Source organism: Lygodium microphyllum, chromosome 8 (assembly GCF_053477565.2).
Source record: "Lygodium microphyllum isolate KBCC chromosome 8, Lygodium_microphyllum_v1.1.10, whole genome shotgun sequence".
NCBI classification, from domain to species: Eukaryota; Viridiplantae; Streptophyta; class Polypodiopsida; order Schizaeales; family Lygodiaceae; genus Lygodium; species Lygodium microphyllum.
This window is the reverse complement of record NC_141142.1, coordinates 5540138-5612226: the sequence shown is the minus strand read 5'-3', so window position 1 is coordinate 5612226 and position 72089 is coordinate 5540138. Positions and strand designations below refer to the sequence as shown.

At 39.7% G+C, this 72089-nt stretch overlaps 2 protein-coding genes across 2 annotated transcripts; one reads left to right on the top strand and one right to left on the bottom strand.

The window, feature by feature from the left end:
- Positions 1 to 19543: 19543 nt before the first annotated feature.
- Positions 19544 to 21393, bottom strand: LOC148031928 (uncharacterized). Its single transcript, XM_087684004.1, has 3 exons — positions 20315 to 21393; positions 20169 to 20234; positions 19544 to 20075 (listed from the first exon to the last, which is right to left on the bottom strand). Exons 1-3 carry the CDS (start codon positions 20556 to 20558, stop codon positions 20008 to 20010), a joined length of 378 nt encoding a protein of 125 aa, XP_087540130.1. The 5' UTR covers positions 20559 to 21393; the 3' UTR covers positions 19544 to 20007.
- Positions 21394 to 38603: 17210 nt separating this feature from the next.
- On the top strand, positions 38604 to 40973 carry LOC148031927 (membrane protein PM19L-like). Its single transcript, XM_087684002.1, has 4 exons — positions 38604 to 38882; positions 39095 to 39278; positions 39637 to 39685; positions 40650 to 40973. Exons 1-4 carry the CDS (start codon positions 38750 to 38752, stop codon positions 40728 to 40730), a joined length of 447 nt encoding a protein of 148 aa, XP_087540128.1. The 5' UTR covers positions 38604 to 38749; the 3' UTR covers positions 40731 to 40973.
- The last annotated feature ends 31116 nt before the right edge of the window (positions 40974 to 72089 follow it).

The following is a 72089-nucleotide window of genomic DNA, read 5'->3' as shown; positions in this document are numbered from 1 at the left end:
TTTTGCATATGGCTCAAAGGAGAAAAAGGTAAAACCTTTGCACAAGTTAATTGACCTTAGCTTCCAACATGCATTTCTAATAAAGAGGAAAAAGGAAGGTGGTAGAGTACATCTATATGAAAAGAAATTATCTTCTAGTAAGAAGTGGTTTCCTTTAGGGCACTACTAGCCACGACCATGTGTAGCAAGGGAGTAAAAAAATCGGCCGTCGCTTAAGCGATGATAGGGGTTGTCCCTTAAGCAATGAAACCATCCTTTAAGTGATGACATTTGAATTTTTAAATGTTGTCCTCGCTTACACGAGGAGGATCGTCACTAAGTGTCCTCGCCAAGGCCGTTGCTTAAGCGACGCTTGTAAGTAGCGGCCTGAGCGATGTTGGCGAACTGCAATTCGTCGCTTAAGCAACAAAGTGTTATTTTGACAAAAGTGCAAACCCGGGGTTTCTCTTCACAGTGCACGCTTTTCATTAATCGAAGGGAGCCCGAGGTTTCTCTTCACAGTGTGTGCTTTTCAATAATCAAAGGTAGAACAACGAAGGGAGATACCCGAAGCGACGAAGATCCACTAGGTAAGCATGATTAGCAAAATGCGTAGAGACTACTCTTGATTAGATTAATCGCCCCCTCTAGTTTTACTCTTCGATGTCCTTCGGGCTATTGCCTTCATTACTCTCATTTGCTTTTTGTTTGCTGTGCCAGATATACATAAACCAATGGAGGATGAAAGGGAAGAGGAGGAAGAAAATAAAAGCTAAAATTTTGTTTTAGATGAAATGGATGAGGAAGAGGCATCATCATCTGAAATTGATTTCAAACCTAGGCATTTGTATGGATGGAGTGAGGTGTTTCCCTGGGTGAAAGAGGTATTGGGAAACTTGGATAATTTTCAAACTCCAAATCGGAAAAAGTGCTTTTATGTGAATCTTGCAATGGGGACAAATGCTATTGGAGCTATTTTAATGCAAAAAGGGAAGGTTTCTCAATATATCAAGTCAGTCTCTTTTGCAAGCATAGTGATGAGAAAGGTAAAGTTTTCAAGATTAGGAAGGTAGAGTTTTCAAGATCAAGTGCATAGTACCTATCAATTGAACCACTAGCCTTGCGCTTAAGTTTAAAAACTCATTTAGTGCCAATAGCCTTCTTGCTAGTCAGTAACAACCATCTCAAGATTTTTTTGCTACATTTATAGCATCCCTTTCTCTCTCAACTACTTAGTCCACTATTGGAGGGGTGAGAGAGGGTCGTGTAGGTCAAAATCAACTATAAGTTAGGGTCTCAATATGTCTCATTATGCATGGCCATTTTACCTCAACACCCAACCATACAGACTAACAATCAAAGGGTACCTTTAGTGAACTTAGGGATGATGTCCTAGCCTAATACCCTTATCAATATCCTGACTTAAGACCCTTCCAAATATCAACATAGGAAATGATTCACCCAATTAAGAGCTCCAAGAACTTTCAAGTGCTTTGACTCCCCTCTTATGTTTTCCTTCACCAATTGCAAAGAGTTAAGAAGACCCTAAATGCTTCACATGAATTTACTTCTTTTCTTTTAAGATTCCAAAAGAGAGCCACTTATGCAGCCAATGGGAAAAGATAACTAGACAGTATACTAAATCATATAAACATCAAGCTACAAGGAACCCACTCCATACCAAACAAACAGTTCGAATCTCATATGCACCCAAGAAGGATCACACAAATACCTAATCCTTTGGAAAAAACCTCATGGTTCTGCACTATTCTTAACATGTTATTGCTTCTTCTTCACTAAGCACCACACTCTCCTTCATAAAAATGCTTGAAGAGCTACTAGATGCAACAACAGTCTTTACATGCGACAATAGGTTGAGAAAAATAGCACAAGCATCATGAGTCCTACATCTCAAATTCACTTCGTGAATGTATACAACAACTTAATGAATCTTAAAAGTAATTCAAGACTTAGAAAAATCAAATCTTTTCAAGGTAATTCAAGACTTCATGGCAAGCCCCCTCTCTCTCTTTATATACATATACACGTATTAAGACTTGTGATCATTAAAACAAGTACGAAAATCTATTTTTTATCTTATTCAATTATGGTATTTTTAAAATGATCAATACAACAAACACAAAAACTCATTTTTCATTCTATTTAATAATTTTATTTTATAAATCATCAAGAAAATAGAGATAGTTGTTTACCATAATCCATGTTCATGATCAGCCCGAAAATCTTGAAAAGAATCACCTATGCATAGACTGAATTGAAGTACACAATGTCCAGAGCGAGTGCAAGGAAGGAATTGCCAAAAAACACGGAGAGAGAGAGAGAGAGAATTGAGTCCAGAGGGCGCAACAAACTTGCAACAAATGAGAGAGAGAAAGAGAGAGAGAGAGAATTGAGTCCAGAGGGCGCGAAAAACTTGCAACAAATGAGAGAGAGAGAGAGAGAGAGAGAGAGAGAGAGAGAGAGAGAGAGAGAGAGAGAGAGAGAGAGAGAGAGAGAGAGAGAGAGAGAGAGAATTGAGTCCAGAGGGTGCAACAAACTTGCAACAAATGAGAGAGAGAAAGAGAGAGAGAGAGAATTGAGTCCAGAGGGCGCGAAAAACTTGCAACAAATGAGAGAGAGAGAGAGAGAGAGAGAGAGAGAGAGAGAGAGAGAGAGAGAGAGAGAGAGAGAGAGAGAGAGAGAGAGAGAGAGAGAGAGAGAGAGAGAGAGAGAGAGAGAGAGAGAGTGTGTGTGTGTGTGTGTGTGTGAGTGCGTTTGTGTGTAAGCACAAGAGGGATTGAGAGAGAGATGCACAAGAGAGAAAGAGAGGGAGAGAGGGGGGTGTAGTAGAAAATGGCCGAGGAGAAATAGACGAGACGAAAACGGATAGCTCAGGTTTTGTCCACAGGGTATTGTCACTTAAGCGATGATTTTTTTAAAGATATTACTTCACCGCTTAGGTGACGCCATCGCTTAAGTGACGGCAATTTTTTTAAACCTTCCTTAAGCGACTAAAGCCATGTTAAAATTTTTAAGCCGCTTATGTGACGCTTTTTCATTGTAATATCCTCACTATACGCATCGCATAAGCGATGTACAGTAGCGACCAAGAAAGCGACGGCTTTTTACATCACTCATGTGACGACAATCCATCGCTTTATGCCTCGCTACAGGGGGGTCATTGTAGTAGTGGGGGTATTTAAGTTCTTGAGATATATCCTAGATACTATAATTCTTGTAACAGAACAAGAACCATTGGATTTCATCAAAGAAGACAAGGAAATCCAAGAAGGGATGCGAGATTGACCATACTAAATGTATATAAGAACAAAGGCAGTTAATTGAAAAAATAAGAAAGTATGTAGGCACACAGGATGTGACTTGCTGGGCCAATTTTTTCCAAGACTAAGAGAAAATACTTACAAAAATAAAGAATAATGATTAGCATCTAAAAAAACCTTTTGCATATCCTAAAAGTTTGAGTATTGCAAATCCTCTTGCAAGAAGCAATGTACAAATGTCAAAGGAGATCCAAAAGATCTTACATCCTAATAAGTAAGAAATGCATATTCGTAGTAGAAGATTAAGAACAACAACTGAGAAGCTACAAGAAATATAGCACGGGTATATTAATAATATTAAAATAGGCTCACTTATGGCAACACTCGGTGCCTGAGGATGATGAGATGGGTCATCCATTTTGGATAGCAAAAGTTTTGGAAGTTAAGAAGGATGATACTTTAGGTAACATATGCTCCATAGAAGTACATTGGTTTCATAGAAGTACTTTACGTAAGATATGCTCCACAGAAGTACATTGGTTTCATAGAAGTACTTTAGGTAAGATATGCTCCATAGAAGTACATTGGTTTCAAACAAAGTATAAGGGTACACTTGCATGTAAATACATACTAGCCATGAACTCTACAAGAAATCCTACAACAAAAAGAAAGCGAGCAAAGTCAAGCAAATTGAAAGTCGATGAGGTGGATATATTAATATATTATTTTTCTCTTACAACAACTAGACATCTCAGGAAGTCAATCATTGCAATTCTCAAACATAATGTTGTGGGTTTGTAGAAAGATGATGTTGATTATGACGAGTCTAGAAAAACAAGATGTACTAGAAGTAGAGCCAAAAACTTAGAAAAGCAAAGTCTATATTTAAATAAAAGCAATGCTCTTGTTGATAGTAGAGAAGAGGATGTATCATTTAATTCAAAAGATGCATGGATAGAAGCTAGTGATACTGATGGTGCAACGCAAGACAAAGATGAATAAGAGTGAATGTCTCACAATAATGAAATTTGTCCATGTTTTTTTAACATCAGCTCCTTGTTGAAATATCTATCAATTTTTCAATTAGTATAAATTTAGTAGATGTTTTAAAATCTCGCCAACATGTATATATAGAGTTTTAGTGAATAGTAAGCTTTACATGATGGATAAAATTTGTGTACTTCTCTTATGATCCCTTATTATTATTATTTTTCAAAATCTAGATACAATTTTTTTTAAAATCTTTGAAAAGATTTCAAATATTTCTCCTAAAACAAAATATTACCCAAAAGATTTGCAAGTGTGTTCTTGCTTTTAGTGTTATAGTATCTATGGAGGCCTGAATTTTGACATTGGTTATAGGCTAGGTGATAGTGTTTGTGCGTGCATATATAACCTCACACTTATCGATGTTTGGCAAGTCCATGTGGCAAAGGCGCTGAGATAGTATGAAGATGATCTCGTTGGCCCAAGGGAAATGTGTGTGGGGCACGATCACCTCGCCCGCCCGACCATGAAGTCCAGACACTGATGCGGGCTGCAGCTTGAGCCTTGGGCAATGGGCAGACCCCGACAGATCCCAAGCGGGTCTGTTTGTTGTTTGCGCCACGTGAGCATGGGGGTGGGGTCGGTGGGGTTCGGCGACGTGGCTGGAAACGGCATTACAGTTTTCACTTTGTCCCTTTCACGGCGTCATGAAACTTTTCACTGCATCTCTTATCATTGCGAGGACAGAATAATGGCGACTCGCGAGGGAATGTGTGCTCACTGGTGATGCGCCAGAGTGATAATTGTGGAATAAGCTTGGACTGCATGGGCTAAGAAGTAAAAATATGTCTCTCTCTCTCTCTCTCTCTTCTCAAACCGTCGATCTCTTTCTCATAATCTCCCCTCCCGCTCTCCATCTGTTACACACAAAAGTGCGTAGAGTAATAACCCCAAGCTTCCTTTTGGCACAACACGACCCAACGTGTCACATCACGACACAGTACATCACGGCACAACACGACACAACATGTTTGCAAGGAAAGAGAGTGAAGAGAGTTTTGAGAATGAAAGTGAGAAGATGTGTTAGAATGTGTTTTTACAAAGGAACTGGCAAACTCGAAGAAGGTGCCATCAATACGCTACCAACTCGACTCAACACCGTTTGGTAAGGAAGCAAGAGGTGCTCCCTTATACACTGCCCCCCTAGGAGATACCTCAATGTTCTCATTGAGCGGGAGTGGGACTAATTGACTCAAAAAAGATCGGGGGTCTTAATCCACTCCTAGAGAGCAGATTAGTGTCTCAGCCCGCTAAGAAAAAGATCTAACTATCTATGAAAAGGCGCCTTATCCATTGAAGCTATACAAGTGTGAGATAAAGGCGATGGGGTTGGAAAGGAGTAGAAGTAAGAATAAAATTGCTATGCCTTGTCCACTCACTCAATTACAAATGTGGAACCAAGGACTTTTCAAAAAAAAACTAGGATTGGTCTGCCCACTACTTACATACAACTTGTGAGGTAGATAATCAGTCAGGAGGTAAGGGAGGATGATACAAGTCAGGATTCTCTCGCTCATTGTAGAATTGCAATACTAAATCATGAGCATGTTCAATGACTAATGGTTCCACCACCCATGCAGCTTCTTTGATTGGGCGATTCTTCCGTTTGATATGGATTTCTGGATGTTTGCCGACGAAGCAAGTTTCCAAGATGATTTCTGGATTGAAGGGAAGTTGTCGGAGCTAATCTAGCAGAGGCCATTGGTGGCCGAACCTGGTATCGGCATGAAAGCGCCATAGCAATTGCACATGGAATGCATCATGTATTAAAACATTGGGCGATAGCTGTAGCTTGTAGGTTGCATTGTTGATACTAGTTACAACTTTGTAAGGCCCATAGTAGTGGTTGTTGAACTTGGGAGTCATGTTTTTGGGTAAATCTATGTTTTTAGAGCTGACCAGTACCAAATCCCCTGGGAAAAATTACACATGTTTTCGGCAGTTGACATTGTATCTCTTGGCAATCAGGACATTGTTGTGACGAAGACTCTCCTGGGCGATCTGCATGCATTGTTTCCATTTGAGTAGGAATTCTTCAGCACATCTAGATCTAAGACATATTGCTTACTTGCAGCTAAGGCCACGGACGTAATAACTTATTTAACAGTAGCTACTTCGAATGGTGTAAAACCTATAGAACTATGTAATGTAGCATTGTAATGAAATTCTAGGATGTCGAGAAGCTGTGTCCAATCCTTCTGATCTGCTCGAACATAGCTGCGAATATAATCTTGAATGCCTTGATTGAGCCTCTCAGTCTGTCCATCTGTTTGGGGATGATATGTGGAGGAGAATCGGAGTTGAATATCCAAGAGTTTGAATAACTCCCTCCACATGTTACTTAGAAACTGGGGATCCCTATCTGAAATGATGGCTAACGGGAGGCCATGATACTTGAAGACCCTTGAAAAGAACAACTTGGCCACTTTTGGTGTTGTAATGGGAGGTTCTGTAGCAATAAAATGTGCTTTCTTGGAAAAATAATCAACCACTACAAAGATGGCCGTGTAGCCATGAGATTTCAGCAGATTTGCAATGAAGTCCATACTTACCACGTCCCACGAACGAGACGGAATTGGCATCTCTTGTAGTTCTCCTGTTGGCTTCATCCTCTATGCTTTGACCATTTAACAAGTAGGACAGGTATGGACATATTCTGTAACATCCTCCTGCATATTCGGCCAATAGAAAAATCTTTTGAGGTGGTCAAATGTTCTCACTTATCCAAAATGACCACCAATCGGACTGTCATGACATTCCCACAGTATATCTAGTTGCAGAGTACATCACTCTTAAGAACATATAGGGCTGCCTGATAATAGATGAGACCATTATTTACTTCATATATCTCCCACGGGGTATTGCCTGACTGTATGTCTTTGAGTAGTTGGTGTGCCTCTTCATTTCTCTACATGTGCTTTCTAACTTGAGCACCAAATCTACTTTCGGCCACATTGATGGCTTGTAATTCTGCTTGTCGGCTGAGAGCATCGGGCATCTTGTTGGAGGAGCCTGGCTTGTGAAGAATTTCTATGTCAAAATCTACTAAAAAATCTTGCCATCTAGCTTGTTTAGGAGACAATTTGGGTTGGGTTTGGAAATATTTGAGAGAGATATTATATGTATAAACCTTTGTGGGCTTGTCTTGTACATAATGTCTCCACTTCCTTAAGAAATAAACCATTGCATACATCCCTTTTTCATGGGTAGCCCACCTCCTTTCTGTAGAATCCAATTTCTTAAACTCATAACACACTGGATGTCCATCTTGCATAAGTACACCACCAATGGCACATACCCTGACGCATCTGTATGTACCTCAAACGGGGTAGAAAAATCTGCCATCTTCAAGATGGGAGCCTAAATCATCATCTGCTTGAGTTGATCGAAGGCTTGTTGTTCCTTCTCTGACCAGTGAAAAGTAGCTGACGTTGCTGTCAAATCTGTTAATGGTGCTGTGATTTTGCTGTATCCTTGAGTAAATCTGTGACAAAACACTATAAAGCCCAGAAATTCTCTAACTTGCCCAATCTTGGTGGGAGGCTCCCAAATTTTCACTACTTGAACTTTCTTGGGGTCAATGGAAATACCATTCTGTTTAATCAAATATCCCAAAATCTATCTCCTGCATTGCAAACTCACATTTCTATGGCTTGACATATAATTGATTGGCCCGAAGTCGGGGAGAAGACTTTCTCCAAGTGTTCCACATGCTCTTCTAAAGATTTGTTGTAAATCAACACATCATCAATATAGATGATTACAAACTCATCCAAAAAATCAATAAGAACTTTGGCCATCAATTCACAAAAGGTCGCTGGTGCATTAGTAAGTCCTTCTAGCATCACCAGCCATTCATAACTGCCATATCGGCTTCAAAAGGCCGTCTTTTCTTCATCACCTTTGGCTATTCTGATATGATGATAACAAGATCGCAAGTCGAGTCTGCTAAAAAATCTTGCCCCTTGTAGCCGATCCAATAATTCATCTACTACGAAAATAGGGTACATGTTTCTTATTGTTGATTTGTTGAGAGTGCGGTAATCTGTACATAGACAGAGTGACCCGTCCTTCTTCTTAACAAACAGAACTGGAGCACCATAGGGTGATCTACTAGGCCACATGTGTCCTAAAGCTTTCATTTCACCTATCTACCATTTTAACTCCACTAGCTACGTACCTATCATCCTAAACAATGACCTTGCTAATGACTGAACTCCTGGCAAGAGATTAATCTTGTGATCAACACTTCTACGTGGAGGAAGACCAGGTGGCAATCAGTCAGGGGCATGACATCCTGGAACTAGTTTAGGACTCCTTGCACCTTTTCATCTCCTATAGTACAAATGATCTACTTAGTTACTAGCTCTTCTTCAATTAGGCGCATCAAACACAATCGTAATTGGCCTCCATGTTTTAACTCTTTTTCCAATTGTTTAGCAGTGATGTCCGTAATACCTTGTGCATTCATCTGTTGTTCTTGTTGCTCTGGATTTGACTTCATTGTTTCCACTTGTATCTGGACTAGTGGTAGCTCTTGAATTCCCTGATCTTGTTCCTCATGCTGTTGCTCTGGCGCCGATTCCTTTGGCACCAGCCACTGTTGTGTGTGATGATTGTGACGGGGGATATTTGTGTAAATCACACTCTTGACCTCTAGCCTCGCATCCCCTGCACTACCCGCCAGAGACAAACTCTAACCTTTGCACATCATGCGAAAATAAGACACCCACACTATTGTCTGTGGGGTTTGTAAGTAAATCTTATTCCTTCGCATGCCCAAGATTTGAACCACATGATGATCAATCCAGTCCATCCCAAGAACGCCTTTGAACCCGTCCATCGGAATGACTATGAAATTTAATTTTGCTCTCTAGTCCCCGATCTGAACTGGTACATCTTTTGCCAATTCGCAGTACTTACATTTTCCCTGAGGAAATGACACCTCGACTCATGTTGCCCTCGTCGGCCTCACACCCAAGCGAGCAGCTACTTGTGGTGAAAGAGAATTATGTGTGGCCCATGTGTCCACCATCATTACCTGTGGATGATTTTCCACTGTCGCTTGAACGAACATGTTGTTGATGGTAGGAATGAAAGCTGCCACGGTAAGTGAGGGATTTGTGCCTACAACGCCTACCCTGGCCTTTGCTTCCCAATCCTTTGCTTCCTCTTCTATTTTTGTAATCTGTGTACGGATGACTGAGGCTGCTCTGTGCCGGCTTCTGCCTAAGCAATCCTTGAACCACTTGTTGATGTCGTTGCTCCTCTTGGACAATCTCTTGAGAAGTGAGGTCCCCCACATGTATGGCAAGATAATGGGCCTCCCCTTCCCTGAGTGAATCTGTTTCCTCTTGCATAGCCCCCTCGGTAAGAGAAGTTCCCTCGACCGGCCCCCACGTTTGTAGCTCTGAAGGTAGTAGAACTACTTGTTGGGGTTGACTTGGACCGAGTTCCCTCATTGTACTCGAGTCTGAGGGGTTGTCTGTTACTCCATCCATTGTCTGAAAGTACATTGCCTTGATTAGAACCTTGATTTTACTTGCTTACCCATGTTGAACTTGAAGGAGCATTATTTCTCCCTTGAACTGTACTCCGAATGACCCCTCCTTGTCTGGCTTCGAAATCTGTGATTCTTTCAGCCATGATCATCACCTCTGCCACATTTTCTGGCTTTCGCTCTATATTCATTGATCAGTATTTTCCATACATGGAGGTCTTTGGGGTTCCAATTTATCTTTATATATGGCATGTACAACATTGCTGGTTGAAGCAATTGATAAAAAAGGTTCATGATCCATCGCTTCGAGTTGAGATGTTTAGATGTTTGGGGGACATCATGAACATGCACAAACGCATTAGTGGCGATACAGTTCGGGAAGAGGCCTCCTCACTTGTTGACTCTTTCATTGACAAGTACAAATACCAAGAGGCTTTCATTCGTTATTTCAAGGAGCAATGGTTTGGATGTTTAGGTAAAAGAGAGAAAATGTGAACTAGTTTCAATACAATCAAACTTATTTAATGGAGATTTACGTGTTGCCTTATGCATCTGCAGAAATGTGGGTTCGTGCAACAAGAGTACTACCACATGCCAATCAGAACACAAATGGAAGCATTGAGTCATACCATAGAATTTTGAAATCTCAATTTTTGATTGGAAGGAAGATAATTCATGGACGATGTCTAGATTGGTTGCTTAATCACAAAACTTCTAGGTCCTTGTCATTCTTTCTATTGGTATCAGGATATGTTGAAAGAGGTGGATTTCAAGAAAAATTTCAACATTATGGATGTTGTAGTCAATTCATATGACCATGCCAAGAAGATTCCTAAAGAACATGTAGTGTTCTTGGGTGAAGACAAGAAGGACGATAAGGTCCTTAGCCAAAGCAAGGAAGATATTTGGTACACAGTACTCAATGCAGATTCTGAGTGGGCGTGTTGCTCCTGCGAATGGGCAATGAAGGGAAATATTTACAAGTACCAATTGTGCGTCCTAATATGTCGTAGCCTTGAGCTCACCATGTTATTGGGCATATCCTTGGACATGTACAATGACACCTTTGCATGGTTTTCACGTCGGTTCATACCTTTACTTGTATATCATTTGAAGTATTATTTTAGTATTCTAAGATTTTGGTGCACAGATCGGATGATGTATGCTCACGTAGTGAGTGCCGGAAGGTCCCCAAGAACAAAAGAACTCTACTTTTTGCACAAAACTCAAGGTAGAAAGCATGCACGACATGAACAAGAGACCAATTGGTTGCAATCTCCCCCCATGCCTTGTGTGAACGCTCCACAAAGCATGTATTTTATGTATTAATCATCTTCAAGCTCAAATAATAGCCCAAATTATAAAATAGCACGCTTTTGGCTTTTGAGTTTGCTTTAGCATAAAATAGAAATAAAGCTAATGGGCGGGCGCCCAAAGAGTCAGGCATACCCAATACAATGTCCAAATACAAATATCATAATCGTGTGCCCATGCGCATACAAAATAATAAATAAATATCCAGCGCCTTAATAAATAGGCATGATAAAATATAGGCGCCATGCTTAAGATATGTGCCCATCAAAGTATAAGTAATAACTCGAATACACGCTATCCTCCAATGCTTTCCTCCGCCACTGCTGCTATCTCTACACATCAACTGAAGCATTCACAATCGTTAGTAAAATAATACAATTAAACCGACAAAAGTGAATACCTAGCATTCTTTAGCTACATAAATAAATCAACTGGTTAGAAATCAATCCTAACCTTAATTTATCACGAGTGCGCACTCTAAACTCATAAACGTTTATTAATTCAATATGTATTTTACGTAATCACCCGCTATGGAATCACCCATGTACACACTAAATTAATGAAACGCCTGAAAAGGATAGGCGTCCCCATCAACTTCTCGCACAAAGAATCCACTTTGTGTATGAGCCCCGAACAATAAAGTTTACGGAATCCACCGTAAAACCTTATAGAATCCACTGTGGCACGGAATCCACCGTGAAATATGCCTCCTGGCATCATACCCCCGGGGTGGGATGGCAATTGTCCTCAATTGCTATTAGCTCAATGTGGAGCTAACAGAGTGGGGAAAGCATTTAAGTCTCTAGCGTGCATCCATTGAGCTTCTTCAACAGGATGGTTTTTAAACTTGACCAAATATCTAGAATATCTACGGCCAGTTCTAGTGGTCATAAAGTCAGTATCTATGATAGCTTCAGGCTCAAGTATTTCAGTCTCTTCATCTAGTAAAGGTGGGTTTTCATAAACAGGATGTACATGTAATTGACCTCTAAAGGGTCGTAATAAACTAATGTGAAAGGTGTTGTGAATTTTCCAGTGTGGTGATAGTTCTAACTTGAATGCATTGTCATTGATTTTGTGAATGATCTTGAATGGTCCATAGAATCTAGGTGCTAATTTCACAACTGGGTGTTTATCTACACTTTGTAATCTACTTTTTTCTATTCTTGACCAAACATAGTCATCAACTTTGAAATTCATAGCCTGTCTTTTCTTATTGGCTTGTTTTGTATATGATTGCTGGGCTTTGGCAATCATGTCTTTAACCTCATCCAAAATAGTAGCTTGCATGTTAGCAATATCATCAGCACTCTGAATTCTATTTGATAAAGATGCAACAGGTGTAGACAATCTATAACCATAAATCACTTCAAACGGTGCTTTCTTTGTGGCTCTGTGTGGTGTATTGTTATATGCAAACTGCAGTAAGTGTAAATGTGTGTCCCATGTCTGTGGTTTAGAAATAGTGTAAGCACATAAAAGATCTAATATAGTACTGTTAGTGGCTTTTGTTTGTCCATTAGTTTCAGGATGAAATGCAAATGAAAAATCAATCTTTGTTCCTAGGTTAGCAAACAAAGTAATCCAAAAGTTATTACAAAATCTAGAATCACGGTCAGAAATAATAACTTTTGGTAATCCATGATTCGTGAAAACAGTTTTCAAAAACAATTGTGCTGCCTGAGATGCTGTTAAAGTTTTCTTGCATGGAATGAAATATGCTTGTTTACTGAACTTATCTACAACAGTCCAAATCATATCATGGTTAGCTTTAGTATTAGGTAAACTAGTAATAAAATCCATATAAATTTGTTCCCATGGTCTTGATGGAATAGATAAAGGTATTAGTAAACCATACTGTTTACCATGATGTCTCTTAACTCTTTGACAAACCAAACATTCAGAAACAAAGTTAGATACATCAGTATCTATATGTGGCCAATAAAAATTTTCACTTAATGTACGCAAAGTAGATATAATACCTCTATGACCTTAATATGGAAGACAATGAATCTCATTCAAAACAAAAGATCTAAATGGAACTGTAACACATAATCTCTTTTCATAAGACACGAATCCATCATTATAAGACAGTGAATCAATAGGAATCCGGTTATTTCCAACTAATTTATTCCAATCAGCATGAAAAGTAATGTCATGATGATAAGTATCTTTCATAGGGGTTAGAGAATCAAATGATATGACAGAGATATTATGAATAGTCGATCTTCTACTTAAAGCATCAGCTACTACATTTTCTTTACCTAGTTGATATTGGATAAGGGGATGAAAACTCTGAATAAAAGCTGCCCATTTGATATGTCGGTCAGATATTTGGGGTTGACTAAGAAGATGTCTAATACTTTGTTGGTCAGTCTTAATCATAAACTCAGAACCCATTAAGTAATGTTTCCATTGTCTTAAAGCTTGTACAACAACTAACAATTCTTTATCATATGTGGAATATTTAAGTTTGGATGGTTTCAGTTTACAGCTAGAATAGGCTATGGGATGATTATCTTGCATAAGTATAGCTCCTATTCCAGATCTGCTAGCATCAGTAACTACTAAAAAGAATGGTCTATTAAAATCGGGTAGTTGTAATACAGGAGCATGGGTTAATGCATGTTTCAATAAATCAAAAGATTTCTGTTGATTATCAGACTAATGATAAACAATACATTTCTTTAAAAGTTTAGTCAAAGGCAAAGCAAGTAATGAAAAATTTCACACAAACTTCCTATAAAAACTAGCAAGACCTAGAAAAGAACGTAACTCATGCACATTTTTGGGTATAGGCCAGTTCAATATTGCTTCTATCTTCTTAGGGTCAACCTTAATATCTTCTGATGACACAATATGACCTAGATATTCAATTTCTGTTTGAAAAAACTCACTCTTTTTCGGATTAGCATACAATTGGTTATCTTTCAACAACTTGAAAACCAAAGATAGATGTTCATAATAGTCTTTCTCATTTTTACTGAATACCAAGATATCATCAAAGAATACTATAATACAATGCTGATATTTCAAAAATATACGATTCATCATTCTACTGAATGTAGCAGGTACATTAGTCAATCCAAAAGGCATCACTAGAAATTCATAATGCCCAAATTGTGTTCTAAATGTAGTTTTAAATATATTAGATTTATCTAATCTCACCTGATGATAACCAGATTTAAGATCTATTTTACTAAAAATGGCAGAACCTTGTAGTTTATCCATAAGATCATCTACCCTAGGAATTGGATATCTATTCTTTACAGTAATCTTATTTAGGGCACGATAATCAATGAAAATACGATAAGTATTATTGTTCTTCTTTACCAACAAAACAGGTGCGCCAAATGGAGAACTACTAGGTCTAATTAATCCTCTGTTTAATAATTCCTCAACTTGATTTTGAATTTCTTTCTGTTCAATCTGGTTATGCCTATATGGTGCTTTACAGGGTGGTTGTGTACCACGAATTAAATCTATTTTGTGGTCTTCAGGATGTGAAGGAGGTAGTCCAGGTGGTAGATCTTCAGCAAAACAATCTTTAAATTGTGCAAGGAATTCTTTATGCCTAGGGTGCATATGTTTTTCTTTAGCTTGAAGTTCATTCACCCAAATTAGATAAGATTTACTACTTTTGCGTAATGCACGTTTAGCTTGAGTATGAGTAAGCAGTGGAAAATTATTAGATGCGTACGTACCATACAATGTAATGTGTTTTCCTTGAAAATGAATTTTAATTGAATGCGTGGAATAATCTATGTCAGGATTATGTTGATGACGCCAAGGCATACCTAGGATAATATCACTGGACTATAATGGTACAACTAGAAAATTACTTCTTTCAGTGTATTCACCAATTTGAATTTCTAAATCATGCACCTCTTGTGTTCCATTATACCTTGTGCCTAACAATGCTGCTTTAATGCGATAATGCGTAGGAACAGTTTGTAATTTCAATTCTTTTACTAATTTTGCAGAAATAAAATCATGTGTACTACCATCATCATGCAAAATAATCTTTTCTTTTCCATGCACTAAACATTTCATTGTCAACAAGGAATGTGGAGTTGGCATACCTGGTAAAGTATCCGAAGGAGTAGTAATGTCGTCCTCATCTTTCGTAAAGTCAGGCATTTCCTCATGTTCTTCATCTTCCATTGCTCCAAGATAGTTGATATGGACAGGTGGCTTCTTCGATTGGCAATTGGCTGCTAGATGTCCAGGTTGATGGCATTTGTAATACACTATAGGTTTGGCTTTAGATACATTGTTTGCAATGGCAGGAAGTCTAGGAGTATTAGGATTTGGCTGTGAGGATGGCTTAGGGTTTTGATTGGTATTTGATGGCAAAGAAGGTGGTTTTGTCCAAGACTTACGGAAAGATGATGAAGGAAATCGACTTTGATTGAATCTTCTAAAATTTGAATTGAATTGCTTTGAATCATAGTTACCATTTGCTTGAAATTATTATGGACGCTTGTCTCTTCATCGAGGCTTATCTTCAGTGTCATGAGCTAAAGAAATTGCATCTTCAAGAGTTGCAGGCTTGAACATATTGACTTCAGCGTAGTAATGCCCAAGTAATCCAGACATAAACTTGCGCTTGTGAGTCGCTTCAGGTACGTCTTCAAGCATGCGTAGTTGGAGTAAGGCATTCCAAAAGTGTTCGGTGTACTAGGAAATAGGCTCACGATCTCTTTGCTGAATAAGATCCCATTGCTTTATAGCTTTTTCATGAAATTGTGGAGGAAGGAAATTCTGCATAAACTTCTTCTTGAAATTCTCCCAGATAGTGGGACAATCTATGCTCTTACAAACCACGGTCCACCAAAGAGATGCTCTATCCACTAAATAATTAGTGACACACTTGATTTTATCTTTTTCAATGTATGTCTCTTCATGAAAGTAATCATCAAATTGACTAATGAATGCAAGAACAGTCTTTCCATCTCGAGTTCCATTGAAAATACAAAATTTGAAATTTCTTTTACTTATCTTTGTTTCTTTGCAGATGGATTGAGCTTCGAGAGTCACATCAATGATTCATCAGATAAGATCTTCGGGTTGTGGTCCATCTTTGTCGGTAGACAATCATTGTAAATTGGCCAATTGAACTTGCAAGGCTTGCCGGGCTCTTCGTTCTTAATCCAACCGCATCATAATTAAATCCAACTTTTGTTCCATCGTAGGTTCAGGAAGATCGCCTTCAGCCATTAAATCATCCATATTTTGTTCCGTTATCCAGTAAAAATTCAAAAGACCTCACACTCTCAAAATCCAATTAGCAGGATGAGCGTAGCTCAAAGTCGGGTGTACAAGGCTTATAAATTTTTGTGTTTGGCTTTTGTGGTCTTCGACTTTTGCGGTTGCGAGATTTTAAGTCTTCGTAAAATCTGCGTATGACCTTTTGCGTGTGCTAAAACTGGTTCAGCAAGTCTGCGTATGCGAACAGAGTCTTCCAGGGAACAACTTTGCAGTTCAGTGCTTCTGCGCAAGAACAGTTCCTATGGGAGTTTTTGGCATAAGTCAATTTTGACTTCTGGGAACTTGATTGACTTGCAGAGTAAGTAAATTTAGACTTGCAGAACTTGCAGGATTTGAAGACTTGCAAAACTTAAGAGATTAAGAAGCTTAGTAGCTTTATAAAATCTGTGTGATTATCGTGGACTTGAGGACGTCTGATGTCGTTTTGACGCCGTTTAGTGCATACTCTTGCCGTTTTTTTGACGGATTTTATTCCTGAAGCTTTTTAAAGCTTCTAACTAATCTTTTTACTAAAGCTTTATTAACTTTGAAGTGAAACTTGGAGATATGAAAGCTTATCTCTTCTCTGTTGAAAAACGACTTGGAAGGAGAGATATTGACGTGGTCCTTCGCTTCCCAAGGCTGGTCCTTCGCGATCAAAGGTTGTAGACAGAGGTTCTTGACCGCCAGGAATCCACCTGTATCGACCGTTCACAATCAGACTGACTATAGAGCTCCATTGTTCGAGAAGCTCCGCCTTCGCGCAAGATGGGTATCGATTGGAAGCTCTCAATCTCAGCTTCACTCTGATACCACTAGTGCACAAATTGGATGCTGTATGCTCGCGTAGTGAGCGTCGGAAGGTCCCCAAGAACAAAAGAACTCTACTTTTTGCACAAAACTCAAAGTAGAAAGCATGCACGACATGAACAAGAGACCAATTGGGTGCAATCTCCCCCCATGCCTTGTGTGAGCGCTCCACAAAGCATGTATTTTATGTATTAATCATCTTCAAGCTCAAATAATAGTCCAAATTACAAAATAGCATGCTTTTGGCTTTTGAGTTTGCTTTAGCACAAAATAGAAATAAAGCTAATGGGCGGGCGCCCAAAGAGTCAGGCATACCCAATACAATGTCCAAATACAAATATCATAATCGTGCGCCCATGCGCATACAAAATAATAAATAAATATCCAATGCCTTAATAAATAGGCGCGACAAAATATAGGCGCTATGCCTAAGGTATGTGCCCATCAAAATATAAGTGATAACTTGAATATACGCTATCCTCCAATGTTTTCCTCCACTGCTGCTGCTATCTCTACACATCAACTGAAGCATTCACAAACGTTAGTAAAATAATACAATTAAATCGACAAAAGTGAATACCTAGCAGTCTTCAGGTATATAAATAAATCAACTGGTTAGAAATCAATCCTAACCTTAATTTATCATGAGTGCGCACTCTAAACTCATAAACGTTTATTAATTTAATATGTATTTTACGGAATCACCTGCTATGGAATCACCCATGTACACACTAAATTAATGAAATGCCCGAAAAGGATAGACATCCCCATCAACTTCTCGCACAAATAATCCACTTTGTGTATGAGCCCCGAACAACAAAGTTTACGGAATCCACCGTAAAACCTCACAGAATCCACCGTGGCACGGAATCCAACGTGAAATATGCCTCCTAACATCAGATTTTCACTTACAGGTCATGGCTTTATGAATATGGGGAGGCAAGCATGTGCAATGTTGGATTCTTCCGTATCACCACCACATGAGCATGCACCAAGTGAGTGATCATCTTATGTTTATAGTGGAAATCATCCAAGGTTTGTCCTAGCAAACGTCCATGTCATTCTTGCAGGGTGATGGTCCCCAAAATGTGGCAGATACTAGTAAATGGGAACAAGAACTATTTGCCACATTTACAAAAGTCCAGGAAGTTTGTGGTAAACACCCTCTATAATCCTAAGAATAATATAATATGCTCTATGTGAATAAGTCTCAAAAGGCATCCTTGCATCTAGGAAAAGATGTGGACCTGCAGTCTCGTGCCCTTTGTTTGGCCCACCAAACATTGACTGCCTTGCAACAAATGAAGGCCTCAAAGTTGGACATGGCTTCACATCCATGCTCCCAACTTCAACCAATAGATGATGGATTTGAGAATTCCTTGGTGAGTGCAAAATCCTTCATAGAGCAACGATTGTCACAATCTTGAAAGCAGACACGTGCACACAAACTGCATCCTTTTCTAGTTCCCCCAAAGCGGAAGAGGGAGAAAACACATGAGAAACTAGACCACTGTTGCAAGGAAGATGACAATGGAGCTATGTGACAATAGCTATTGAAGGATAGAATCCCTAATCAATAGCTATTTCAAGTCCTTGTATTATAGACAATGTGTTTCTCATAGACTGTGTTTCAATAGTAGCATCACTCAAGTCTTTTAACATTATGATGGAATATTTACTTGAGATTTGTCATGTGATTTTCATGATTGTATCAAAAAAGTCCATTAAGATGTTCAACAATTTGTTTGAAAGGTCCTTATAGTTTGTAAGGCCATCATCATAGAAAGTCCATCATCATAGAAATCCCACAAAAGGGAGAGAATGACCAAATACCCTACAACTGGGTGAGAACACCAAATTGTTGCATTCTCTGAAACATATGCTTTGGAAAGTGAGTAAGTGCACCCATTGAGCATCCATTGGAATCGCATCCAGTCTTATTATGTCTCAAAAGGCATCCTTGCATCCAGTCTTATTATGTGCCAAGTATTAAATTCCCTAATTAACTTACCTAAATCCGCAATTGTGAGGCCCATATTGCCTTGCCAAGGTTAACAAAACCCTAAATCCACAATTGTGAGGCCTGCATTGATAGTTCATGGACATGGGAAATATGTTCCAAGAATGAATCCTCTAGAAGAGGTATAATCCAAAATGTTTACATACCACATGCGCAAGACCACTTGACTATTAAGAAACTAGATGCTCCACAATTTTATACATACACACAACATTATTTACCCATCATGCTAAAAAGAGAGACATGATGACCGATTCCAAAAGATACACTCACTATGGAAAACAACAATAACCCAATGGAACCACGATCAACAAAATTGAAATTGACTTTGGCAAGCACCAAAACAACATTGTTGGAATATTGAGTAGTAGATTCGCATTGACCATAATTGTAAATGACCAAGACAGTGCCACACCAAGGCCACTCTCCAAGAAGAGTTGAGACTACATGAACAATGTGGGTAAAAAGCAAGAGAACATCACAACAAATCATGGTGAAAACTATCGAGGCTCAAACTACCCTGTGCTGGCGTCGCTTGGTTAAATGATCTCCATACTGGGATGAGCACGTCCGCAAGCACTATATTTATGCCGACCAGCATTAGAAGCTTGTATGATGATATTGCTCCCCTCAACTCGCACTTGTTGCTCCCCCATATCCAAAGAATATTAAAAAGCAATGCATGATCTGGATCCTGTATGCATCACACTCATGGCATCCAAGTAAATGTACAATATAGACTTAAATTCAAGCAATTCCCCTGATGCCATCCCTTGACTGCCGTCATGGGTATCATCCAATACTCCCTAAGATTGGGAATCACTGCAACCACCTCCATTTGCTATCGTACCAAGTCGACCCATGGTATTATCAACTACACCAACAAAGAAGCATACATTTCACATGGAGTATTGTGGAAAAGGACATGCAGGGGGAAACATATCAGAGCAAAACAATCAAAATATACCCTTTCTTTCAACAACATTCCCAGACATAGATGAATTGATGGTCACATGGAGGGGATCACCAATATCTATATGAATAGAAAAATATGGTTAGAGAAAATGAGTACACATTAAAAAACATAATCACTATACACTTCACAACACATACCCTGATTCACATGTTCTTCAAATTGAAGCCCGATTTCGTTAGACTTGCAAAAAGAGCACCCCTCATAGCGAGTGCACTCGTCGATAACACGAAACTTCATGTTGCCAGCCGTACCCTTGACCTGAAAGCCAATCGTAATGTAGTTGCGAATGAAGGTGTCCTTCTTTGCAACGTAATAATCCACGTGTTCCTTGCACGCACGCTGCAATATTGTCTCCATCTTCATAGAAGCTTTGACCACCATGGTGTACTTTTTTGCTATGCCTTTTCATCAAATTTTGTTGGTTTGGTAGGGGTACCAGCGATGCCATGAACCTGGACAATCTACCTCGCTTCATGCTAGGCACTATCAAGGCTCTTGGGTGCTCTGTGATTCTATGGTTATTAAAAAACTCAAGGCGGGCATATGCCTTGTCACATATTGGAACCAAGCACACATACTTTTTTATGCACCGCCCATTGAGCTTCTTGCCAAACCTACATTCTTCCCACTACAGGAATGCATGGCTACGATTAGAAATCTGGTTATTGAGACATTAAAATCAAATGAGAAGTCATAGAAAACTAATACATCACCTACGTCAGGTCCGCGCCTTGTGACTTCAAACCTTGGCATACTTTCTTTAGTTGCCATTGGATCTCCCCTAGCCCGAGCTGCCTGCAACTGTGGTGGCATGGTATCATCAGCCAGTTGCTTCTTCGCACGCCACCCGCTAGCCGTAGCCTTGGTGATGACCATATTGAAATTTGAAACAAGGGATTCCAAATTGATTGCTTCTTGGCCTTTGCAAAGCCGGAAAGTTTGTTGCCGTGTCATGTGCATGCATTGGATTCAAAATAGATTGCTTCGGCCTTTGCAAAGCTGGCACGTTTATTGCCCCTGTCATGTGCACGTAGTGGATTCACAGTCCGAATCTGAGAGAACAAAGATGGTCTCAAGCATTGGTGGCTCTTGCTGTTGCTCCTCTTCATATGAAGAGGGTAAATTTTCAATAAGGGAGCACACACAGGATGAATCTCCCAGGTTTGAACCGAAGTCTATGGGGGTGAATGAAGAAGGAAGAGAGGACGCCATGGAGCCGCACTTGCCACTGAACTTCCTAGGAGGGAACGCCAAGAAGACTAGCAGAAATGCCATGCAAAGAGAGAGAGCAAAAACAGAATGTAGGAGCTCTACCTTCGTTGTTAACAACGCCTTCGGTATTTTGGAGCAATGTTTTGTATATTAAGCGTTTAGTTAATGCTGAGTTTTAAAAAAAAAAACACAAAGTGGGTTTTTAAAATTAAAAGGCTTAATATTTTATTATTAACCAGATTGTCAAGTGACCCCAGTCGTCTGACACGGCACGATGTCATGGACGAATGCACGGGAAGGTTGTGAAAACCGGCATGGTGAAATCCCAGCTTGTTTGCACGTGGAAATTGATCTCAAATGGGGTCGGGTCGAAACGGGGCCCGGGTGAGACCATCGTGTACTACACGACAAACCCACCCGCTTGCGATCTATCGTGAGCGCTTGGGAGGTGAAAGAAGTAAGAGGCTCACTATGTAGCGGTGGCCGTTTTAGGAGAAGGAGGCGGCATTACATGCAATCGATTGTTTTTTGTGAGATTAAGGTACCAAGCTCATTCGAAAACACTCGCGGCTGGCATAACAAAAGCGTTGGTGGCAACAACTACAGCGACCTCCCTGCCCTGCTTAGCCATGGACTCTGTCGCTCAGGATAGTTTTACCCATGCAGGGTCTCCCCAGAACACGGAACGCATGCTTATGCCACTCAAACCCGTCGCATAAACGTAGAGGTAGTGGGCCTCAGCCTCGTCGCCTAAGAACCCGCCGAGCCTGTTGATTCGTGAAATTTCTTTCACCTTGGCACGTGAGATGCGTTCTTCGTGCCAGGCCTCCCCGCCCCTTCCTTCCCTCTGTCTCTGTCTTTCATCCGCCATTTTATTCCTTTCTCTGAATATGTAGCTCGCTCGAGTCCCTCTCTCTGATTGTACGAGGCTAGAGCACCGAAAGCCTTCTCTCTCTCTCTCTCTCTCCAAGCATTCAATTGCATATGCACCTTGGCTAGCTCACATAAAGATGAGGTTAAATTAGATATGATGAGATTTGACTTGAAGTTGAGAGAGCTACCTCTCTCCCCTTCACCTCAGGCATTATTGAAAATCTCCTCTACAAACACACTTGAGCTCATGTGAACATATCTATACTGACCATATTAAAGCCTACCATAAGTTGGAACATGGTGATCAACAAAATACATAAGCTACAAAAATCTTGAACATATAGTATCTTCATAAAATTTAAAGCTGCATGTTAATAGAAGATACATCCTCTTGGTAGTTACATGTGCTTTTCCATTTTATATAGTCCAAAACATGGCCCCATCACAAAGTACTCTAACACAATTCAAACATCATATTCTTTCGAAAGTAGTTGAAAAGACAAAACAATATGGAAAATGATTAAGAATGGAATTAGAGCTTATTTGGATTAGGATTAGAAGTAATTAAGTTTGAGATATGATAAAACTGTGTATTCTTATTACTGGTTGTGGAGGTGTTTAGATTTCTTCTCATGTTTGTAGTAGCATAGGTCCAATGTGGTAAAGAAGGTCGTGGCATTGGCTTTCCCTCAAGTGATGCTCATCTCCCCTCTTTAGGCACATCTTAGGTACTATTGCATGAGCAACTCCTTTGGACGCCACCATGCATTGTTGTCGATATAATAGCAATTGCATCTTAGGTAGTATTGCATGAGGAGCGCCTTTGGACGCCACCGTGGGTTGTTGTTGATATGATAAATGATTGATGCATGACCACTTTTAACTATGGACCACCTCAAACCAAGAGTAGTCACACTCAGGAAGATGTAAAGTGCCCTTGGCCAAATCATGCATATTTCAATTGTATGCACATTGTCTCTTAACTATGGACCACCTCAAACCAAGTGTACTCACATTTAAGAAGATGTGAAGTCCCCCTTACCCCCAACCAGATCATGCCTAGACAATTGTATGCACATTTACAAGCCTTTCTCCCTCCCTCTTTCCCAACAATCGTAGATCCAAAACTTCATTCTTGCCCAACTCCAACTATAAAAACTATCCTAGTCAACATGACTTGGTAGGACATTAATGCCATCAACATTGCTTTGCCAACATGAATACCCATAAACATGGTGCTCTCTCTCTCTCTCTCTCTCTCTCTCTCTCTCTCTCTCTCTCTCTCTCTCTCTCTCTCTCTCCACCCCTAGAAATAGTACCTTATCCCTTTTCTCATTATTCATGCTTGGCGATGCCAATTACATCCTCAGTATGCCTTTGGTGGCTCAAGACCACTAATGTATGAGTCACACCTTGAATATAACCTTCTATACCAATAGATACACACCCTTTATACTATAGTGTGTTAGAGCCACACCTTGAATTGCAACTTTGAACATCAACCCATTCGTGCATCTCAAACCATTCTTGTGCAACTTTTAGCCAATCCATTTAGTATTCGGTCAATTCCTACTATCAAATCCCAACCCTATTTTAGTTATGTTAAGAAAGTCCATTTCATACATGTTTCAACCTATCTTAGCTATTGCAAGTCCATTTCATACACATTGCAACCCATCTTAGCTATCGAACATGTACTATCTATAAATTGCATACTTTGTATACCAAGTGGCTCTCTAATTCAGAACTTTTAACAAAGTTGGGGCTTTCCTTGCTCTGCTTTTGCCATCCCCATGTTGTTTTTATAGGTCTAGGGCTTCAATAATTGGTAGCATATTCATCTAGAATTGTGATTAACTACAATATAGATGCCTTCCTTAGTAGAAACAAACAATTACACTTGTGTGGTTTGTCTTGATAAAGCATAATCTATCTAGTAAGGTAGATCCACATAGTAGTTTTCCCTTCTTCCTCTCCTTGGTGAGTTGTTATCCCTTGATGCTTGCTACTTGTTGTCTCCTCTCTTTGCTTCTTGTTCCTCTTGTTATCCTCTCTTTTGTACTCTCTTTCTTCCTCTCCTTGGCTTTCTTCTTTCCCCTCTTGTCTCTTTGAAGTGAAAGAAGAGATGAGTCATGAGGAGGTGAGTCATGAAGAGACTAGTAGAGGTAGACTGCATGTCGACTGAACTCGAGCTTCAGAACGCGTAAAAAACGCAAGAAATGCGCATTTTGAAAAGAAATGATTCAAGTATCTTTTGAATTTTGACTTTTGCGTCTATTTTTGCGTGTATATGCACGTCTATGTTTACGTAAATGCGCTTATAGACGTGGATTTAGACACGCTGATAGACGCAAATTTAGACACGTAGTTAGACGCACGTATAGACGCACATTTAGCGCGCTTGTGTTTTTATCATGAGTTTTTGTATTTAAGATAAGTTTTGATAGTAAGTTCTTATCATACGTTTTTATGTATTTAAGATAAGTTTTGTGTATTTAAAATTGAGATCTTAGACTAATTAATATGCCTTGAAGTTTTTATGTAAACATATGAATAACAAATTTGATGTTGTCATGAATTAGGTTTAATCATGTCATCATCATCACCTAGTGCGGTGCATGCTGATGAGTCAACAAGCACATCCTCAAGTGAGGACGAAACATTACGTCTTCATAATCGAGATGCATGGCTACGACAAAAAATTAAATGCATGTGTGATCGTTGTCGAGGGTGTATTTTTCGAGCACGTCGAGTTGCAATGTCACACCTCAGCATGTATGGAGAATGGGACCGAGAAAAATCACTGGTATTCATTGTTTTTAACACTAAGATTGTTAGTCTATGTTACTTAATATATATCAACGTACATGTAACTCCCTTTTGTGGTTTGAGTAGGATGCGATGCCACATCCTCAGATGCTCCCTCCCGGGCGTCGAGAGGTTGCAAAACGTCGACGCGAGGAGGCAGAGTCTTCAAGAAGAGTTGAGACTGACGACCATGATAATAGCCCTCATGAAATGCCCCATCAAATTGTAGAGGATGAGATTTTGGACAACATGGTCCACAATTTATTTTCACAATGGGTTCGGGGAGAAGGTCACTCTACAAAGCCAGATGACCCACTATACGTAGTGTCATCTACTCCATTGTATGAAGGTTGTACGTACTCCATTCTTCGTGCGTCCCTCGAGATACTTAACTTGCAAACAATTTATGGATGGAGTAATGTCAGTTTGAATGCGTTATTGAAGTAGGTATCAATTCAGTTTGGCTTATGAATCATAATATTAATTATTCTATTTTGAAATCAGACACAAATATATGTTGGTGGTTTTTTTACTCACTTTTAAAAATATATGTATGTCATTATCACAAATGCTTCTAAAAGGAAACAAATTGCCAACTAAAAGAGAGCAAGCAAGACATTACTTTACATCTATGGGAGGCCTCGATTATGTCAAGATCCATGCATGTGTCAATGATTGTGTCTTATTTCGTGGGATTCATGAGCTCGCACGAGAGTGTCTTGTTTGTGGCGAATCAAGATACGAAGTGGAGATGAAGTCAATGGATGTGCCTTATAAGGTTTTGCGACATTTTCCAATTGTTCCATGTATTCAACTTATGTTCAAGTGTAAGTCTATTGGAAAGCTCATGTCATTGTATGCTAGTCATCGTTTAAGTGATGGAAAATGGAGGATCTGCAGACACACTGGCATGGCAACATATAGACAATTTGTGGCCCGTTTTCAAAGAAGAGCCAAGAAATTTGAGATTTGGTTTAGGTATGGATGGAATCAATCCATTTGGCATCAAAAGCACATCATACAGTGTATGGCCAGTGGTATTGGTGAACTATAATATTCCTCCATCCATGGCAATTAAAATGGGACATGTAATGTTGTCCCTTCTGATTCTTGGAAAGCACAAGGTAAAAAACATGGACATTTACTTAGAGCCTTTGATTGAAGAGTTAGAAATGTTATGGGAAGGTATTGAGGTGCAAGATACAAGCGTATCTGCATCCTCTAGAGATTTCACATTGAAGGCCATGTTGTTATGGACCATGCATGAATTTCCAGGATACGGAGAGTGTTCAGGTACATGTATATAACTCTATATTTGAAATTCAAGACTTGAATCAATTGCATGTTATTAATTCACTTGTTTTTTCAGGTTTAACCACATCAGGATATCATGCATGTCCTATTTGCAGTCCCTCTCTAGTTTTCTCTAGGCCGGCACAAAGGTTATCTATGGCAATCATCATCGATTTCTTCCTATTGACCATCCCAAATATGTTCTCCCTACTAATTGAATGACTCCACAATCTCTAACCATTCGAGATTGGAAGGAGAGAAGGATTAATGCCGACAGCCACCCTCCACTCGGCATGAGTCAGTAAGAAGTATATTTCTCTCGATTGACTTTAAAGTATTTAGCATGATGAATTGTTTACATAATATATTGTTTGTTTGTTAGGTTCTCTATATTTTTTCGTCTTTCGTATTGGACTGAACTCAAGATCAATCACCTGTTGGACCCCATGCACATATTCAAAAATGTTGTATCTACATTATGGGATCACTTGATAGGGGCTCGTGATTCAGTCTCAATGTAAGGGAGGATTTATGTAACATTGGTCGCATGAGACGAGCCTGGCCACGCATTGAACCTAGAGGAAAGATTGAGCTACCCCATGCCCCTTGGATATTGTCAAAGAACGAGGAAAAAATAGTTAAGGAACAAATATGTAGCTTTCGAACACCCACATGATGTATGAGATGTCTCAAGGGAGCCTTCATAAAGAAAAAGAAAAGAGGTGTGGAGCAACTATCTGGTTTGAAGTCCCACGATTGGCACAAAATGATTCAAGTAAGGGTATCCCTAACCATGAATATAGTAATTAGTGGAGTAACTATGTGTAAACTTTGGGGTATGATGAATTTTTCCTCAAGTAATTATTTGATCTATGAATATTATTTGCATTCAGTTCGTACTTCCTACTAGCATATCCCATTGTCTATCCAAAGATGTACGTGATATCATTTACAAGATGGGAGAGCTTGTGAGGTGTGTATACATTGTATTTTTTCATTATATATTGCATACATCATGTAGTGAACCTCTTTGAATTTCTACACAAAAATAAACAATTGTCAAATACATCTTGACAGATACGTGAGCTCGAAGGAAATTGATCCAAACACATTGCAAGATGCTTGAGTATTATCTGTTGAGGTGGTTTGTTTGGTGGATAAAATTTTTCCTCGCTCCATTTTGACTACTCAATTACATTTACTCATACATTTGATTGATGAGATCGCACTTTGTGGGGCAGTTTATGCAAGGTGGATGTTTTTTCTTGAGTGCTTCATGAAAACCTTGAAAGATTTTGTGAGGCAAAAATCACGGCTTGAGGGAAGCATGGCTGAGGGTTGGTTAGTGCAATCATCCCTTGTTTATATCTCTGAATATCTTGCTGAAGTAGACCCCTCTCAACCACGACTATGGAAAGACGATGAAGACTTGAGGATGACCTCTATAATACCTCAAGGAAAAGGAATGAGTAAAGTGCTAACAAAAGAAGAACTTCGTAAGTTAAATAGTTTTTGTGTGCTCAATAGTGATGTAATGAGCAAATGGGTGACACTATACAATGAAGCAAGGGCAAGAAGAAAAAGTGAAAGACAAGCATTTCGCACCAGATATGAACGTAATGTCTCATTTCTAAATCATCTAAATGCGCTCCCATGTCATATTGATATAGATTGTTACATGAGGAAATGGAGAGAATGAAAAAAGAGGAGGAAATTAATATATCTTAAGAAGAGTGGAAATACGCACGAGGTTGCTTATCAAAGGTGAGACATACTATCAATTAATTTGTTTCTAGTTATATTTTATATAATAAATTGACATGTTTGATCTTAATCTTTTACTACTAGTACACATTATTCAATGCTATTTGTAGTGAGGGTAAACATCTTTGAACTTAACGTATAGATGAAAAGAGAAATACCAAGATTGTGGTGTCCTTGCTCACTTCGAGGATGCCAATGGTACCATGGAAGGTTATTGTGGCTTGATCCAAGATATTCTGAAGCTTGACTTCAGACAATTCTTTATATATGTACTAGATGTGAAGTGGTTTAAAGAAGTGGTAACAAATGGTGAGCATTGCACAATCAGACGTCATCCAAGTGGTTTCGTAATCATTGACTCTACAAAATTTCACCAAAACAAGAATGACACATTAGTACTACCTCAAAAATGCGAGCAGGTATATATGTAAAAGCTAATTTTTTTATATGTATACATGTGATACATATACACAATATAATAAGTATTTAAGTTTCTTGCTTTTTTTTTTCAAATACAGGTTGTGTATCATCCAATGGTAAACAATAACCGATAGTGGTATGTCATCCCTATATCTAATCGTTCAAAACCAATATATGATAATATTACCGACATAGAGATAGCAAATGACAATCCAACAATTAATGATGATGTACATGATGACACCATAATGGATGATATGTATGATATAGTACAAGATGAACCTCGCGAGGATGTTCAAGGAAACGCAGAAGAGAATAATAATGTGATTGATGATGATGAAGTTATTGAGTAATATAGCAACACATCTGATAGTGGGATAGACTTATTTGTTTCGTTACCTCTTGGTAACATAGACCTAGAAGTAGATAGTTTAGCAAGGGCTGATCTCATTGAAGATGAGATGGATCATTCACTGTAACATACTTAATTCGCTTAATGATTCAATGTGTATTCTTAATTCTATGGAAAATATCATACGCACATGTACATACTCAAGAATCAATAGTCAAGTTTAAAGCTAAATTGAAATTTCCATAATAAAAAGGAAGTATTTTTTATCATCTTCAAGTAGAGAAATTACGAGATACATGCAATGCTTGCAACTAATTGTATAATAAGGTTTGTGTTGCTTGTTGCTAATTACTTATATCAGGCTTGTCAACTGGAGGAACTGCCATTCATTAGAGAGCAATGCAAAAATAATTATTAACTCTAGTTTTTTATTATATTAAGTCCAATTTCAGGTGGTTAAATAATTACGCGTCTGAAAACATGTCTATATTCACGTCTACCTGCGCGGATATATAGACGCAAAATTCGTGTCTATTTACACGCTCTTTTACACGCACATATAGACGCAATAATAGACGCGCCCGACTTTGCGCGTCTAACATGCGCATCTATGCCTCGTTTCTATTGTGGTGAAATGCATTCACCACTTTGCCTGGCAAAGAGGTGTAGAGAGAGAGAGAGACATACCTGATAAAAGATCTACAAAAAGCCATGTCATGAAGATATTGGATAATAAAATCCCATTCTAGCCTATCATATGCTTCAAAGTCTATTTTGAAAAAAATATAATATTTTTTGGCTTCTTGAGCATATTTCATGCCTTCCCTGAGTGCAATAATCTAATCAAGGATATAATGGCCTATAATGAATCCTTTTTGCTCCCTATAGATCCATGTACATGTGCCCTAAGATTATTTTAGCTAAATATGCTTTAGCAAAAAAATTGTATGCTAAAGTTAGATACGTTATAGGCCGCCAATTGGCTAGCTAGGCTTTTGTCATCCCCTTTGTGGATTAGTTTGATGCGTTTGATGATGCCAAAATTGAGGTAGTGGGAAGTGTCTCAAAGCGAAGAGAATTCTTCCATACAACCATCAAGGAGTGATGATGTCCTAGAATTCATGAAAGAATTTGATGGGAAGGCCGTCTAGGCTAGTGATTTTACCATTTTTGAGTTTTTTAATGGTGCTAGACAATTCTCGTATTATGAGGTTTGGTCTAAGATGTCAACGATGGATTGAGGAACTACCTTTGGTCTAGTTAGGTAAATCTTGCCTCAAGGTCTAGTTTTGTTTATCGATGAAGGATGGGGCTTCTAAATATGTTTAAGTAGTAGTCATGGACTAAATTTAGAATCTCCTTTTCATTGGAGGCTTTCTCTCCATTGTCATTGCTGACTTGGGGGAACATTTCTTTTTCTTTTTTCTTACAAAGGAGATTGAACATTTCTTTGGTTAGTCTATCAATGTAACTTTCCCACCAAGTTTTGTTAAACACAATAGCCCTACACACTTTAGTTTCTTCATTTTGTGCTCACATTTGGCATACTTTTATGCCCCTGAGTTTCTTTTTCTAGGCAATTGATTGCTTTTTGACTTCTTTAAGAAGATCTTCATGTTTGTTTCATTGCTTGCTACCAAGTAGCTATAGGGGAGAGGAGGGGGGAGAAGGACCATCCCCAATCGTGCTCAATGTTGGCTCTAATAGGTTTGAGTTTAAATAGCTCAAGATCCAACCAGATCTAACTATATTGTCTTGGTTCAACAATGTGATTTGCATTGGCCAATGATCCAACAAAGTAATGTCCCTGTGGGTTTTGGTATTAGCACTAACATATGTTGTTAGAAGTCATGTAGACATATGGGCTTAGTCAAGCCTAGCTTTTCTCAAATTCCCCTAAGATTTTGTTTGTTGGTCCAAGTGAAGAGTCTCTCACTATCTACTTCCACCAAACTTTGGTTAGTTTTAAGGTTAGCCCACATTTCCCTTTCTTGCCCTAAGATCACTTGCCCTTTCCCAAGGATCTTTATTTTCTTCTACCATATTGAAATCACTGAGAAGGGTGATTGGATAGTTAAAGCACTTTAAAGAGCCCAAAACAAGCAACTCCTCCTTTGTTTTAAGTTTAAGAGCAATTTATTGATGATTGGTGTCAAAATCTAAGAAGTTACATTTTCCACTTCACATGAGCCCCTATAGCGATACCACCACTACGACATGAGTAGTAAAAGACCAAAAGTAATAGGAGGAAATACTTTTCAAATTCCTTTCTAAGTCAACACCATCTATTTTGACCTCTTGTAAGCATATAAAATTTGGAGAATATGCATTTTGGCACAACCAAGGTTAATGCTTTTAGCTTTAATAGGATATGATAACACCTTAGTATAAAAATAAATAATCTTTAATGATTTAAACATGATAAAACTTTTTTAAAAAATTTCCCTTCAAGGATGAGGATTTCAACTGGGCTTGAGGAGACATGGCACCAATTCTAGAATGTGTTTTTTGGAGGTAGAGTTGCTGTCATGAGCAGGGGAATTTTTTAACTTGTCGTGATATCTAGGGGGAAGGGATCCTCCACTCAACTAAGACATTTCAACTTCCTTGGGAGGGGTGTTCGGATGATAACTTATCTTTTAAATTGTTTCCCCTTTGGGGCTGAGGACTTGAATTGGGCATGAGGAGAGGCAACGCCAATTCTAGAATGTATTGTTTTGGAGGTAGAGTTGTCACAAGCAATGGAAATTTTAGACTTGTTGTGATACCTAGGGGGAAGGGATACTCCATCTAACTCACACATTTCATGGTTTATGTTGTTTCATGGTTTATTGTTTCTAATTTCTATCATTATTTTTCATATTGTTAATTGTTTGGAATTTGTGAGGGGTTGTTTCTTGGTTCACATTTTGTTTAGGGGCTCCAATGGTCTGAGTTCCAAACAATCTTTGATGAAATCTCCTTGTTTGTAGCATTGGAGGCAAGTATTGGGGATGTTTTTATAAGCCACTAGTTGATCATGTTTAAGGGTGCCAAACTTGTCATATATTTTTAAGATGTTGGGAAGTTTTTAATGCATATGTGAGAGATGATGAAAGCACTATCTTGCAATGTGTAAGTGGCTTTGCACACATGCAAGAGCATGAAGAGATAGATGAATCCATTTTTAAAATAGAGATGTTGGGAATCTCACATATGCATTAAGACTTGACATATATTTTTAAGATGTTGGGAATCTCACATATGCATTAAGACTTGAGGGAGAGGAATGTTTTTAAGATGATCAATTGAAGCAATGTGTAAGTGGCTTTGCACACATGCAAGAGCATGAAGAGATAGATGAATCCATTTTTAAAATAGAGAAAGACAAATAAAAAAGGGATTCAAAAAAGATTTTAACAAAGGTATGGGATTCTTGGAGTACCTACCATGTAGGCTTGGAAGCCTTAATGTTACGTTTGGTTTTTGCCTTGGTAAATTGTTTAGTAAGTCATAGGATAGATATTTATGATATATTTAAACTTTTAAAGGTTTGGAACCATTGTGCTCTCTTGCCACATAGGATAGGGGTTTAGTTGGGAGGATCCTTCAATTATAAGATAGTATAGATATAGATTATTATTCCATTTCTTAAATCAAAGATAATTTCAAGAAGTTTTGTAATGATTGAGGGCACAAAGAGCATACCATGTAGGATTAAGCAATAGGCGAAGTAAATACCTCAATAGTTATGCCATGGTGTTAAGTACTCATTGAGGAAAAAGGGATATTATAATATTAGTTGATTTTTTTGTACATAAGAAAACATCTAATAGCTTTTTCTCCCATGGATATAACACACACACACACCCCTCTTGCAAGAATTCTTTTAGGCTTAAAGATGTGCACATGAACATATCAAGTGAGACATTCTTTAAGCACATGTACATAGCAAGTGAGACATCTACATGCAAGTTAGCTACTATCGGTAGTGCTAGCGGCCATAGCCATGCAAACTTAAATCATCAAAAGAAAGGAATGACAATTATTGGGCTTCTACCACCTATAAATGAATGGATGGATGATCATCACCCTCAAAGCTACAGATTGAATCTCTCTCTCTCTCTCTCTCTCTCTCTCTCTCTCTCTCTCTCCCCACAATTGAGCAAGTAGTCAATGTGCTCATACATGCCACTCTTTCTCCCCCCCTTCTCTCTCCATTTCTATCTACTTCTCTTAACTCTCCACTTCTCCTTTGGCCAAGTTGGACAAAGTTGTCTGCTATTCCTAATGTCGATGTTGTAGGAAGGCAAATGACACTTTACTGTTAAATACTAGGCATGGTCTCAAGTTCACGAGATTTGTGTATTATAAGATAGTATAGATTAGTCACTTACGTAGCCTTTCTTATTCTTTTTTTAAATCTAAACCTCTTTACTAGATTTTTTACTCTTGTTGGGGGTGAAGCAATGTAGCACTCCTTATGATGTAACATTTGCAACTTATATGTAATGTGATCACAAAAGAATTAAAGCCTTAGTCATGCCAAACACAAGTCTTGATATTTATTTATCAAGTCCGCTTGGTAATCTATTTGGTTAATAGTTGAAATTCAAAGTCCTTAGTTCTCAAAACTTATTTGATATTTGGAAACCTAGGGGGGGGGGGGGGGGGGGCGAGGGGGGGACACTCATAAATGTCTAACTAAATGTGTAAGTTTGCCACCTCTCTATCATGTGGATTCAATAGAAGGGTGTTTTAAATCCCCTTTCTAGACCTTTTTACGTAAAGAAGGGCATCATTAAAGCAATGTTGGGGGTGAAGCAATGTAGCACTCCTTATGATGTAACATTTGCAACTTATATGTAATGTGATCACAAAAGAATTAAAGCCTTAGTCATGCCAAACACACTCATAAATGTCTAACTAAATGTGTAAGTTTGCCACCTCTCTATCATGTGGATTCAATAGAAGGGTGTTTTAAATCCCCTTTCTAGACCTTTTTACGTAAAGAAGGGCATCATTAAAGCAATGTTGGGGGTGAAGCAATGTAGCACTCCTTATGATGTAACATTTGCAACTTATATGTAATGTGATCACAAAAGAATTAAAGCCTTAGTCATGCCAAACACAAGTCTTGATATTTATTTATCAAGTCCGCTTGGTAATCTATTTGGTTAATAGTTGAAATTCAAAGTCCTTAGTTCTCAAAACTTATTTGATATTTGGAAACCTAGGGGGGGGGGGGGGGGGGGGGGGGGGGGGGACACTCATAAATGTCTAACTAAATGTGTAAGTTTGCCACCTCTCTATCATGTGGATTCAATAGAAGGGTGTTTTAAATCCCCTTTCTAGACCTTTTTACGTAAAGAAGGGCATCATTAATGAGGATATTCCTATGTTGAATAAGAAAAGGATGTGTTTAATTAATGATAAATTTACAAGTAATGGGTTTTTAAGTAGGTCTTGAACACATGTGATAGTAAGGATTTAGACACAATGAATTCCCTAGGTTTGCAATAAGTTGCTTCTTTTAATCTCGTGGATACTCCACCTTTTTCTATCTCACTAGGTTCTACTAGTTTGTTCACATAAGGAGTATTTAGCCAAAAGTGTAAGGTCCACTAGTGTGACAATCATAAACAACAAGTTGGAATTTGGTACGTCAAAGGTATAGCTTGTTGATGTAGAGTATATAGGTTCTTATCTTAAGTAGAGTCACTAAAAGAAGTTGTATACAAGTTTGATGTTATGTGCAAAAAAGGACATTCGACAATAGGGCAAGTTCCACATAAGCTTGAACAACTTCTATGTATAAAAGCATATACTAATCATGCTTTTCTTTTAGGTGAATTTTTGGTTTTTAGGCTAAAAAGACAGGTCCTCGGAGAATTCAAGCAAAAAGTAGGGTCATTTTTGAGCCATCACCTAAGGTTGAAAATTTTGGCACAAAATTTGAGATTTGATCACCTAAAATAGCTATTTCTGTAGAGGAAAAGTATGGGGATCCATAAAGATCCATACAAGAGTGTATAACAACTTGTGATAGGATACCTTTCAAGTTGAGGACCTTGTTACCAAATGATGATCAATCTTTTAAGAGAGGTACTTGAAAAAAAAATAACTGATGCCAATGTGTCATGATCTAAGGATTGCAATAAGTTGTTTGCATGAAGAAAAATTAGTACAATGTGTCTATGTTGCCCAATTTGATTGCAAAACACTTATGTGCTAATGAAGGCTCGAACATGAAAGCTTTGCAATGTGTGTCAGTGTAATATCCATCAAGGCAATCACCTTTTTGTGAGATTATCTTGAATGTAAAGTATAAAATGTGCCTATCTGGATGGTGTGAAAACCCCAATGATAACATTTTTTTAAGGTGTACCTAGTAAATCTAAACTAGTGTCAACTAGGCCTATGTGTCCTTGGATGGGAACTTAAAGGGATTTGTTGTGAGCAATGTCCATAATTCATGAAAAATAGAAGAGCTCTAAATTTTTTAAGAGATCGTTTTTTTCTCAAATAAGAAGCATTGATTTATGCAAAGAAATGTAAATAGTATCATGGGGATTATATATTCATTTAATGATGTATATGAGGTCCTTTACATTGATAGGATATTAGCCTTGACATGAAAGGCTTCTACATAAAGTGTCTATATGCAAACCAAGAGTATATCTATTTACAATCATGTTTTAGAGTGATTATTAGAGCAATGAGAGAGAGTTTCGCTTTGCTATGAGTTGGACCTTCATGTCTAACAAAGACTTCCATCTTTCCTCACATCATAGTGTCAAGGTCCATTAAAGGAGGGTTATGGTTCTTAATTTTCATACATTGCTTCAAAAAATTGTGTATGATGCCTTTACAAATAAGTTTGTGTAGAAGGTTCCATACATGCTTATTGGCTAGGTACTTCATGAAAAGGTAGGGCAGTGTTTTCATAGATGATTTACACCTTGAACAAAATCCATTTCCTATGTTCAATTTGAAGACTCTCTCGTCCCTATCTAGAGGGTGGGAACAAATAACCAAAGCAACTAGGAGATTTTGGAGAGAATTACTGGGGACCAAACTATCATGAACATGTAGTTCCCTCGATGTCTAGTCCATTCAATGCTCCATGGAGGCTCTAGGTTTTGTTAAGAGAGGAGACAATGGTTCTAGTGACTTATTTTAGTCTTGGGGAGTCCAACTTATAGAACATGTAAGATACCACATGAGTTTAAAGGAAAGGGTATTTTATCTAGTAAAATTTACAAGATTATATTTATAAATGGGGTTTTCAAATTATAATTTGAAAGAAGCCATAAGTCTAGTAAAGTGAAAGGGGTCATTTTCTGGCCTTATAACATGTAAAGAAAGAGTATTTCTTAATACCCTTTGAACACACGTTATATAGATGATTTTTTATAGGTGCATCCCTCAAGGTTTTAGTGAGGGGATGCATAGGAGGTTGGGCTTGGCACTTCAAGAGAAGGCTCTAATGTTAAAAGGTAGTCTATTGCATATGGCAAGTGGCCTTGAAGCTTGCACTAGGCATTCCTGGAATAGCAAGACAATGTAAAAGTTATGTTAAGATAATCCTCTAAGAGCTAATATTTATTACTAGTATCATAGGTTAGACAACAATTGAGATCTATTGTACTCATTTGTCTAGTAACTTGATATTAGGTGGGGGGATACGGGGGAGAAGTATGTCTACTCAAATATTGTGTTTGTGAATCTAAGAAACATTAAAGTTTAGGTTTAGAGAGATGGTCCAATGTAATTCGAGTCTAAACCCAGCGGCTCAAATCCCCTTGGTATGGTGAAAACAATTGACATATTTGAAATTTAGCTTTGGAAAATGTCACAAGAGTCAACAAAAATCCTTTCCACTTTTTTGATTCTACAAAAATAAAGTTAGATGCTTGATTACGAGTTTTGACCACATTTCATCTGGAAAAAAGGAAGGTTTTGAGAACCCACTCAGCTACCAACTAGTTTGTTGTTATGTTTAGGAGTATAAGATGTCCCTGATCTTTTGGCAAGGCACACTTCTCCAAGACTACTATGGCAAGTTTACAATGATTGCTATCCCACTCCATAGGTGGTTCATGCATAGCAAAGTCAATTGATTGACAACACTTCTAAGGGATCTCTAATAGTCTAAGAAGTAGCAGTATAGGCAATCAAGTTGTGTTTATTAACAACTTCTCTGCCAAACATGTTGAGATGTAGACCCTTTATCCTATCCTTGATCTTTCTACTACTAATGTCCAGCTTTGTTTTAGAGACCCATTAAATCCCATTGGGATACAAGGTATCCTAGAAGTGTGCCCCTTTGGGATTATTTGGTAGCCATGGTCAATTAATGATCTAGGAACCTCCTACACTAAGCTTCTAACCCCTATTTTTGTGTGATTGATGTGGGGACAAAAAATGTAAATAGGAGGTTTCAAAAAATCCGAAAAAGTCCTTTAGGAGGAGTCATCTTGGTGCATTGGGAAGTGATATGCTTTGTAATGTGCCTACATTGAATTTCTCCTCAATCAGCCATCTTAAAGCATTTGGATATATGGCAAATAGTAGTGGAGCCAATAGGCATCCCTATTTGATGGACCTCCTAAGGGTAAATGGCTCAATAGTGATTTATTGATTGCCACCCTAAGTTAGTTTTACCAAAAAGAACCATAACATTTCCATTGAAACCCTTCCTAAAGTCCATGCCAAAAAGGGCTACAGAGATGAAGTCCCATTCCAATCTATTATATGCCTTGTCAAACTCAATTCAAAAAAAGACAAAATCTTGATTGGTCCTTTGGACACTATCCATGCCCTCCCATAGAGATATGATGGCATCCGAGATATATATTTCTTTTTTATTCTTATCAAAGAGTCCATGAGGGGAGATATCATGTTAGCTAGGGCTTTGGCCTTTGGATGTTGTTGTTCGGTCGGTTATGGATCTTTAGTGGTTGATGTCATTCTCTAAATTGATAAAGGTGGCTTTATATTACATTATTTATAGGGAAGTAGAAGCCCGTTTAAAGCCGTGGAAAAAGGTATAAGTTTTAAAGTTAAAAAACACTGTTCAAAGAGTAATTTAAAGGGATCTCTCTCTCTCTCTCTCTCTCTCTCTCTCTCTCTCTCTCTCTCTCTCTCTACACCACCATATTGTTTGCAATCCGAGAGCCTAGGGCCACGAGCTAATTAATATAATGCTAGCTGATCCATGGGTGAAACACAAATTTCAAATGTCTTCTTTAGTAATGAGCAAGAGCAAATTGTTTGCATTATCCACAAAACAACAACAGAAGCGATGGAACTAAAAGCATTAAATCACTTAAATGGCTGTCGACAAACACGACGTTATGTGTGTATCGTCTGCCAAATGGCAATCAGTCCGCTAATGTTCTCTCCTGAAAGGAAGAAGCAGCTCATAAAATGAAAAAACGTGGTCGAGCTGTAGTCTAGGAAAGAAAATATGACAGCGAAGGGAAAGCGGCGAAGCGGGAGCTGGCCGGGATTGCATCCGGACACAAGCAAACAAACAAACGTCCGAGGAAGAAAGCTTAAATAATGTAAAGCTCGTGGTATCGAAAGCATGGTGCAATACCAGTACTGGAGCTGATGCCAAGGAATAATGACCTCGTGTGGGAAGAAGGCTAAGCGAGAGGGCGAATTATTGACTCCTCGGACGTCCCTCCCCCCCTTCACACACACATGCACCCCCCCACCCTCTCTCTCTCTCTCTGTCTCTCTCTGTACTGTCTGTATATATACCTTGAAGGTGGCTGAAACCCGCATTGGTATACCGGTTAACCCAATTGAGTTAGTCCTGACATATCTACAAAACTATTAAGAGAACAAAGAAGAGATCAACATGGCCAAGCGTTCCAGTTCCGGTTCTGCTGACAAGCGAGTGGTGGGCTTCCTTCTTTTGTTAAACTGGGGTGTGAATCTGGCGGTGCTGGGCCTGGCGTCATGGGCTATCAATGGCTTAGTTGATGGAACTTGTAAGTCACGGATGGATGCAAGCTCGTTTCATTATTGAACCACCCTTGAAATAATATCAAAATATCACTCCTGCTGGCTAAAATATATGGCTGAGGTTTCCTCCTTCTAGCGAGCACTGTGCCTGATTGGCATTATATGCCTTTGCACGCACGGGCTTAGTGAGCCTTGCAAAAATCAAGTGATGCTTTGCTTTTGTCAACCACAATTGCAGATGACGTAACAGGAAACGCAGCATCGATTCTGGTCATTCCGACAGCTCTGATAGCTGGGGTGGTGGGCATCGCTGCAGCCATTGCCGGCTCCCTCGCGCTCCTGTACAGCTGGAGCACAGAGACAATCGGAGTCAGTCTTGCAACAGGACTTGTCGCCTTGCTTCTTTCCTTCCTCAATCTTGGGTACATGCATACAGACACACACACACACATAATATCTCGCTACATGTTTTCCATGAATAAGAGTGCTGCCACACGTTGTAAAGGTGACCATAAATTTAGTAAGTTAGAAAGGCAAAAGGCATGTCACACTTGGCAAACTTTACTTGTTTGACATGTAAAAGGTTTGGTAGGTAGGTCTGTGCCGAACCCCACTCCAATATTCCAACCAATTTATTCATCCAAAATAGCAAATGTATTGCATTTAATAGTTTGTGCCACCTTTGGGCCATGGAAGTTTAAAAAGCAAAAAAAAAAAAAAAAAAGGTGTGAAGGGTGGTCTAACCTTGGCACTAATTGAAGTCTGTTCATGATATTCTAGGTTTGCAACAAAGGAGATCCGATTAGGAGGTGACCAAGCCACAGAGTTGGTAAAATTCTTGATCAACTCCTTTGAATCTTTAAATAACCAAAGAGGGAAAACACTACATCTAGGCTTTGATGTTACATCTACACTAAATTAGAAATACCATGCCTCCCGCCAAATCTACATGGAAACCAGAGGGTGATAGTTCTAAACCTCCCAAACTTAAAAAATAAAAGAATAGAAAGGGGTCTCTCCGTGCATTAATGCACATTTAATGCCCTTCATTTGCACCTCTCTCGCACACATATTTCAGACCTGAGCACAATAGCTATCATAAACCACCTTGCAAAATGAAGAACATACAAATCTCCCTTTCGCACTCCTGTAGCATTATCATATTAGAATTTAGGATCCAATGCCTTGCTTGCTCCTTCGACATTTTAGTATACTTCAGCATTTTAGTAACATACTCCTTGAGAATCGGATGCAACACCTGAGCATTTTAAATGATATCAAATATTGAAGCCTACTGTTAGATTACATCATTTCAGTTTTGACATTTTACTTTAGATGGGTTTCAATGTATACTGATTTCACAAAGATACACCATGAATCCTTTGGAATGTGTGATATTTAACATAGAAATCGAGTTTTTTTTAAGAATCAATTGGCCATTGTAAAAGTATCACTCATTATCCTGTGAGATTGGTGGGGCTTTACATAACACCATGTGTTGAGCATGGCGTTTGTTCCATGCGAAGCATTTCTATAGATCCCTTTAATTCTTTAATGAGAAAAGGGTAGATCGTAAGATTGCTTTCCTTTTCTCACAAAATGCAAAGCAAGTGAGGCATAGTCTCATGATCCCACATACCGTATAGTACATGGTTAGTGGGCTTGGTCTCGATAATATTGACTAGGCCAACTAGTAGTCTAATATTGTGATGCACACTACTCTAATATATATAGTAATGTACTCATATATCATTTCAATTTGTTCTCTTTCTCATTACTATTGTGTGGTGCAGAAAGCATTAGAAGGGCTCGTGATTGCACTGGCTGGAACTCAATTCTTTTATGTTGTATCTCTCATGACACATCTATACTAATGTTGCAAGGACATGAATACTAGGGCATTCAAATATTATTGTGCCAAGAGTGGAATACTAAAATATTCAAATAACATATTTCTCTCCCAAGAGGCTAGCTAAATATTTCCATGATCCTTGACCGATTCTTTTGTCCCCATTCAAGAATAAAGTAATTCACAAACGATTCCTCATGTAAATCTAAAGATGAGAAACATTTACCATCAAAATCAGTGCAATAATTTGCCATTGATTGGCTTGGTTTGGGGATTTATCATCTCATATACATTACATCATGTATTTAACCTTATAAGTGTGAATAAAAACTTACAAGGTTTTGTTCTGAAGAAAACGGAATGTCTTAAGAGGAAGTTTAGTTATAATAAATATTTCTAAAGTCATTTGCAATGAAGATTCTTGAATACATCCTAAGATCAAGGGAAAAATTTAGTGTCGTCATATACTCTCGATAAGTTTAGTAGGAAAAAACTAATGGTGCTTACATCTAAGTACATATATAGTGCATGCTATAAGCACTGTAGAACATCTATCTTTCTCATCTACTCAAACTCTCTCTCTCAAATCTCTTCCATCTCTTGTGTAGCATTAAAAAAAGATTTGTCCAAATCCTATAGAGAGTATTTGTAGGAGTCATATTCCAAAGGCCAATTGCATGGCTTTACCTTATAGTCCAATGCATCACGCAATGATGCTAGCAATCAATTGCCATTTGTGACAGTGGCCGTTGTCAATCCACTATGTCTATAAGTACTCTAGTGTGGGAAAGTGGCTCCCTTAAAATTCATCATATCAACACATGATGGGCCTCTATCCACGACGACCCAAGCTACTACCCCTTAAATTGCTACCATAGTCTCAGTTGTGATATGAAAGTTCATTCTCAGCACTCTCCTCCACATTCACTCTATACCTCCTAGTCTCACGGGTCAATCCCATAGATAGTGCCTTTGGGTTACCAATATCTCTCCACTTCTCACTCAAGACATGTGAATCCTACCATACCCAAGCTAGGTGCCAAGTGCATGGCTCCTATTGGATACATGTTGTGGGAAAAGAGAGATTCTCGGGTTTTCTCCTCTAAAAATCTAGTAAGAAAGGAACTAAGATGCCCTTATTTGCACCAATGTTGAGAAGTAGCTACATCTTTCTTACCAACTTGGTGGAGTAGCCAAAGAAGACTATGTTCTAATGTCTATCAAGAAATGGTTCAATCTAACAAATCTTGTCACAGTGTGCCACTACATCAATCCTCTATTAAGAGCATCCTATGAAGTCTACCTACTCCAAGTCTCTATCATAAGTTGGCCACCCTTCATTGCCACCATAAAAGTGAAAATCCTCTCTTTGCTAGTGGCGATCATCCTAGAATGTCCACTCTAGAGGGGGGAGAGAGAGAGAGAGAGAGAGAGAGAGAGAGAGAGAGAGAGAGAGAGAGAGAGAGAGAGAGAGAGAGAGAGAGAGAGAGAGAGAGAGAGAGAGAGAGAGAGAGAGAGAGAGAGAGAGAGAGAGAGAGAGAGAATAGATCTATCTAAATGTAATAGGTGCTTGTATTTGTCCTCCACTTTGGAGCAACTCCCTTTGGAACTATTCATATGGTATTCAAGACACCTCACCTAGAACCCTTAACAATAGGGCTACCAATAATTCTTTGCTCTATCAATCTAGGAAAATGATCTACAAATTTTCTTTGTATTTAGGCTAGATGATAACATCCCAAGTTATCATTGCTTACTAGCTCTTGTCTCCTCTTGCTCAAATAAAATTCTTGAGGATATGCTTCACTTGACCAACACATGACTTGGAGAATTCCCAAGAGAAAGTGATATAGCATGTGGTCTTTATGAGAAATTGATTGGATACCACCACCAAAGAAAGTATCAATGCATCCTAATAAAGGATCTTTTTTGTGATCATCGAAAGAAGAAGTGTTGGTTGCTACTTTGAGGGAATGCCTATCCCCACATGACATCTACAATATCATATTGATGTCCTACAAGGAACCCAAGTGAAGTCATCATGGGGACTTGTGTTTAGCTATTAGGGACTTATATTTGGAAGCCATAGGATTTACATCAATTTATGTGAGTACTAGAAGCTTTACTAAAAACCTCCCTCAAATCTCCACTGCCTTTTACAAATTCCATGAAGTTACCATCATGTGCATCTAAATATACTATTGTCTCACCTACAAATTCTACATCAAGTAGCAGGAAAATGAGCATCATTGTCTCATTAATCTCAAATTTTTGAACCTCTCACCTTTAGCCCCATTAGTGAGTTCATTTATATGGGTTGAGGAGAATAGAGAGTTGGGACTCCTCGAATCCATAGCTCTTGGAATCCCATCCTTAACATGGTGTCCACTCGATCTTCTCAATCATACACCTTTCCAAATTGAGAGGTCCTAAACATGCCACAATTGATTGGGAGAGACCTGCAATGATGAAGTGATCACGACAAATAAATTTTGACTCTCTTTCATATATCATGAACAAGCTACTTTTGTAAGGATCTTATAACTAGTTCCAAGAAAAGTGATTGGTCTCCACAATGTGATCTCCAATCTATCCTTGCTACCCTTGGGATGAGGTGGATCAATCCCTTGGATGGCCTCTTTGGCATGCATCCTAATGCAAATAATAAGGCTAGAAAGACATGATAAGGCATATTGGGGGCATATTCCCCAATAGCTCAAGAGGGAAGTTCTATCCATTCCAACATCTAAAATGCACTTCCTAAAGTTAAGGTTACAAGGACCTTGCAATCTTGTTCCCTTTGACAATAGCCATTAAATGTTTGGCTATGCTCTCAATTACCACACTTTTGCTACTCTACCATATCTCTATCTCTCTCATAACTTGGGGTTTGGTTATGGATTAGAATAAAGATTTATAGTAATATGTAGCCACTTGTCCAACCTCTTTAGGGCACTATGTTATGGGTCTAAGATCTTTATTTAATCTCCACACTCCTTGCCTCAAGCCTTGCCTAGAGTGACTAGGTCTCATGGTGTTGAATAAGTTTCTCTATTAGTCCAAGTCTAATAGAAATCTCTTGCGTAAATCTACATTCCAATCTAGCTTCCTTCATTGCAACTACCTTTTGCTCTAGCGTAATGTAATCCTATCATCCACCGATTTGCAACCTCAATTGGAAGCTCTAGATGTCATTTCCTCTATATTAGGCACTATCCTCCTCAAAGCCTCCCCTTTGAACAAGGATTTGATCTCTTTGAGGGTTGTTTCCAAATATCTAGCTATCACACCAAGTGATATTGGTCTAGGCCCTTAAATATATGTGATGGGCTCTTTGAGATTATTGTCCTTATACAAGTGGTTTACAACCTTGAAAATGGGGATAGTTTACCTATTTCAAATTCAACCAAGTAAATTGATAAATGCTTTGAGATATTTGTGCTAAGAATGATGCGACCCATGCCACTTTTATCACATGCCTCATCATCCATATACAACTTGTTAACCATGAAATATCCTACTTCATGTTTCCCTGCATCTCTTAGAGAACTAGAGACAATGAATGGATCTACAAAATTATACTATGAACCAAGGGTCCTACCTTTGCTAATTATATCTATGAACATAGCCCTTCTTCCCTCCAAGGCCTCCACCATGTTGAAGTCCATGTGTACTATCTAATGATCAACCTTGGGTAGTCGCATTATTCAGGTCCAAGGGTGTTCTACACAATACAAGGGGAGGGGGGTCTCAAAATCTTGAGGATCCTCCCTTGCATTTTTCAAGTCTGGGTGTATAGTGCGCAATGCCAGGGGGTCCAAATCTCAAGGACCCCCTTGCATTGTTCGGGTTAGGTTTGTACTGCACAATGCGCGGGGGATCTCAAGGACCCCCCTCGCATTGTTTGGGTTCAAGACTGTACCACACAATGTGAGGGGAGGAAGTTTTGAAATCTTGATAGCCCTCCCTTGCTTGTTCAGATCCCCCCCCCCCCCCCCATGGGGTATATTGCACAATGCACCGGGGGGGGGGGGGGGGTTCCAAAATTTTGAGGAACCCCTCTCCATTGTTTGGGTCTAGAGGGTATACCACACAAGAGGAGGGGAGGGGGGTCAAAAATCTTGATAATCCCCCCTTTTATTGTTTCCCTCCCCTCCCATGGGGGTTTACCACGTAATGCCACTAGGTAGGGCCGGGGGGGGGGGGGGGGGGGGGGGGGACGGTGTGATAAACCTGCACTCGTTACGCACTCAACACGGCATAGAAAGGTAACACAATATATGAGCTCAAGGTATACTCTTGTATTTTTCAATCCAAAAGCGCGACAACATAGACACATCCCAGGACTACACCCTCGTGACACCACACATAAGAGGGTTCACCACTGGGTATAGAGAATCACACATAGTGTGGAAACAAGGCAGGGCTTTGAGTCATTACTACTCCCTATATAGGTGCATTCAGTAGCAACGTCATGGTATAGCTAAAAAGCCCTTACACTCACCCCCGCTTACTGGACTGTTGTCCTCAGCAATCTAATGGTCGCGCTTTTTTATTGACTCATCTGGGGTCTTAACACAGCTTTTCCTATCAAGCTGGTCAATGTCTGCCGGTCTACGTGACCATGGGGTCTTAACACAGTCTATACTATCAAGCTGGCCAGTGTCTGCCACACTAGGACTTGGGGATCTTAACACAGCCTTTTCTATCAAGCTGGTTAGTGTCTGCCTATCTAGACTGGATTACTGGGGCTTTGTTGGATTTATTGATGTTTATCACCATGCGGATCTACCCTCGACTCAATTACATTTGAGGAGTGACGCATATTGGGGTCTATGATTGAGAACCGCTTTGTTTGGGTTGGAGCGGCTCAAGGGTCGGAAGGAGAAGGGGGGTCGGAAGTGTAGACATATTGGGTCTATGATTGAGAACCGCTTTGTTTGGGTTGGAGCGGCTCAAGAGTCGGAAGGAGCAAGGGGGTTCTCCTTGAGCCAAAGGTCGAAGGCCTCTTTGCCGCATTCGTGAGCCTCTGCTTCTGAGATCCAAGTGGCCTCCTTGAGTGGACTCCCACGCCACTTGGTGAGGTATTCGGGGAAGCCTCTTTGTTCTCGGCGTCGGAGGAATGCTTCTACCTCGAAGGGACCGTTGGAATGGATCATTGGTACACGCCGTCCCCATTAGTTGTCTGAATAGAACCTATGCAGAAGACGAGCATGAAATGCATTATGAACACAAACATTGTCTGGCAGTTCTAGTTTGTAGGTGACTTCATTCAGCACTTGAGTGATTCAGTAGGGTCCATAGTAGCGGTGATTGAACTTGGGAGTCATGTTCTTGGGAAGTGACATATTCTTAGAGCTGACTAGGACCATGTCTCCTTTGGTGAATAGTACGGCCTTCCTCTTCTTGTTGGCTTGCTCAGTCATGGTGATTTTTCTCTACTCGAGGCTTTGCTTGGCCGCTGCATTTCGATCTCTCCATTTCTTTAGGAACTCTTCTGCATCTTGATCTTCCGTTTTGGCTACTCTAGATGCTAAGGCCAGTGGTGTGATGATTTCTTTTCCTGTGGCTAATTCAAAGGGGGTATACCCTGTTGTCGAGTGGATGGAGCTGTTTTAGTGGAATACCAAGACATCAAGGTACAAGGCCCAATCTTTCTAGTCCACTCGGGCATAGCTCCAAAGATAGTCTTCGATGCCTTGGTTGACTCGTTCTGTCTATCCATTTGTCTTCGAGTGGAAGGATGATGAGAATCTCAATTGTGTTTCCAGGGTCTTAAAGAGTTCCTTCCACATGTCACTCATGAATCTTCCATCTCTATCTAATACTATGGCCAGTGGTAAGCCATGGAGTTTGAATACATGTGTGAAGAAGAGGCGTGTTACCTCCTTGACATTGAGTGGTGGTTTGGTCGGGATGAAGTGGGCCTGCTTGGAAAAATAGTCCACCACTACAAAGATGATTCTGTACCCATGGGACTCGGGTAGTTCCACAATGAAATCCATGCTGATGACATCCCATGGGCGGTTGGGTACAGGTAATGGTTGTAGTAATCCTGTTGGTTTTGAACGTGGTGCTTTGACCAGTGTGGAGCAGGTTTTGATGTAGTCTTCTTCCTTCATATTCGGCCAAAAGAACTACTTCCTCAAGGCCTCCAAGGTTTTGCTTTTCCCTTTGTGTCCTCCAAGTTTGCCATCATGTATCTCATACAAGATGAGTTTCTTCAACTCCAAATTGTTGGGGATATACAATCTTTTGCCTAAAAATAGGATACCCTCCTCAAGGGTGTACATTCCATGCGGGATCTTCTCTGCTTCAACATCTCTGATTATGTTGTGCATCTCTTGGTCTTGCTCTAGGGCCTCCTTGACTAGTTCTATGAAGTTGCTGTTGACCACAGTGACAGCTTTCAGGTCAGCTTTCTGGCTCAAGGCATTTGCTATTTTGTTAGTGGAGCCGGGCTTGTGTTTAATCTCCAGGTCAAATTCTGCTAGGAAGTCTAGCCAGCAAGCTTGCTTTGTTGATAACTTGGGTTGTGATTGGAAGTATTTGAGGGAGATATTATCGGTGAAGACTATTATGTGCTTGTCTTGAACATAGTGCTTCCATTTCCTAAGGCAATGGTGGATGATTGCCAACATTTCCTTCTCATGTGTACTCCACCTTGTTTCAACATCAGTAAATTTCTTGGACTCATAAGCAATGGGGTGACCTTCCTGCACCAATACACCTCCTATGCCGTAGTCGAAGGCATCTGTAGAAATTTCAAAGGGCTTGGTGAAATTCGGCACCCTTAAGACGGGAGTTTGGCTCATGCATTTCTTCATTTTCTCAAAAGCTTCATGTTGCGTGTTCCCCCATGTAAAAGAGTAATCTTCTTTGGTGAGGTGGGAGAGGGGGGACTGTGATGAGGCTATAATCTTTGATGAACCTTTGGCAAAATACTATGAAGTCGAGGATTTCCCGCACCTCTCTTACAGTTTTCAGTACAGGCCATGTTTGGACAGCTTCCACTTTCTTAGGATCCACTTTAATTCCAGCTGCTCCTACAATAAAGACTAAGAACTCCAACTCTTTCACTGCAAATTCACATTTTTCAGGCTTGGCATATAACTAATGCTACCGCAGTTTCTCGAAAACTTGGTGTAAGTGTTGCTTGTGTTCCTCTAAGGTTTTGCTATAGACTAGGAGGTCATCGATGTAGATAATGACAAATATATCTATCTCAGGTCTGAAGACTCCATCCATGCGGCTGCAAAATGTGCCTAGCCCATTGCTTAGGCCAAATCCTAATACTAACCACTCAAAACTACCATAGCGGGTGCAAAAGGTTGTTTTTGGGATATCTTCTTCTGCTATGCGGATCTGATGGTACCCTGATCTAAGATCAATACAGCTAAAGTGATTGGCCCCGTGCAATCAACTAAGAGGTCTTCCACTAGGGGCATTGGGTATTTGTTTTTTATGGTGATTTTGTTAAGGGCCCTATAATCTACACAGAGTCTAAGTCCCCCATCCTTCTTCTTGAAAAGTAACATTGGGGCACCAAAGGGGATTTACTAGGGCAAATGAACCCTTGTTCTTCTAGTTCTGTAGTTGCTTCTTCGATTCCATGAGCTCAGTGAGGTTCATGTGGTAGGGAGCTCGGGCCGGTGGGGCAGACCCTGGAATCAATTCAATCTTATGATCCACATCTTGTCTGGGTGGTAGGCTCTTAGGTAGCTCTGTTGGCATTAGATCTTTGAATTCTTCAAGTATCTCTGCCACTTCTGTGTTCCTGCTTTGGTGTTTGGGCTTTTTTCCATCTTCTTCTTCAATTGGTCGGATCATACATAAGTAGACCATATATCCTTGTTTGACTGATTTTTCTACCTAGTTGGCACTACATGTCATGATACGTGGCCTGATAACGGTCCCTTGGACCGATGCAGTTTGGGACTGGCCTCTTGGTTGGGTTGCATTTGGCTTCACTGTTTGACATGACACTCCTGGCTTATTCTCCTTTATTTGCACCTTGATTGGGGTTCTGCTAGGCAGTTGCATTCTTTCCCAGGGTACTCTGACGCCTTCTCCTAGCATATCTAGCATCATTTCATTTACACCTTTCCTGAACATCGCAATGGCATATTTGTCATAGAATTCCAAGCCCAGTAACACTTCAAAATCATCCATGGGGATTACTAAGAAGTTGAGTTTTTCTTTCCACTTGTCAGCTTCTACTTGGACTGCAAAGACTTGTTTCACCTCCTTGGCTTCTCCTTGGGCGAATATTACTGTTAATCCTTATGGGGCCTTAGATAATTTCAATCCATGTTTTTCTGCGCACTCTGGTGTCATGAAGTTGTGCATGGCCCCTGTGTCCACCATGATGGGTTGGTCTCCTTCACTCACTCGGCCTTTGATGTATAGGTGGTGGACTGCTGCTACTCTGGCCGCCATGCATTGGGGTCAGGCCTTGACTGTCCCTACCCTTGGGTGGTCCATGCTTTCCTCACTTTTGCTTGGGATTTCTTGGATACGCGGTGGTTGTGGTTCTTCTCCTCCATATGCGCTAGTCGCATTCACCCTCGACCCGCTTGATGACACTGTATCTTCTACCGGGTATCTATTTTGGTAGTGTGGGCGCCCGCATCTGAAGCATCTGATCCCAATGGAAGGGCATGGGGGTCTCCACCATGATGATCTTGCAGGTCCATACGATGTGGTAGGGGTTGGCCTGTAATGGTTGTTTCCCCATCTTCCTGCTACTCCTCTTAGTACCAATGCGGTTTGTGACACGGCCATTGTGGTGGTGGTGTTTTGGCTCCTTGTATCTGTGAGTGACCCTCTAGGGGCATTAGGCCTTTGGTTCCATGAGTTGTTGTTGAAGTTGTTGTTGAACCTGCTTTGGTTCCCCTGGTCCATTCTTCTGCCTTCCAGGTCCACTAGTCTTTCGGCCATTCTCATGGCTTCTGCTAAGCTTGTTGGCTCCTATCTCTCCAACATCTCTTCTAGCCCATTCTTGCATCCCAAACAAAATTCCATGTAATTTGGTGTCTGTATCCATGTTTGGTAGCTGCATCATAATCTATCTATATTTGTTGACATACTCTTTCATCTTCCCTTGTGTTTTTTCGAGGTTCCTCCATTCATTTCTCACTTTGAATTTTTCCATCTTTGGAATGAAGTAGTCCTTCAATTCTTCCTGGAGTTCTTTCCATGAAAAGATGGTGTGGCTCTGCTCTTGCTCCAGCAGGTACCAACTGGCAGTGTCCTCCTCCAAGTAAATGGCTGCCACTTCAGCCTTCCTATCTTCAGTTATTCGTGAATACTTCAAGCACCTATCCACCTCTGTGATCCATTTCTTTAGGACCAGCCTGTCTCTCTCCTCTTTGTATTTGGCTGGTTGGGGCAACTTGAATTTTCCATAGTCATCTTCTGTACTATCATTATCATCTTTTCTCTACAGCGGTGCTTCTTCTCCTTCTTCTTGTCTTTCTTCTTGCTTCCTACTTCTATTAGCTTCTCCTTCTTCTTGTCTTTCTTCTTGCTTCCTACTTCTATTAGCTTCTCCTTCTCTTTTCTTGTATCTTGCGCCCTCCTAGATGTCTCCTCTCTACCCATTCTATCTTTTATCCTCCTCTTGTTGTTGTATCACCCATTCTCTATAGCCCTGCCCCACTTCTAGTTTTTTCTTCCTTTCCTCTTCCTCTTCCTTCATCTGCATGTTCCTCCATATTGACTCCAGCATGCCTGACATGCCATCTAACTACCTTTCCAGTCCGGCCACCTTCTCCTCTTGGGCCACTCTCCATTCTTGCCCTCTACTCTTCTTCCTCTCCTCCATTGTTGGGAGTGTGACATTCTCTCTTTCCTCCTCCATGTGGTTGGTGGTGATATCGGCGTGGGGAAGCCGCGATGAGGTCGGTGCGGGGAAGTCACGTCTCGCCTGTGGTGGAAGTGGTCATGGCGTGGGAAAGCAGCGTCATGTCTTCAGACGGTGGGGTGTTGGGTTTGGGACATCACACCGAGGGCCAACGTGCCAGGTCGACGTGACGTGGATCGACATGATGGGGATCGATGTGACGTGGGGCAACACGATGTGGGACGTCGTGCTGTGGGTCATTATGACTTCATTCTCTTAGGGGCACTGGATCTTCTCTCCTACTTCCGGTCATGAGCACTCCTTCACTCTGAGCAAGAGTTGCTCTGATACTAAGTGTGATGAACCTGCACTCGTTACACACTCAACACGGCACAGAAAGGTAACACGATATATGAGCTCAAGGTATACTCTTGTATTATTCAATCCAAAAAGCGGGACAACATAGACACATCCCAGGACTACACCCTCGTGACGCCGCACATAAGAGGGTTCACCACTGGGTATAGGGAATCACACGTAGTGTGGAAACAAGGCAGGGCTTTGAGTCACTACTACTCCCTATATAGGTGCATTCGGTAGCAACGGCATGGTATAGCTACAAAGCCCTTACGGGAGAGGGGGGGAAGTGAGGGGGTTTGAAATATTGAGAAGCCCCCTCATGTTGTTTGGATCTAGGGGGTGTGCCACACAATGTGAGGGAAGGGGGGTCTAAAATCTCGATGGCCTCCCCTCATTTTGAATCTCTCCTTCCCCCTTAGCACATAGTCCAGCTTTGGTCTCTTTTATCTTTTTTCCATTCTCATCTTATGGAGTTCTAACATTGTATTTTTACTTTCTCGTACAAATGGCTAGGGCAAAGTAAACCATCAGAATGGTATCATCATAGGACCCTCACATTGGGTGGCATGGATCCTCCACTGAGGAGAGTATGCAATAGCAAATGGCCAACAACTCTGGAAAGAGCATGCTAGCATTGTAGGCCAAATCTTGATAAAAGATATATCAATAGCATCGGTTTATCCACAAGGGACTCAAGAGAATCATGGATAACCATGAGCCTTCCATCTCTAAGATCCCATTAATAAGGATTGTCAAATATATATACAAAAGAATCTGGACCATCAATGGCATTTCTCAATGCTAGATTGCACGCATGAAGCTACAGAAGACTTTAGGGTTAAGTTCTTCCAAGACTCTTATATTTTTAAAGCTTGTGCACAAAGTTATGGTAATGCTAAAGGACTTCACATCCCTTCGCCTTTTGAGATTCTAATATGACAAATTGTTGAGCTTTGATGGAAATTTTCATTTAAAAAAATAAACAAAATGTTAGAAATCCCTCCCTTCAGAAGGAGTAGGAAGATGAAGGTGACCAATGTCACAAGAGAACCCTTACACTTCCAACAAATAAGGCTAAATACTTAGAGGATGACAAGCTAAGAAGAAAGGGAGATGTTTGAGAGAGAGGCTAGGGGGACCAATACTAGCAATGTGATCAATGAGTTCATGAGGGGCACATTAGTTTGCACAAGCAAAATCGCGAGGTGCTCAATATACTTGTTCCATCTTTTGATGCCCTATTGCCTCTATGCCTCTATGAAGGCTACACTAGTAGAGTGCAATTGAGTTTGGAGAGGATGGCATTTTGGTGCTTGTAGACCTCCATAAGGAGGTCAATGATCGTGTCATGAATGCCATCTTAAAGTATATTTATTAAGTCATAATAGTTGGAAATTTTTGCATGCTTTTCTTGGTATCAAATGCCTTGAAACTTATTGTTTATTTTATTTTGCAACTTAATTCTTGTAAATCTATTATTTGATCAAAAAGACAATGTTTTTGTCCTGGACTCCTTAATATCTATGATTTTGATTTAGGAGAAGATATCACTTGTGGATGTATACCCAAGGTATCGAGATTCCAACTTAGATCTTGTATAGTACATTGTGACGGCATATCATGAAATGTAAGGAGCTATTTTGTATATTTTTTCTAAAGTATCTCAAATATATTATTTTTAATTTTGTTTTCCTCCTTGCCTTAGTATATCTCATTGGAGCTTAATAGTATTCGATATTGTGAGACGAAGAGAGAGAGAGAGAGAGAGAGAGAGAGAGAGAGAGAGAGAGAGAGAGAGAGAGAGAGAGAGAGAGAGAGAGAGAGAGAGAGAGAGAGAGAGAGTATGTGGGAACTCCAATAGTCACAATGTGTGAGAGCCTTTCTTTATTCAATAGTCACTGAAAGAATAAGAAATATAGGGACAGTGATGGGCACCTACCACACCTACAGTGTACAGGTGTGCGAACAGGTGTGTGAAGTACAAGGGAACGTAGGCATAAGCACCTTTATCCCCAACAACCTCCCACTTAAAGGAAAATGTACCACTAGTGAGGAGAGGATAATAAAAAATGATAAAGTACAAATATACATGAAGTACAACAGGATAATAAATAGACATCGTCTCATTCTATGTCCATCACCTTCCTAACGAAGATAAAATATTTTGTTCAGAGGCTTTTAGTGAGTAGATATGCAAGCTTAGCAAACTTGTCCTCTACCACCTCCTTGATAAAGTGATTGCACACCTCAATGTGCTTTGTTTTTGTATGGAAGATTGGATTCTTGGCCAGTTGAATAGCACTCATAGAATTTGAATGCAATGTAAGAGTAATAGTAATAATAAGGCCTATTATCAAATGGCCTAATCATAGGGCCTCCTTTCAAGCCACAATGGTTGCAATATACTCAACCTCAATAGTAGATAAGGCTATGCATTTTTTGCACCTTGAACATCTAAGAAACATCACCTTCATAAAAAGTGAAGACATACCCAAAGATGGACTTCCTACTATCTGCATATCATGCATAGTCAGAGTCAATGTAACCCATGACTGTGGTATCTTGACCACCATAGCAAATGCAAATATCTACAATTCCTTTTAGGTACCTCATGATACTCTTTATGGTGATCCAAAGTTTTTAGTAAAGTATAGCCATATAGTGTGCCACAACTTGCACTGCAAATGATATGTTTGGATGAGCGGCTATCATGGCATACATCACAATATCCATTGTGGTGGATGCGAATGGGATCTTGGCCGTTGCCGCCTATACCCAAGCTGGTTCTCAATAAGGGTGAGCCAACATTGAAAGGTAGCTAATACATTCGATTTTTTCTTTATGGGATATGCCTATAATTTATGCGTATAATCATCAATGAAAGTCATAAAGTACTTTGAGCCATCTAGTGATTGACAAGGCATGAGATTGCATACATCAAAATGAGTAAAAGCCAAAGGCTCACCTATAACACTATATTAGGGAATTTGGGAATTTCCATGAACTTTGGGAACCCCCAATACCTTTATTATTTGACCACATGGTCAAATATTATTGTCTTACTTCAAGGTGGAGTCTACCCTGTATGCTATATAAGCTACCTTTCCAAATCCCACTTTCAAATATGGATCAAGATTTAGCCACGTGGTTAAATATTTATCACTTATTTGAAATTGGGACTTGGAAATTTTCTAAATTCTCTAATATGGTGTTCCATGCACATAATGTCAAATTTCTTATGAGAATTGTGTATCTGTTTGCCATAAAGACAATGATCACATTAATAAAAACATTTGTAGTCAAGGGGTGGAAGATACTACAAATGAGAAAGCATTGTTATTTCTTTTAAGGACATGTGTCCAAGGCGACAATGCCATAAAGATACATGTGGTATATTAGCCACAACTAATACATGGTCAATAGACCCAAATACAAGCAAGAATAGAGGGTGCTAGCCTTGGCACCTTGAGCAAAGACAAGATTCCCACTTGCAATCTTGGATGTGGAATCACCAAAAGATACATTATACCTTGTATCATCCAACTATCTAGTAGAGAGTAGGCTTTTGGAAACATGGCATACATCATACAAAACAAAAGTGTTGCCTAAATCAAACTGTAGTCTAATATTACCAATGCTAATAATATCTAATGCCAAGTCATTTTCTAGTCTCATTGAACCTGTCATGCTACAATAGGAATGAAACCAATCCTTATGCAAGAAGACAACATGAAAAGAAGCCCCTGAATCAAGCAGCTAACACTAAGACAAAGCATAGAAGGTATCAACTATAATTGACTAGCATCAAGAAAAGAAATTGCTAAGATGTAATCATCATCAGACTTAGGCTCCAAGGCATTTATACTCAACTTAGTAGGAGCAATACTATGATTATCATGCTTATCCTGCACTTTGTCCTTGCCTTTCTCCTTGCACTTATCATTGCATATCTTATGGCACTATGGCCTAATATGACATTGTTTCGCACAATAATGACATATAAGAGAGGCCTTACAACCATGGGACTTACTACGAGACTGCCCATGAGATTGAGACCTCTATGAGTCTCTATCACGGCAGTCATTATCACTCTTACTATCATGTCTGCTCCTAATAGTCAATGCATGAGAATTACAAACTACATCCACATTCTTTCTATTTATCTCCTTTGTGAGTAAGGCCCCCTCAACATCTTGGAATTTCATATTATACTAGGTATATTAGCACACATGGCAATACAAAAAGTGTCCCATGACTCAAGAAGTGTCACAAGCAAGGACAAGGGAGAAAGATCCTTAAAATCAATGCCCTATGAAGTCAAATGGCTAAAAATTAAATGAAACTCATTCAAATTCATTAACACACTTGTCCCTTCCTTCATGTAAAGATCCACGAGCTATTTTAACCAATATATCTATGAAGCAATATCTTCTCCCATAACTACCAAGCATTATCCTCAAGTGTCACAACATTGAAATAAACATGTTTTAGCAATGATAATATAATAGTGGATTTACATTGCTCATCCAAACCATCCCAAGTAATGTGATCAATTTCTTTGGGCTTGACACTCTTGGTTTTCAAAGGTCTAATATACTTCTTTTGAACTATCAGTTGCCATATCTACATCTTTCAACAGGTGAAGTTTGTGCCATCAACCTTTTCAATATTAAAAATAACACTATCATTCAAATAACTGACCATAATGATAGTATACCAATGTAAAACCCAAGAGAATGGGTTGATGTAAATGATTGTAAATCATCCCCCCAAAACTTAGCCAAAAAAAGAGCAAAACAGAAGGGAATACCAAAGTGTAGATCTATCCGCCAGCTACAAGCAATAGACTACCAAAGTACAATATATGCTCTCTAAAATAAAACTAAAAACTACAATTACAACAATGTTGAAATATGAAAATAAAGATATACCGATCCAACTATAGGTAAATAGCCAAGAAAGCAAGCTCCCACTATTAGGGATATCAAAGTAGCAACCACGATACAAAGAGAATGCAACTAGCCATGACTAAGGATAGACCACTAGTACCAAAGACTATCATAAACTCAAAGTGTCAATAAACCATATATCCCATAAGCATATACATCATTGAAAAATTATTGATAGAGGTAAGTGTCGATATCCAAAGCATACAAAATCAAATCAGCCCCCCATAAGTGGAGGTAACTACATCCAATAGCATACAAGAAAGCATATACATTAACTAAGAGTCCCACTATCTTAAAGAATTAAGCTCTACCAAGTAAGTACAAAATATCTCCTACTTGAAGAAAATCCAGAATACAAAGTGAGCAAGCAAAGCTCAAGACATATATATCAAAGTATCTGAGAAGCCCAAGCGTATCACAAATACATTTGGGAGCATAAGTATCAAATGAAGCTTCAATACTCATAAGTAATCATAAAAGCTCAAAGCAACTGACCAATGTCCAAAAGAATTAAATATATCTCAAATCTAAGCACCAAATCATTTCATAATCATATGCATGCTCATACATCAATGATAGACATCACCATAGACATGTAGCATACCCGAAATACCATTTAGATATAATAGATGTTCAAATATGAAGATTACTATTATATGCTTGTTATCCAAACTCTTACTACAGCAATAAATCCCTACAAAACTAAGCTAATCAAATCTAAAAATCCAAATTTCATCTCAAATGCATAACCATATGATATGAGCACCAAAATAGCATCCCCAAAGCATCAAACATGCATTATAGAATTTAATGTTTGCTATCCAAACTAAAATTCTTATGTTCTATGTGAAATATAGAATGGAAAAATCCATTGAATCAAATCTATGAGTACCTAGATCTATAGCTCTTATTGCACTCTGTTTTAAAAGCTATAGAACACCTAAATTCAATACCATATGCAAAAGTTATGGCTAAAATATGACAATCGTATCAAGTTTTCATAGTTATTCACAACTTCTATAGCAAGCTCTATATCCACTCAAAAAGGATTGAACAATTGCTTCTCAACCCAATGAGCAATCAACAAGGCTCAACTAAGCCTTGAGAAGCTTCTCAACAAGGCAAGAATAAGCTAGAGTATGCCGAAAGAAGGAAAGACTCAATGCATACCTCAAGAGGAAGAAATAATGGCTATCATAAAGCCTTGGGCTGAAGCATTGATTGGAAACGGGGTATGAAGGCCTCGTTGCATCATTGGTTGCATGTGAGAATCTCCCATTAGCTTGTAGGAAAATCTTCCCAAGAGGTCACCCATCCTAGCAGTGTCTATCATCTTGATGAGAACACTGCAATCAACAATATAAAGTAAAACTATGAAACTTGTTTATTGTCATTTATAGAATAAAAGCAAAGCAAGAGCTATATTGGATAGAGTAAGAGAGTAAGAGGGAGAGAGACACTATGTAGGAACTCCAATAGTCACAATGTGTAACTAGCCTTCCCTTATTCAATGGCCATTGGAAGAATTAGAATAAAGTGACAGTGATGGGTGCCTACCACCTATAGTGTACAAGTATACAGTCATGGTGTGTGAGTAAATACATGGGCATGTAGGTACATGCATATTTAACCTGAAAAACTTTTTGGCCAACTCGACATATGGATATCATGATCATGTAAAGAAGCAAGTTCCTTAAGCCCATGAGAGGAAGTGGGAAATAAAGAGAGAGAGGTACTAACATTCTCTTTCTTTATCAGAACAAATCAGTTGAGAAACTCATTAAAGGCATTAAGATCATCACTTAAGATAACAATATGCTAGAGAATATTGTTGAGATGGCAAGCTCAACATGTGCAAACATTGATGATGGACCGCTTGGCTAGATGCATCTGCACATCTACACTTAGCACATTTGTGGTCATTATCATACTCACATGGCCACTGACTTATCACTTACTATATTTAGTTTGTTACACCTACCTACAGTTGGCAAATATATAGCGCCAGTCGATTAGTGTAGTCTGTTATGCAATGTTTAACTTAGTAGGCCACTTTCCTTTGTGTTGTATCTTATCTATACTTTATGTACATTGAATAGTGTGTGGAAAAAGAAAAAGAAATCAGCAAGAAAACGTTTTGGCCTCCATCTCTCTTCTTATGTTCTTGAGTGAGCTTCCTTTTGTGTATACAGTGTGTGTTTGGCGCAATAGCTCAAGCAAGTTCTCCACCACGCGATTCTTGACATGGTATCAGAACGGCGCCACTGAGAGAGGCTGATTTTGAAGGTTGAAGTGAAGGAAAAGAAGCAAGGTTTGAGCAAGCAAGCAATAGGTAAGAAGCTCTCCCATTCTTCCACTCTTTCTCTTGGATAGTGCCTGTGGAGGCACTGGAAGTAGGGTAGAGTGAAAATCTCAGATTGCTATGAGATCTGGTGTGCAAGTAGAGCATTGTATATTCTACAGACAAGCCCATCAAGGCTTGCTCACAGTTTTTTTGGGCATTTGAGGCTGTTTCAATCCCCGTTTTAGAGCCTCAAGGTTGCGGACAGTAGTTTCACGGTATACTGTGATTTCAATTGTATTGACTGAAAGTGGATGCACATGTTAGAGATTTTGAATCTATAATTTTTAAGGTGTTTGCCAGGAAGCAAATATAAGGTTTATCTGCAAACAAGTTACAGAGTACGCGTACTATTGAGTAATCAATGAAAAAGTTTGCTTCGTGTATTGATGTGCACTTGTTGTGTTATATCATTTTTTGTGATAATGGTGGAGAATAGTGGAAATCCCATTATTGAGAACCTCGACAAGAACAAATACCCTTCATGGAAGTTCCATGTGACGAATTTTCTTATTGGAAAGGGTCTTTATGAGTTTGTTTCAAGTGAAGAAAAGGAGCCAGAGTTGAGTATCCCTCCGACTGTGCAGATGAAATAAAGGCATGAAAAAAATGATTGGAAATTCTGCTATTGTTTGCCATTATTGTGGCAAAATAGGTCTTTTTGCAACCCATTTTTATGCTAAGAAGGATGATATTCGTAGTGGTAAATTACACCAAGGAAACTATGCATCGTCTTCACGATAGAATGAAGATAAAAATACGCATTTGTTTGTTATGCAACATATGATGAATGCAGTTACAAGAAAGGGGACACGTGATGATGTATGGTATATCAATTCAAGTGTATCTAATCATATGACTAGTCATGTTGAATGGTTTGGAGAGATGCAGGACTTCCAAAATCCAAGTTATGTGCAAACGGGTGATGATTCATACCACCCCAATTTCACACATTGGAAAGGTTCCCTTGTCCTTGCATGATGGCTAGAAAAAGAGTCTACTGACAAATGTATTACATGTGCCATCAATCACAAAGAATCTAGAGTCTGTTGGCCAAATGGTAGAGCAAGGGTTGCAGGTTTGATTCAATGCAAAAGGTTCTTTTGTAGAAGACTTTAATTATAAGTGCAGGTTGGTCACAAAAGAAAGTAGAGTTGGCTGCTTGTTCACTTTAGATGCTGGAATTCCTACAATGGATGTTGCTATGTATGCTAAAGAAAAAGGAGTGGTTGCAGACATTGAGATATGGCATAAACGTATTGGAAATGAAAATGTGCAAAGGATGAAATTAATGCAGTCCTCCAAAGGATTGGTTATAGGATTGCCTTCTTTTAGAGTTGCAAAATTTCATAAAGTGTGTGAAGCATGCAATTTTGGCAAGCAAGTGAGATAACGCTTTTCACATGACAAAGAAGTGAGCATAAATATACTTGATGTAGTGCATAATACAGATGTTTGGAGGCTTACACATATGTATCTCTTGGTGATAACAAATACTTTGTCACATTTATTGATGATTGTTCAAGGAAGCTATAGGTATATTTCATGAAGGAAAAGAGTGATATATTTGAGCACTTCAAATATTTCAAGGCAGTTGTTGAAACATAAACAGGCTTGAAAGTTAAGTGCTTGAGATCAGATGGAGGGGGAGAGTACTTCTCTAATGAGTTTAGTGGCTTCTTGAGGACTCATGGGATAAAGAGGCAATTTACTTGTAGGTATACTCCACACCAAAATGGGGTTGTAGAAAGAAAAAATAGGCATATTGCAGAAGTTACATGGGCCTTGATGGCTGAAAAGAAAGTTATTAGGTGATTTGGATGTGCAGGGAGATGGTCCAATTGTCATTCATTGTGACAACATGAGTAGCATCCATCTAGCTAGGAATCCAGTGATCCATGCTAGGACAAAACACATTGAGGTGCTTGTAGGAGAGAAGGTACTTGTAGGAGAGATTGACTTGGTATATACACATAAGATCAGATAGCTGACATTTTTACAAAGGCATTGGGTGCAAAGAAGCTTCGAAAGTTTCAAAGCTTACTTAGAGTTACAGAGATAGAATTAAGCTTGAGAGGGAGTGTTGAGATGGCAAGCTTAACACGTGCGGACATTGATGATGGATCACCTAGTAGCTAGATGTGTCCGCACGTCTACACTTAGCACATTGGTGGTCATTATGATACTCACATGGCCACTAACTTATTACTTACTATATTTAGTTTGTTACATCTATCTACAACTAACAAAGATATAGCGTCGGTCGATTAGTGTAGTTTGTTATGCACTGTTTGACTTAGTAGGCCACTTTCCTTTATGTTGTATCTTATCTATACTTTGTGTACATTGAATAATGTGTGGAATAAGAAGAAGAAATCGGCAAGAAAACGTTTTGGCCTCCATCTCTCTTCTTGTGTTCTTGAGTGAGGTTCTTCTTGTGTATACAGTGTGTGTTTGGCACAACAGCTCTCAAGCAAGTCCCCCCACCACGCGATTCTTAACAAAAATACCTATAGTCAATTGTAGATTGTCAGAATAGGGTGACGACCATAGTCGCAAATGGGAGTTTGCTACAATGCCAAACTTCTCCTAGAGCATATGCTTGGGATCCAAACTAGTGATGTAAGTTTAATTTTTCTTAAATTAGCTTAGCATAGTGTTAAGGCCTTTATAGTTAGCCTCATTTTGTACAATTTTATACATGGTGATCATTTGGAAAATTACACAAATGATGGCATTCTTTTGTTCAGAGCAAAGATATTTGAGAACCTAATCAACTATGCAATACATATTAATGTCTCAATAGCACCTATGTATGCACCTTTGCTACCTCGCCTATTTTTTAGAGAAGTCAAAAGGACTGAATCTCCATCTGAATACTATACATTTGGATTATGTATAGTTGAGTGATGAGGCAAGGGATAGTAGCAATAGTTTTGAGAATTTGGATATAGAAAGAATACAAAGACTATAAATACGCCACAAATTTGTATACACATCAGAAGTTGCATTGTGATATATAAAACATATCCTTAAAATTAGATGTAATTATTGATATTAAAATTCAAATTATTTGTATATTATATTGTATACTTATTACAAATATTGCATATTCCTATCAAATTGGTTGTGACAAGAGAAAAACTTGTTTTGTAATAATGTCTCCACATAAAGTATTTCTCTCTTTTCTTTGGGGCACCTACACATAAGGTTTACCATTATTAGCATTAGTAGCAAAAGAAAAAGGACATGTATCTTAGACAATGCCACACATTTTTGGATTACATATTCTATTTACCTTGTAACCATTGCACTTGAATGAATAAGCAAAAAGGATACTTATGTCCTCATTTGCTAGGCCCATTCTCACTTAATGTAAGGAGATGTTTGTCCTCACACTTAGCATCATCAAGATCTCATCCTCTAACCAAACCTCTAACATCATCATAGGATATCAATGTCATTCTATAAGTCTTAATCAATTGCTACAAGCTTTCCATCCACATAGTATCATCTCATGTAATAGAAAGTCAAAGTAAAATTTTGTGATACAATCATATATCAATAAACAATTGATTTCCATTGCACATTAGACATAATCCCACATACTTCTTTTGTATCCCAACTTTGGGCTAAGTCCATGCATTTCTCGATTTGCATATGAACATTGATGATGTTTTCCAAACTTCCTCATCATAAAAGGAGTCCATGAAAACATGTCATGGCGTGAAAACTATGATGTTCACCTATTGACTCACTATATTAGATCTCAAATATATTTGAATATCTGCATAAATCTTTAATCTAAAATATTCACATGATTTCAGTTCTGTGATTGGCCAGTTTGTGCTATCTAGAGCTACAAGTAAAAGAGACTTGAGAGACCTATATCCTGTTATTCTTGATGGTGCATTGTAAAATTTATCTTTAAAAAAACATCTTCCTCAGCCAATGACCTATTTGAGGTTGCTTTATACAAATACTTGCCACTAGCCACATGAAGTGCATCAAAGATTCCAACTATGCTTTTGATAGGTTATCAATCATTGAGGTTTGATGGATATATATTTGCAAATATATACAAACTTCAACAAATTCTTGAAACATAAAATCTATTTGAAGCCTATTGAAATATTCCGGTAAGGTTATAGTTTGTTCAATGGCATGGCATGTCAATGGGGCAGTTTTGCAAGCATAATTTCAAGTGCATATATGCATATTGTATAAGCACCTCCTTAAAAAAATTTCCAAGTATTTTGAGCTTGAAATCCTTAACTCACCCCTTATAAGTATCAATGAGTTTATTTTCATATTTTCTCCTCTTCTTTGTGTGTAATTTGACCCAAGAACCAATAGGAGTGATAATAGAAATCCACCTATTGTTGTTAAGGTCAAAATTATTATATATTATAATTGCTCTATTAGAAGATAACTAACATTGAGGACATGAATCTTCCATTGAAATAGAGTAGAAGAGAATGTTGAGTGAAAAGAAAGAATAGAAAATCCTATGCAAAAATGAAGGGAGGGCATATACTTCCATTGAAATACAATAAAGGGAACATGTTTAAGTATAGTATTCAAAAATTTTAAGAAAATGACCAAGAAACTGCAAAGTTATACTAGACTAATAAGAAATGTCCCTATCTAGCATCTTTGATCATACCAATACCTCTTATAGTTTGTCTCCACAAATTTTGGCTTTAAAAATGCCTCAAAATACTTTATTTCAAAAATTTTATATATGAGATAAAAGACTTTAAAATGGAAAAATCCCCATTTTACCATAATGGTAGCTCTCACCATATTGGTTGAAAGGCTTTCTCTCTCTAAAACTAAAAGGCCCAACCAAATCTCCCCTGATGTCTTCAATCGTCTTACCTCTTTTTCTCTATTATTTCGTCTCATTTATCAAGGCTAAAACTCTCACTCTCTCTCTATCTCTCATCACACCTAGATCAATGCTCTCTCCCTCTCATATTTGCATAGTGGCCAATTTGGTTTCACTTCTGTTGCACATATTAGATGCGAGACTTGCATGTAGTGAGTAGAAGAAGCTCTCCCTCACTCTCTTTTACTCATAAAAATGAAAGCACGACTCATAAAACTCAAAATAAACTTAAAAAATAGTAAAGAAAAATTGAGCGACACACTATTGGGTGAAATTTTCCCTCGTACATGGAGTGGGCATATTCTCCATGTCGTATTTGTAATATTAAAATGAATCTTGCTTGGCCTAAAGATAGGCCCTTTATAAGCATCCTTTTCATAAAAAAGTTTGAGGTTCACTTAATAGATGGTTGCAATCAATTGCATAACCCACAATTGCGGGGCACCATAAAACATTTCTAAAATATCTTCAATATATCTCCTAAAATCTCAATTATCTATAAATATTTACAAACATGGTGTGCCTATGCCTTAGAGTAAACGACAGTGTGTCTATTAAAATAATTCAATGAAGCTGTCTATGGAATAAAGTGTAATTCATGTATATCCAATTCATCTTGCTCTACACATCAGTTGTCAAAAATTAAAAAAATCATGTAAGAAAAATAATTAATGGAATAAATACAGCTAGCCACAATAAATCAAATAATCATTGAACTTATGTAGATGTTAGCACTTGAGATATGAATATTATGGCATCATCCACCACGGACAGCTTCATTAGTGTCACACCTACAAGTCTCACATGTGGAAAGGATAGGTACCCCCATTAATCTTCCACCCAAGATAAAAAGTAATTTATTCTTAGAAATATGCCCTATGCTAACAAAGAATCATTCAAGGCACTCATCCCATCAACATGCACATAGGGGAGAACCATTGAAGGCACTCATCTCCTCATGTAGGTGCCAACTAGCAACATATTGCACCATAGCATCGTCGACAAAGGAATTTTGGCATGCAAGAGGCTTGAGAGATTGCAACTTTTGCTCTAATTGGGATTGATATTTGTGCTCTTCTTCTAGTTGCATGGCTAATAAATCCATGCATTGCTCTATGGTTGGTTTAGGAAGCGACGAGTGGAATGAAAATTTGTAGTGCTAGAAAGTCATTCATGAGACATGGTGATTGTTTATGGATTGGTGAAAAGATCCAAATAATAAAAACGCCTTATAGTTCACCCATGGCAAGAAAATTTTAGCATGTAGGCACTAGAATAAAGAGCAACTTCTTGACAAAATGATGAGATAGAATAGGCAAGAAAGACCAAAAATTTTTATAGTATTTTGATGAAGTTTTAACACCCCACAATGACTTCGTAGAAATCTTCTCTTGAGGACTGTAAGTTTATGGTGATTTAGGCCAATCAATGAAGTATGCAGGTGACTTGGTGTAGGAGAGGATGGAGAATATGATTAACTAAGGATTTATGACTTAATTAAAAAAATGATTTTAGGGACAAAAAGATGTCATTGACCTACTCGAAACCCCCCCCCCCCCCACGAAATTAAAAAGAAAACTATAAGCTTCTTTAAGATTAAACCAAGCTTCATCATAAAACTTAATTAAGCTATTTTAAACCTTCTTTTGGCCACAAAACTCTCAAAATGATATTGCCATGGTAGAGGGATGTGATTTTTCAATACTGGACTAAACTACAAAATTTTTGGGCAGAGATAGGGGGTTTGGGGTTTTGAAGCTCTAGGAATCTAGCCGTGAAGTCGGTTTGAGTTGAAACAAACCATAGACCCGATTGCTGCAGAGAGCTTGCCTTCATGCAAGATGGTAGGTGATTGGAAGCCCCAGATATAGACTAAGCTTTGATACCACTATTGCACAGATTGGATGTGAGACTTGTGTGTAGCAAGCAGAAGAAGCTCTCTCTCACTCTCTTTTACTCGTAAAAATGAAAGCAGGACTCATAGAACTCAAAATAGAATTAAAGAAGAGTAAAACAAAATTGAGTGACACACTATTGCGTGCAATCTCCCCTTGTACATAGAGTGGATATTTCCTCCATGTCATATTTATAATATTAAAATGAATCTTACTTTGCCCTAAGAAAGACCCTTTACAATCACTCTTTTCATAAAAGAATTTGAGTTCAGTGAATAGATGGCAATCAATTGCACAATCCACAATTGCTGAGAACCATAAAATATTTCTAAAATATCTTCAATATATCTCTTAGAATCTCAAATATCAATAAATATTTATGAAGAGGGTATTTGCATGCCTTAGAGTAAATGGTGGTGTGCCTATTTAAATAATTAAATATGGCACTTGACCATATGTATCCAATTCATCTTGTTCTACACATTGTTAACCCTCAAACGAATGAAGGCGAAAAATCCAAAAAAGCTAAAGCAGAAGACAAAGACGAAGGCCAAGGAAAAGAGAAACGGAAGACAAAGACGCACAAGGAGAAGAGTCCTAAATAAGGGAGAAAGGCACACAAGGAAAAGTGCAAGTCAAAACTTTTGTAAAAGAGTGCAAGCGCATCATGGTTTAATTCAAGGAACACCGGGCTCTCACCCGTGCAATTTGTAAATGTAGATGGGCGGTGGAAAGGAAGCTAAGAAGATAGAAGGACAATGGGAAAAAGGGCCTAGGCTACGGCTGGCCATGTAAAAAGGGGAAAAGGGGATGACCGCCCAAAAGGGATTTAGGGTTTTGTATATAAAGTTGAAAAGTGAATGAGAAGCTCATTCTTGTGTGTGGCCAAAAGTAGCTCTAACTCCTCTTCTTCTTCTTCTTCTTCTTCTTCTTCTTGCTTGCTTGAGCTTGTGCTTGATGGAGGGAGTGTGAGAGTGTGAGGGAGTGAGTATGTGAGGGTGAGGGACCGAGGAGGAGAAGCTCTCCATCTTCTCCTCTCTTCTTCTCTTCTCTTCTCTTCTCTTGTCTTGCTCGTGGCAATGGAGCTTGGAGCGTGGAGCTTGAGGATGGAGCTTGCTTGAAGCTTGCACTTGGATCGTGGAGCTACCGGAGTGCGCAGGAGAGGAGGTAACTTGAACGGCATGGAGGTAAGCTCACTACACCCATAGATATGGATGGCGCGTCGGTTATGTGAGAGGTAGCCATTAGTACTTGGCTTGGAACGCTTGAAACAATAAGCGGTCCGTGGGTCTTGGCGATTGAGTGAAAGCTCCCACATTTTGGTTCCGTTACCGGGACCAACGGATTCAAGCCTTGAGCACTTGCGCGCTTCGAATCGAGCATTGAAGTAGGATTTTCCCCGAACCAGTGCTTGAGATAGGTAGGAAGTGAGGGGGTTGAAGATGGTATTTGATCTCCTTGGCAAGTAGGTTTTTTGCTTTTTTGAGATTTATGTTGTGAGACGGAGTAGTGTAGGTATTTACTTTATGATTTGGATGCATTAGGGTAGGAAAAAACAAAGAAAAAGAAGAAAAACAAGCATCAGGGTTTATGCTGTCATAACAAGGCATGAGGGTTTGATTCGTTTGCCGATTTGCATTTTGGAGTTTATTGGCTATCCCAGGTATATAGATCTCTTCCTCATCACTCCAACATCATTCATGTTGAATCTTGTAGCTTGTGATAAGCAATATCTTAAGATTTTTTATGATTTCATGCTCGAAAGTGCGTTCGGGTCGGTGGGATTGGACATTCGATCCAGTGTTCGATTCCCAGAATCGGACGTCCGATTCTGAAAATCGGACACTCGGACCCTGAGAATCGGACGCTCGGATCACTTGGACCAAACCCGTCCGATTTTAGAAATCGGACCATCCTGTCAGATCGGACCACTCGGACCACCCACGCTCGGACCACTCAGACCAACCCGTCCGATTTTGAGAATCGGACGCTCGGACCACTCGGACACTCGAACGCTCAGACAACCGTCCGATGGGACCATCCTGTCCGATCAGACCACTTAGACCAGCCCGTTCGATTTTGGAAATCGGACCACCCGGAATCGGACCAGTCCAGAATCGAACCAGTCAGAATCGGACCAGTCAAAATCGAACCAGTCCAGAATCGGACCATCCCGTCCGACTACTAGAATCAGACCACTCAAAATCGGACACCTGTCAAAATCGTACGTCCAATTCCAGAAATTGAATGTGACCAAAATCGGACCACTAGGCTGATCGGACCAACCCAAAATCGAACGTCCGATTTTGACAATCGGACTCCTGAAAATCGGACATCTGAGAATCGGACAAAAAAAAAAGTCAAAATCGGGCAGGAATCTAGAACACAAATTTTGACGCATCTAAACCCCGAGATTGACCCCAAAGGCTACTAAAGCTAAAGGCACATCCCAGATCCATCACTGGGCTAAAATTTAGAGCACATAGTTCAAAATTTGGATATAAACGGTCCTCCAAATTACGTATGGCGTTTACCGTAACGGCCCTGCGGGCCAGGGGGGACTGTGACCCCCGCAGAGGGTGCCCCCTCCACACCTCCCCCGAGTAGGTTGGAGAGAAAATGTGCACTGTGACAGGTCCTCCAAATTGAACCCTAGTGTAGCAATGGCTCTACACGAGCATGGATTCTCCCTTGCAAAAGAGCAACCAAAAGCTCGTGCCCAAATAGAGACAAACAGAGACCCTAGAACCTCAATGGGCCCATCTAGTCAACAAGGGCAAAAAGGCCACACTGCAAAAACACATACATGTATTCGGACTGCATCTAGTCAAAGCGGAAAGCAACAACATCAAGCTACAATAGCGAGAATGACTAGATATGACAGTCCTGACGAGAGATGTACCTTGAGCAACACTGCACAGACGACCCAAGACATTGGTGGAGAATCCACGTCTGGTCATGAATGTGGGGACTCAAGGGCATCTATCAGAAGGCTTAAATTTACAAGCCGAAACCCGAAAGATGAAGACATAGTACCACCTGCTTATCTTAGGGTCAAACTCACCGCGAAAAGAGAGCATACTCTCGATGCTCTAATTGATGAAGGAGCTGATTTTAATATCTTGGCCTATGAATCATGGACCCTACTAGGCCAACCAGAGCTCACACCGACTAGTGCAACTCTTAGCCCTTATGGGGGAGACCCACAAGCACTCATAGGGAAGTGCAAAATCCTTGCAACAATTGAAACAGAAAGCTTGCCCATCCTATTTCATGTTCCTCCAAAAAGTGCTAGTTGCGGGAAAGAAACCCTCCTAGGAAGACCCTTCAAATGGGTGACCAAGTGTGAGGCTGACTATGTAGCACACAGGATACACCTGACACTACTAGGTGTGAGGATAGTCACCACCTTGAGCAAGGGTGACCTCATTGAACCTCGAGGGAAAGGCAAGGAAGGTGATGACATAACAGTCAAGCCTACAAACGAGGGCAAGGACTTGTTGAAAGAGTTGATACAAGCACAGGTCAAACAACGGGAATCAGTGAGTGAGGCTAGGCCTGGAATAAGAAGGTCAAGAGACAATGCCGAGGACGGGCTTTGGACTTACAAATATCGTAGAAGACCCCAAAAAAAGCCCAAGCCTTATAGACGAAGGTATCGATGGAGAGTCAACACAACGCCGCAATGGATATCCAAAGCGTTGCTACGTGCTCAAGGGTATTATGCAGGCAACCGATGGATTTGGGTACCAAAACCCCCTGTTAAACCTCCTTTGTTACTGAAGGCCAGGACGTATCAAGAGCAAAGAAGCGTAGGAGGAGATCTAAACGAAAAACCAAGTCCCAAGTCAAAAACAGTGGAGTGGTCGAGCCCCTCAGGGTCGAAATCAAGAAACCCAACGGGACCAATTGGAGGGTAGATCCTCAGCCTAGTGTGCTTGACAAGCAGACATCAGATGTAATCGTTGAGGATATGCAAAAGCCACTAGTGCCCAAGGAGCCTTTGATTCCCCAAGAGGATAGCAAGCATCATAGGCACAACATTGCTCATGGCAAGGTTAAATGCTCAATAAACCAAATAGCAAAATTATCTAATAGTCACGAGCAAATCTCGCAGCCAGTGTCAAAGCCACTTAGGAGTCCCAAGTCTCCTACACCCTCTTCCCCTAAATGGACACACAAAGCACAACAATCGTCAAGTGCAGCTACTCGATCCCAATCTCTACCTACATCAGAGCTTCCAAATGTCCAAGAGGCAGGACACGACGCCATCCTTAGCTCTCAACCTAAGGATATGCCTATGCAATCCACCGTGGCTAGCTCAACTGATACTCAAGTGAATGCTCTAAGGGCAACAAAAGGCATGACCACTTCCAATCGACCTAAGGACTTAACACCGCAATCCACCAAGAGTAGCCAGCCCACTGGACTAGCCACCACTACTTCCAATCAGGGATCATAGCAGTCACAGCCCTTGGCCGTGACAATGCCCCTTGTGGAATGTGTCCTTAGTGATTTACCTGTGGAGGAGGTGTCACAACCAACTTCATTGACAACTCCAGCACTTTCAAAGTGCCGAAAGGCATCGAGTCCATCCACCAATGAACCCATTAATGCCTCTCCTAATAGCTATGAACCCTTAGACATATCCGTGTGCTCTGAAAAACCAAAGCAACCGTTGCCATCAACAGTTGCTTGCAACACTCTATCCACTGAAATAGAACTCATATTGACCAATCAAGAGTGGATACAACGCTGCCACAACAGGGTGATAAGGTCATACCAGTCACACCCAAGGAGAACCATGATGTAATAACGAAGCCTCCAGAGAAACATGGAAACCCCAAGAGCATGAGCAATCCTAGCATTGACCAATCTTGCTCATACAGGCCTGAACCCCCAGCTATGCTAAAGCCTAAACAAACTCCTAGAACCTTGCATGAGATGGCAACTGAGCAAGCCCTCGTTGAACATAGAAGTATCGCAGGATTCTTAACTGAGTTGGATGCTAAGCTCAAGGTGTTCGCACGAGTTTACGTCCTTGCAGACATGGGCACAATCCCCAAGAAGCAGCTTGGAGATTACTTGCCCTTTCCTCTATCCTGGGAAGAGCAAGAACATCTTAACGAGCACTACGACAGGCTCCTACATGAACGCATGCGACTCATCTCTGACGAGGAAGCCGACGAACTGCGCTTAACTGTCACGTTCAATTATGTGCTCTGCCAACCAAATCTCTTAGAGATAGAGCAACTAAAGCGACTAACAGAGGGCCGAAGTCAATTTGAACAACGTTGGTGTGAAAATCGCATTGCAATGGCCAAAGTAGGAGCCCATATCATGACAGTCTCAGAGGAGCGATTGGCCAAATGGCGGTCTCAAAGAGACCCAACCTATGTGGCACCAACTTCCCTTCGAGAGTGCTGACTGCCATTCGGGGTACGGACTTAGCTGAAACTAGCCAAGAGAATGCTCTGTTTGATAAGGTTCTCACTGAGGAGGAGTTACATATTGCCAATAGACTCGGACAAGGTTCCATGCTACTCGATGTGGCAAAATATCTATCGGTATTGAGTAAGCTGCCACGAATACTAGATGCGTGTGCCACGCTCCAGTACAATCCCGAGTTCTACAATTGGTTTCTATCCTCGTGAGGTGACATGGATTCGTATATGTATATATATGGATGTATATATAAACAATGATTTTTGTGTCACCCTATATAGATACTATCAAAACACACAAGCAATGATAGTCAAGCGTAGGGAGAAGAGTTGGGTTTGACAGGCTAAGCTCCTCAGGTCCTCCCCTCATCACACTTTTAAAAGTCGTGTGACCATTCCTACCTCCAAGTGAAGGGCATGCAACCCTCATTACCGCCATAGGAATCCTTGACCAACGACTCTGATGGTGTAGATGGGGTACCGTCCCTTTCTATACACCTTTTTCCCTTTCTGGTCTATCCTTCTGAGGAGGAGCCCTGCCTAAATCCATGACCGCCAGCCGAAGTAACTTGGTGTGAACTAAGATCTGCTAATGGCAGGAGGCTAAATATACATCACGGGGGCCATCCCTCTACAACAAGCACTACATGCCCTACCCCTCCCCTTCTCGTCCTATGTGCTTGATAACCCGCACTATAATCCCTTATATATGAATGGTCTTATCATGTAACAAATCCTAATCCTTGATTCGCATCTTACAAGTCCCCTTGCGAGGAAAGCATGGAGAACCAAGGGCAGCTAGCTTGCAAGGACGCTCTTGCTCACTCTTAAAAGGTACGCCAAGAAACGCAGCCCCAAGCAACATCGCCCTGGACGAAGGCCGAAGAATCCGAGGGCCAAGGGAGCGGATGCTCAGGAGGCACACAAAATGTGGCAACGCCTATTGCACAGACCCCCAACGCACGCTCGGGCACCAGGTGCTCACGAAGTGACAAGGTGGCCAGGGATAGGGCAGAATTTAATGAATTGTTTAAAGACATTCTGGAAACGGTAGCGGCCCGGGACTACACCATTTATGTCCCAGCCGACATGTTCCCTGCGCCCAGCCTCACGGGAGCCCCGCACTAGCACCGCCCGGGTCACCTAGCCAACCGAACTCACCCCGCCTCGTACCTATCGACTAAATCCCTATGATGTACAAGTAGCTCGACAAGTCAGCATGCCAGAACATTTTGTTTTTTGACGAGTAAAGGGACAAGATCCCCACTTGTACACATTCCCGTTACCTCTCGTTAATGTATGCAACCTTAACAAGCAATGAAATAGACATCCCAATAGACATCATAGAATTCTGAAAAATTATGCCTTAACATGATTGCATTTGTTTGATGTACTTAACACAAGCGAGCATATACTCTCACGAAGTGACAAGTGGATACAGGATAATACAGGTTCTTGTGCGAAAGTGTTCAATGCCGATCATCGCAAGACCATTGACCCCACAAAGAGCCACGATAAAGCCACGCTGCCGAAAGCAAAAATCACCCTTTTCGACCACCCACATCGCATGACCCAACGCACATTCATGGGCCACGCTCTCTTTCTGGGTCAAACTCTATACTTGGCTCACGGCAGTTGTTAACCCCAACACGAAGAAAGC

Bases quoted from the DNA above. Each gene is read 5' to 3' on its own strand.
- LOC148031927 (XM_087684002.1), top strand. From the start codon at position 38,750: ATGGCCAAGCGTTCCAGTTCCGGTTCTGCTGACAAGCGAGTGGTGGGC. The intron at 38,883-39,094 runs GTAAGTCACGGA...CCACAATTGCAG, and splicing joins TGGCTTAGTTGATGGAACTT to ATGACGTAACAGGAAACGCA. The intron at 39,686-40,649 runs GTAAAATTCTTG...TGTGTGGTGCAG, and splicing joins GTGACCAAGCCACAGAGTTG to AAAGCATTAGAAGGGCTCGT.
- LOC148031928 (XM_087684004.1), bottom strand. From the start codon at position 20,558: ATGGTGGTCAAAGCTTCTATGAAGATGGAGACAATATTGCAGCGTGCG. The intron at 20,235-20,314 runs GTATGTGTTGTG...CTATTCATATAG, and splicing joins TGAAGAACATGTGAATCAGG to ATATTGGTGATCCCCTCCAT. The intron at 20,076-20,168 runs GTATATTTTGAT...TTGTTGGTGTAG, and splicing joins GAATGTTGTTGAAAGAAAGG to TTGATAATACCATGGGTCGA.